Genomic DNA, 72,089 nt, shown 5'->3' on the forward strand with positions numbered 1-72,089 from the left:
GTGGATGCTCCTATCCTCCTCCCGTTGAGGGCTCCGCGGGCGCCAACTCAGGCGTTTCTTCAGAGGAGCATTGCTAAACTCCGGGAGGCCGATCCGAACTGGATCCGGCAGCGGGGCGTCTTCCATATAGAACCACTCCGAAGGCCAGTCTTCAGAGGCCTTCTTCGGAGTTCCGGATAGATATCCGGTCCGGCGATGCGCCATATTTCGGCTCCGCCCACTTGATATATCGACCCCTTGTGAGAACAGTGTATGAGGCAAAACAGCCTCTTCCACAGTGCAAAATGGGGCTCGATGCCCAAGAACAGCTCGCAAAGAGCTACAAAGCCCGCGATGTGCAAAATAGAGGCAGGCGTGAGGTGGTGAAGTTGGAGTCCATAGAACTCCAGGAGCCCCCGGAGAAATGGATGTATAGGAAATCCGAGTCCCCTTATCAAGTAGGGGACGAAGCATACCCGCTCTCCTTTGGAGGGATTGGGGACGCTCTCCGCCTGCTTCCCGCCCTTGTAGGTGGCCAGTCCGGCTCGAACCGGAACCATAAAGACCGGGGGAAGATATCCCTCTGTTTGGAGTGCCACTAACTCGCTATGCGGGACTGAGCATCTCCTCCAATCTCCTGGCTTAGGACTGGGAGCGCGAGAAGAGGAGCCGCGTCGACTGTCCATGTTGGAATTGATTTTTTGTCACTTGCGCCTCGATGAGTACTTGCGAAAGGAGGGTGGTGTGATTTGGATCTGGATCCACGCCTCTCTTATAGGCAGCTTATCTGCGCAGCTCAGGGGAAAAACGTAAGAATACCCTGGCTTTTCGTATTCGTACGACACGTGGAAGAAGGCCATTACTGAACATAGAAGCCAAGGAGCGCAGCATTTATGAAGCAACCGGACACTGTCCGGCAAACACATGGAGCACGAAGGAGAACCCGCCTTGCAAACACCGAAGACAACATATGCGCCGGACTCGTCGTCGTTGAAGCCTGGTTCGGGGGCTACTGAGGGAGTCCCGGACTAGGGGGTGTCCGGATAGCCGGACTATCATCATCGGCCGGACTCCAAGACTATGAAGATACAAGATTGAAGACTTCGTCCCGTGTCCGGATGGGACGTTCCTTGGCATGGAAGACAAGCTTGGCGATACGGATATGTAGATCTCCTACCATTGTAACCGACTCTGTGTAACCCTAGCCCTCTCCGGTGTCTATATAAACCGGATGGCCTTAGTCCGTAGGACGAACAACAATCATACCATAGGCTAGCTTCTAGGGTTTAGCCTCCTTGATCTCGTGGTAGATCTACTCTTGTAACACACATCATCAATATTAATCAAGCAGGACGTAGGGTTTTACCTCCATCAAGAGGGCCCGAACCTGGGTAAAACATCGTGTCCCTCGTCTCATGTTACCATCCGCCTAGACGCACAGTTCGGGACCCCCTACCCGAGATCCATCGGTTTTGACACTGACATTGGTGCTTTCATTGAGAGTTCCTCTGTGCCATCGCGATCAGGTACTAAGCTAATGGAATGGGTCAAGTCAATCGCATCATTCTCCTAATGATGTGATCCCGTTAATCAAATGACAACTCATGTCTATGATTAGGAAAATTAACCATCTTTGATTAACGAGCTAGTCAAGTAGAGGCATACTAGTGACACTATGTTTGTCTATGTATTCACACATGTATTATGTTTCCGGTTAATACAATTCTAGGATGAATAATAAACATTTATCATGAAACAAGGAAATAAATAATAACTTTATTATTGCCTCTAGGGCATATTTCCTTCAATAAAACCATATGCTTTGATCACACTATCAAAGCGTTTATTCCAACTCCGAGAGGCTTGCACCAGTCCATAAATGGATCGCTGGAGCTTGCACACTTTGTTAGCACCTTTTGAATCGACAAAACCTTCTGGTTGCATCATATACAACTCTTGTAGTTTTGACATCCATTTGCCAAATTTCATAATCATAAAATGTGGCAATTGCTAACATGATTCGGACAGACTTAAGCATCGCTATGGGTGAGAAAGTCTCATCATAGTCAACCCCTTGAACTTGTCGAAAACCTTTCGCAACAAGTCGAGCTTTGTAGACAGTAACATTACCATCAGTGTCAGTCTTCTTCTTGAAGATCCATTTATTCTCGATGGCTTGCCGATCATCGGACAAGTCAACCAAAGTTCATACTTTGTTCTCATACATGGATCCCATCTCAGATTTCATGTCCTCAAGCCATTTTGCGAAATCTGGGCTCATCATCGCTTCCTCATAGTTCGTAGGTTCGCCATGGTCTAGTAACATGACCTCCAGAATAGGATTACCGTACCACTCTGGTGCGGATCTTACTGTTGACCTATGAAGTTGCCAAGTTTATCTACGTTCCTAAGAATAAGGGTGAATCTTCTAGTAAGGAAAATGAAGTTCTCAAATCAATAAGTGTTCACCCCAACCTTTTTGATATTATTAATGAACATTTTGCCACGAATGAATTTCTCGACTTCTTGCCTAGGAGTTTGATCATTGATAAAAACAAAGAGTCTCCTAAGGATTATACGTGTTCAATTAAAGAATTGCATACCAAAGATGGCAATAGCTAGATCTATTCGTGTTTTTATGTCTAGCTAAGGGCGTTAAATGATAGCGTTTGTCGGGAGGCAACCCAATTTTATTTTTGTTCTTTGCTTTTTGTTCCAGTTTAGTAATAAATAATTCATCTAGCCTATGGTTAGATGTGGTTTTATGTTTTAATTAGTGTTTGTGCCAAGTTAGACCTTTAGGATAGCTTACGGTGATAGTTGTGCTGATCTTGCCGAAAATCAAAAACTTTTTCTCTTAGTAAATTAGTTTTGAAAATTCACATAAATGTGATTTTCATCTGATTCCTTTTGCTATGGATTGGTACATCAATTTCCAAGACTTTCCTATTTTGATGTATTTTTGGAGTTACATAAGTATTCGAGAGTTACAGATTACTACAGACTATTCTGTTTTTGACAGATTCTATTTTTCGCGTGTTGTTTGCTTATTTTAATGAATCTATGGGTAGTATCGGGGGGTATGAACCATGGAAAAGTTGGAATATAGTAGATATTACACCAATATAAACAAATAATGAGTTTGCAACAGTACCTTAAAGTGGTGATTTATTTTCTTATACTAACGGAGCTCATGAGATTTTCTATTGAGTTTTGTGTTGTGAAGTTTTCAAGTTTTTGGGTAAGGATTTGATGGACTATGGAATAAGGAGTGGCAAGAGCCTAAACTTGGGGATGCCCAAGGAACCCCAAGGTAATATTCAAGAACAACCAAAAGCCTAAGTTTGGGGATGCCCCGGAAGGCATCCCCTCTTTCATCTTCGTCTATCGGTAACTTTACTTGAGGCTATATTTTTATTCACCACATGATATGTGTTTTGCTTGGAGCGTCTTGTATGATTTGTGTCTTTGCTTTTTAGTTTACCACAATCATCCTTGTTGTACACACCTTTTGGGAGAGACACGCATGAATCGTGATTTATTAAAATACTCTATGTGCTTCACTTACATCTTTTGAGCTAGACAATATTGCTCTAGTATTTCACTTGTATCTTTTTAGAGCACGGCGGTGGCTTTATTTTATAGAAATTGTTCAACTCTCATGCTTCACTTATATTATTTTGAGAATCTTTTAGAATAGCATGGTAATTTTCTTTGGTTATAAAACTAGTCCTAATATGATAGGCATCCAAGATGGATATAATAAAAACTTTCATATAAAGTGCATTGAATACTATGAGAAGTTTGATTCTTTATGATTGTTTTGAGATATGAATATGGTGATATTAGAGTCATGCTAGTGGAGTAGTTGTGAATTTGAGAGATACTTGTGTTAAAGTTTGTGATTCCCGTAGCATGCACGTATGGTGAATCGTTATGTGATGAAGTTGGAGCATGATTTATTTATTGATTGTCTTCCTTATGAGTGGCGGTCGGGGACGAGCGATGGTCTTTTCCTACCAATCTATCTCCCTAGGAGCATGCGCGTAGTACTTTGTTTCGATAACTAATAGATTTTTGCAATAAGTATGTGAGTTCTTTATGACTAATGTTGAGTCCATGGATTATACACACTCTCACCCTTCCACCATTGCTAGCCTCTCTAGTGTCGCACAACTTTTCGCCAGTACCATACACCCACCATATACCTTCCTCAAAACAGCCACCATACCTACCTATTGTGGCATTTCCATAGCCATTCCGAGATATATTGCCATGCAACTTTCCACCGTTTCGTTTATTACGACACGCTCCATCATATTCATATTGCTTTGCATGATCATGTAGTTGACATCATATTTGTGGCAAAGCCACCGTTCATAATTCTTTCATACATGTCACTCTTGAATCATTGCACATCCCGGTACACCGCCGGAGGCATTCACATAGAGTCATATTTTGTTCTAAGTATTGAGTTGTGATTCTTGAGTTGTAAGTAAATAAAAGTGTGATGATCTTCATTATTAGAGCATTGTCCCATGTGAGGAAAGGATGATGGAGACTATGATTCCCCCGCAAGTCGGGATGAGACTCCGGACGAAAAAAAGGCCATAAAAAAGAGAAGGCCCAAATAAAAAAATGAGAGAAAAAGAGAGAAGGGGCAATGTTACTATCCTTTTTCCATACTCGTGTTTCAAAGTAGCACCATGATCTTCATGATAGAGAGTCTCTTATTTTGTCACTTTCATATACTAGTGGGAATTTTCAATATAGAACTTGGCTTGTATATTCCAATGATGGGCTTCCTCGAAATGCCCTAGGTCTTCGTGAGAAAGCGAGTTGGATGCACACCCACTTAGTTTCTTGTTGAGCTTTCATACACTTATAGATGTAGTGCATCTGTTGCATGGAAATCCCTACTCACTCACATAGATATCTATTGATGGGCATCTCCATAGCCCGTTGATACGCCTAGTTGATGTGAGACTATCTTCTCCTTGTTTGTCTTCTCCACAACCACCATATTCTATTCCACCTTAGTGCTATATCCATGGCTCACGCTCACGTATTGCGTGAAGATTGAAAAAGTTTGAGAACATCAAAAGTATGAAACAATTGATTGGCTTGTCATCGGGGTTGTGCATGATTTAAATATTTTGTGTGATGAAGATAGAGCATAGCCAGATGATAACCCACAAGTATAGGGGATCGCAACAGTTTTCGAGGGTATAGTATTCAACCCAAATTTATTGATTCGACACAAGGGGAGCCAAAGAATATTCTCAAGTATTAGCAGCTGAGTTGTCAATTCAACCACACCTGAAACTTAGTATCTACAGCAAAGTGTTTAGTAGCAAAGTAATATGATAGTGGTGGTAACGTTACAAAAGTAAAGACAGTAAAAGTAATGTTTTTGGTATTTTGTAGAGATTGTAACAGTAGCAACGGAAAAGTAAATAAGTGTAAACCAGTATATGGAAAACTCGTAGGCACCGGATTAGCGATGGATAATTATGCCGGATGTGGTTCATCATGTAGCAGTCATAACATAGTGTGACACAGAACTAGCTCCAGTTCATCAATGTAATGTAGGAATGTATTCCGTATATAGTCATACGTGCTTATGGAAAAGAACTTGCATGCCATCTTTTGTCCTACCCTCCCGTGGCAGCGGGGTCCTATTGGAAACTAAGGGATATTAAGGCCTCCTTTAGAGAACCGGAACAAAGCATTAGCACATAGTGAATACATGAACTCCTCAAACTATGGTCATCATCGGGAGTGGTCCCGATTATTGTCACTTTGGGGTTACCGGATCATAACACATAGTAGGTGACTATGGACTTGCAAGATAGGATCTAGAACACACATATATTCATGAAAACATAATAGGTTCAGATTTGAAATCATGGCACTCGGACCCTAGTGACAAGCATTAAGCATAGCAAAGTCATAGCAACATCAATCTCAGAACATAATGGATACTAGGGATCAAACCCTAACAAAACTAACTCGATTACATGATAAATCTCATCCAACCCATCACCGTCCAGCAAGCCTACGATGCAATTACTCACGCACGGCGGTGAGCATCATGAAATTGGTGATGGAGGATGGTTGATGATGGCGACGATGACGAATCCCCCTCTCCGGAGCCCCGGACGGACTCCAGATCAGCCCTCCCGAGAGAGATTAGGGCTTGGCGGCGGCTTCGTATCGTAAAATGCGATTATTTCTTCTCTCCAATTTTTTCTCTCCGAAAGCCAATATATGGAGTTGGAGTTGGCGTCGGAGGGCCACCAGGGGGCCCACGAGGTAGGGGGCGCGCCCAGGGGGGCGCCCCCCACCCTCGTGAGCAGGGTGTGGGCCCCCTGGTCTTCATCTTTTGCGAGGATTTTTCTTTATTTTTTCTAAGGTGTTCCATGGAGTTTCAGGACATTCCGAGAATTTTTATTTTCTGCACAAGAAACAACACCATGGTAGTTCTGCTGAAAATAGCGTCAGTCCGGGTTAGTTCCATTCAAATCATACAAGTTAGAGTCCAAAACAAGGGCAAAAATGTTTGGAAAAGTAGATACGACAGAGACGTATCAACTCCCCCAAGCTTAAACCCTTGCTTGTCCTCAAGCAATTCAGTTGACAAACTGAAAGAGAAAAAGAAAAACTTTTACAAACTCTGTTTGCTCTTGTTATTGTAAACATGAAAAGCCAGCATTCAAGTTTCAGCAATTATTATGAACTAACTACACTCACAATAACACGTAGGTCTCATAATTACTCATATCAATAGCATAATCAGCTAGCGAGCTATAATAATAAAACTCGGGTGACAACACTTTCTCAAAATAATCATAACATGATATAACAAAATGGTATCTCACTAGCCCTTTCTGAGACCGCAAAACATAAATGCAGAGCACCTTTAAAGATCAAGGACTGACTAAACATTGTAATTCATGGTAAAAGAGATCCAGTCAATTCATACCCAATATAAACCAATAATAATGAATGCAAACGACAGTGTGCTCTCCAGTGGGTGCTTTTAATAAGAAGGGTGATGACTCAACATAAAAGTAAATAGATAGGCCCTTCACAGAGGGAAGCAGGGATTTGTAGAGGTGCCAGAGCTCGATTTTGAAATAGAGATAAATTATATTTTGAGCGGCATACTTTCATTGTCAACATAACAACTAAAAGACGACGAAATTTTCCATGCTAAACAGATTATAGGCAGTTCCCAAACAGAATGGTAAAGTTTATACTCCCCTTCCTCCACGGGCATCAATCCATGGCTTGCTCGAAACAACGAGTGCCTCCAACATTCAACGGGTCCCAAGGGGAGTTTTTTTGCAGTTATTTTGATTTAGTTTGCACAAAGCATGGGACTGGGCATCCCGGATACCAGCCATTTTCTCGTGAATGAGGAGCGGAGTCCACTCCTCTTGAGAATAACCCGCCTAACACGGAAGATAAGGGCAGCTCTAGTTGAAATATGAGCTATTCGAGCATGCAAAATATAATGTTTATTTGAAGGTTTAGAGTTTGGCACATACAAATTTACTTGGAACGGCAGATAAATACCGCATATAGGTAGGTATAGTGGACTCATATGGAATAACTTTGGGGTTTAAGGAGTTTGGATGCATAAGCAGTATTCCCGCTTAGTACAGGTGAAGGCTAGCAAAAGACTGGGAAGCGACCAACTGAGAGAGCGACAACAGTCGTAAACATGCATTAAAATTAATTCACACCGAGTACAAGCATGAGTAGGATATAATCCACCATGAACATAAATATCATGAAGGCTATGTTGATTGGATTCAACTACATGCGTGAATATGTGCCAAGTCGAGTCACTCAATTCATTTAAAGGAGGATACCATCCCATCATACCACATCATAATCATTATAATAGCATGTTGGCATGCAAGGTAAACCATTATAACTCATAGCTAATCAAGCATGGCACAAGCAACTATAATCTCTAAATGTCATTGCAAATATGTTTACTTCATAATAGCTGAATCAAGAATGATGAATCATCATATTTACAAAAACAAAAGAGGTCGAGTTCATACCAGCTTTTCTCTTCCCAATAACTCCATCATGTATCATCATCATTGCCTTTCACTTGCATGACCGAACGGTGTGTATAATAATAAGAGTGCACGTGCATTGGACTAAGCTGGGATCTGCAAGCATTCAACTCAAGAGAGAAGACAAGTAATATGGGCTCTAGGTTTAAATAATCAATCATGCATATAAGAGCCACTAAGCATTTTCAATATAGTCTTCTCGACCCCCAAAGAAAGGAAAAGAAATAAAAACTATTTACACGGGAAAGCTCCCAACAAGTAAAAAGAAGAACGGGAAGTATTTTTGGGTTTTCTTTTTAATTCTTCTACAAGCATGGAAAGTAAATTTTCTTTTTAATTCTTCTACAAGCATGGAAAGTAAACTAACTAATTTTTTTGGTTTTTCTTAAGGTTTATCAAACACAAGAAGAAAGCAGGAAAAAGAAATTTAAACTAGCATGGATAATACAGTGAAAGAGTATGAGCACCGGCATCTAGCAATGAGTGTGTGTGAACATGAATGTAATGTCGGTGGGAAATACGTACTCCCCCAAGCTTAGGCTTTTGTCCTAAGTTGGTCTATTGCCAGGGATGGCCTGGCGGATATCCGTAGGTGAAGCTGAGGTTGTACCGTGACGCAGCAGCTATCGCCGCCTGAGTTGTAGCGTGGAGTCGAGCAGCCTCCACTCTCCTTTCGTACTCATCTGCCTCCTCTCTGGTAATAATATATCTTCTTTTTGCCTGTGAATCAAAGAAAGCAGGAGCAGGAAGAGCAATATGGACTACACGACGTCTGTTAAAGATTAGTCAATACTGGAGAGGTGGTTCAGTCCTCTCAACAAACTGGTGGAAAACCATAGAATCAAAATCTAAATAAGAAGGGGGTAACTCCATGTCACCCTCACGAATGTCTACCTCAAGAAAATTAGCTAAGCGGGTTGCATAAATTCCTCCAGAGAAATCTCTGCTATGTCTATTCTGATGCAACCTGCGAGCTACAATGGCTCCCAAATGATAAGATTGGTCTCCTAACACAGCACTCCTGAGAATACTGAGATCAGGGACACACATGTGACATGCTTCATCCTTAGCATTTATACATCTTCCTATGAAGAGAGCAAAATAATGTATAACAAGAAAGTGAATGCTCCCAATAGTGGCTTGTGTTATATCTCTAGATTCCCCCACGATTATTCTAGCAAGAAAGTCTCTATATTCGGATTTAGGGGGATCCCTGACATTACCCCAAGATGGAAGTTTGCAAGCAAAAGTAAAATCCTCTAAGTCCATGGTATAAGATTTGTCATAAAGGTCAAACATGACTGAAGGAGAATTTCACAAAGTTGAAAACTCAAACCTCCTCACAAATGAACTTATGAGATCATGATACTGGGGGCATTTGTCAGCTTCAAAGTCCTCAAGACCGGCGTTACTCAAATATGCGCTAAATTCTTCTTTGATTCCCACTTGATTCATAAAATTTTCCGACGGCCATTCACAAGGCCTCACAGGAGCGTCTCTTGGTGGTTCCTCGTCAGCATCATGTATTGCAAGCCTAGGACCTTGCTTCCTTGAAGGACCACCTTGGAACATCCTCCTAAGCATATTGTTTCCTCTGAAAAAATTCTGAAATTTTTAGTAACTTCAAATAAAGGTGAACCAACTTCAATAAAATTGATAGTAACAACTCCCACAAGTGCCTAGAGACTATATAAAGCATTGGAACTACTTGGAACCATATAAATCTCACATGCAAGCTCAAGAACATGGTCACCTATGCAGCACAAATTTGCAACGAATAAAGCACTAGAACAAAAACTAATTGGACCAATGGAGGAGTCACATACCAAGGAACAATCTCCCCAAGCAGTTTTGCAAGAGGTGCTTTGAGCAAGGAGATCGAAAATCACAGCAACGGGGGCTGGAACTCGTGCTTGAGTTGGTTTTTCGTGTTTGTGTGAGGCAGAGGAAGAAGATGGGTGCAGGAATAAGTGGAGGATGGCCACCGTGGGCCCACGAGGCAGGGGGCGCGCCCAGGGGGTAGGCCGCGCCCTCCACCCTCGTGACCAGGTGGCAGCTCCCCCCGTGGTAATTTTTGCACAGTAAATTCTTAAATATTCCCGAAAAAATCATATTAAATTGGCATGGCATTCTGAGGACTTTTATTTTCGGGATATTTTTATATTGCAAGGATAAGTTAGGAAACAGGTAGAAAAATATTATTTTACTTTATTTCTACTAAATAACAGAAAATATAAAGAGGGTACGGAAAGTTGTGCTTCTAGTTTCATCCATCTCATGATCATCAAAATGAACCCACTAACAAGGTTGATCAAGTCTTGTTAACAAACTCATTCCGAATAATCCCGGAACCGGAGAAATTTCGAATGACACTAAGTTACCTCAATGGGGATATGAAAATCCCCAACAATAAGAATATCATACTTTTTCTTGACAGTAGGGAGAGGAAATTCGAAACCTCCAAATATAATCGATGGAACTTTTCCAAAAGAGTTGATACTATAAACTTGAGGTTGTTTCCTCGGAAAATGCACCATGTGCTCATTGCCATTAACATGAAAAGTGACATTGCCTTTGGTGCAATCAATAATAGCCCCTGCAGTATTAAGGAAAGGTCTTCCAAGAATAATAGACATACTATCATCCTCGGGAATATCAAGAATAACAAAGTCCGTTAAAATAGTAACGTTCGCAACTACAATAGGCACATCCTCACAAATACCGACAAGTATAGCAGTTGATTTATCAGCCATTTGCAAAGATATTTCAGTAGGTGTCAACTTATTCAAGTCAAGTCTACGATATAAAGAGAGAGGCATAACACTAACACTGGCTCCAAGATCACATAAAGCAGTTTTAACATAATTTCTTTTAATGGAGCATGGTATAGTAGGCACTCCGGGATCTCCTAGTTTCTTTAGTATTCCACCCTTAAAAGTATAATTAGCAAGCATGGTGGAAATTTCAGCTTCAGGTATCTTTCTTTTATTAGTAATAATATCCTTCATATACTTAGCATAAGGATTTGTTTTGAGCACATCAGTTAATCGCATACGCAAAAAGATGGGTCGAATCATTTCAGCAAAGCGCTCAAAATCCTCATCATCCTTTTTCTTGGATGGTTTCGGAGGAAAAGGCATGGGTTTCTGAACCCATGGTTCCCTTTCTTTACCATGTTTCCTAGCAACAAAATCTCTTTTATCATAACGTTGATTCTTTGATTGTGGGTTATCAAGATCAACAACAGGTTCAACTTCTAAATCATTATCATTACTAGGTTGAGCATCAACATGAACATTATCATTAACATTATCACTAGGTTCATGTTCATCACCTGATTGTGTTTCAGCATCAGAATCAGAGATATCATTTGGATTCTCAGGTGGTTCAACAATAGGTTCACTAGAAGTTTGCAAAGTCCTATCATTTTTCTTTTTCTTCCTCTTAGAAGAACTAGGTATATCAATATTGTTTCTCTGAGAATCTTGCTCGATTCTCTTAGGGTGGCCTTCAGGATGCAAAGGTTCCTGAGTCATTCTACCAGTTCTAGTAGCCACTCTAACAGCATAATCATTTTTCTTACTATTCATTTCATCAAGCGCTTCTTTCTGAGCTTTAAGTACTTGTTCTACTTGAGTAGTAACCATAGAAGCATGTTTGCTAACAAGTTTAAGTTCACCTCTAATATCAGCCATATAGTCACCCAAGCGTTTAATCATAAAGGTATTTTGTTTTAATTGTCTACCAAAATAAGCATAAAAGTCATCTTGCTTAAACATAAAGTCATCAAACTCATCCAAGCACTGACTAGCAATTTTAGTAGGAGGGACTTCAGCTTTATCATATCTATAGAGAGAATTTACCTTTACTACCTGTGTCGGGATATCAGGAGGTTCTTCATTAAATAAGTAATTGAGATCATATACTTCTTCAGCAGGCGATAAATTAAGACCATGTATTTCTTCAATAGGAGGTAAATTCTTAACATCTTCAGCTTTAATACCTTTTTCTTTCATAGATTTCTTTGCCTCTTGCATATCTTCGGGGCTGAGAAATAGAACACCTCTCTTCTTAGGAGTTGGTTTAGGAATAGGCTCAGTAATTGGCTCAGGAACTGGCTCAGGAGGTAGCTCGGGAGGCGCCCAATTATTTTCATTAGCCAACATATTATTCAATAGAATTTCAGCGTCATCCGATGTTCTTTCCCTGAAAAGAGAACCAGTACAACTATCCAGGTAATCTCTGGAAGCATCAGTTAGTCCATTATAAAAGATATCAAATATTTCAGGTTTCTTAAGAGGATGATCAGGCAAAGCATTAAGTAACTTGAGAAGCCTCCCCCAAGCTTGTGGGAGACTCTCTTCTTCAATTTGCACAAAATTGTATATTTCCCTCAAAGCAGCTTGTTTCTTATGAGTAGGGAAATATTTAGCACAGAAGTAATAAATCATATCCCGGGGACTTTGCACACAACCAGGATCAAGAGAATTATACCAAATCTTAGCATCACCCTTTAATGAGAACGGAAATATCTTAAGTAAATAAAGGTAGCGTGATCTCTCATTGTTAGTAAACAGGGCAGCTATATCATTTAACTTAGTAAGATGTGCCACAACAGTTTCAGATTCATAGCCATAAAAAGGATCAGATTCAACCAAAGTAATTATATCTAGATCGACAGAAAAATCATAATAATCCTGATCAGGAACACAGATAGGTGAAGTAGCAAAAGGAGGATCGGGTCTCATCCTATCTCTAAAAGATTCTTTACTCCATTTAGTTAGCAACCTCTTAAGTTCATATCTATCCTGGCAAGCAAAAATAGCTGCAGAAGATTCAACATAAAAAAACTAACCCTCAGGAATAGCGGGCATAGGTTCATCATCACTAACATCATCGTGTTCAGGTTCAATAATTTCTCTTTCTCTAGACCTAGCAATTTGCTCATCAAGATATTCACCAAGTGGCACAGTAGTATCAAGCATAGAAGTAGTTTCATCATAAGTATCATGCATAGCAGAAGTGGCATCATCAATAACATGCAACATATCAGAATCAATAGCAGTAGTAGCTTTAGGTGTTGCAAACTTACTCATAACAGAAGGAGAATCTAGTGCAAGGCTAGATGGCAATCCCTTACCTCCCCTCGTAGTTGAGGGAAAAATAGTAGTTCGATCATCTTTCAAGTTCTTCATAGTGTCCAGCAGATATAAATCCCAAGTGACTCAAAGAATAGAGCTATGCCCCCCGGCAACGAAGCCAGAAAATAGTCTTGATAACCCACAACTATAGGGGATCGCAACAGTTTCGAGGGTATAGTATTCAACCCAAATTTATTGATTCGACACAAGGGGAGCCAAAGAATATTCTCAAGTATTAGCAGCTGAGTTGTCAATTCAACCACACCTGAAACTTAGTATCTGCAGCAAAGTGTTCAGTAGCAAAGTAATATGATAGTGGTGGTAACGGTAACAAAGGTAAAGACAGTAAAACTAATGTTTTTGGTATTTTGTAGAGATTGTAACAGTAGCAACGGAAAAGTAAATAAGTGTAAACCAGTATATGGAAAACTCGTAGGCACCAGATTAGCGATGGATAATTATGCCGGATGTGGTTCATCATGTAGCAGTCATAACATAGGGTGACACAGAACTAGCTCCAGTTCATCAATGTAATGTAGGCATGTATTCCGTATATAGTCATACGTGCTTATGGAAAAGAACTTGCATGACATCTTTTGTCCTACCCTCCCATGGCAGCGGGGTCCTATTGGAAACTAAGGGATATTAAGGCCTCCTTTTATTAGAGAACCGGAACAAAGCATTAGCACATAGTGAATACATGAACTCCTCAAACTATGGTCATCACCGGGAGTGGTCCCGATTATTGTCACTTCGGGGTTGCCGGATCATAACACATAGTAGGTGACTATAGACTTGCAAGATAGGATCTAGAACACACATATATTCATGAAAACATAATAGGTTCAGATCTGAAATCATGGCACTCGAGCCCTAGTGACAAGCATTAAGCATAGCAAAGTCATAGCAACATCAATCTCAAAACATAATGGATACTAGGGATCAAACCCTAACAAAACTAACTCGATTACATGATAAATCTCATCCAACCCATCACCGTCCAGCAAGCCTACGATGCAATTACTCACGCACGACGGTGAGCATCATGAAATTGGTGATGGAGGATGGTTGACGATGACGATGGCGACGAATCCCCCTCTCCGGAGCCCCGAACGGACTCCAGATCAGCCCTCCCGAGAGAGATTAGGGCTTGGCGGTGGCTCCGTATCGTAAAACGTGATTATTTCTTCTCTCTGATTTTTTTCTGCCCGAAAGCCAATATATGGAGTTGGAGTTGGCGTCGGAGGGCCACCAGGGGGCCCACGAGGTAGGGGGGCGCGCCCAGGGGGGCGCCCCCCACCCTCGTGAGCAAGGTGTGGGGCCCCTAGTCTTCATCTTTTGCGAGGATTTTTCTTTATTTTTTCTAAGGTGTTCCATGGAGTTTCAGGACATTCCGAGAATTTTTATTTTCTGAACAAAAAACAACACCATGGCAGTTCTGCTGAAAACAGCGTCAGTCCGGGTTAGTTCCATTCAAATCATACAAGTTAGAGTCCAAAATAAGGGCAAAAGTGTTTGGAAAAGTAGATACGACGGAGACGTATCACCAAACTATATGATTTTGTAGGGATAACTTTCTTTGGCCATATTATTCTGAGAAGACATGATTGCTTTGTTAGTATGCTTGAAGTATTATTGTTTTTATGTCAATATTAAACTTTTGTTTTGAATCTTTCGGATCTGAACATTCATGCCACAATAAAGATAATTACATGGATAAATATGTTAGCATTCCACATCAAAAATTCTATTTTTATCATTTACATACTTGAGGACGAGGAGGAATTAAGCTTGGGGATGCTTGATATGTCTCCGACTTAACTATAATTTTTGATTGTTCCATGCTATTATATTATCTGTTTTGGATGTTTTATATGCATTAATATGCTATTTTATTTTATTTTTTGGGACTAACCTATTAACCGAGAGCCCAGTGCCAGTTTCTGTTTTTTTTTGCCTATTTTAAAGTTTCACAGAAAAGGAATACCAAACGGAGTCCAAACGGAATGAAACTTTCGTGATGATCTTTCTTGGACCAGAAGGAAACCATAAGACTTGTATATGAAGTTGGACACACAATAAGGTAGCCACGAGGCAGGAGGGCGCGGCCCCTACCTCGTGGGCCCCTCGTGGGCCCCTCGTGGGTCTCTTGACCTAGCTCATTCGCCTATATATACTCTTACCCTGAAAACATCCAGGGGAGCCACGAAACCACTTTTCCACCGCCGCAACCTTCTGTACCCGTGAGATCCCATCTAGGGACCTTTTTCGGCGTCCTGCCGGAGGGGGATTCGATCACGGAGGGCTTCTACATCAACACAATTACCCTTCCGATGAAGCATGGGTAGTTTACCACAGACATATGAGTCCATAGCTAGTAGCTAGATGGCTTCTTCTCTCTCTTTGATTCTCAATACCATGTTCTCCTCGATGTTCTTGGAGATCTATTTGATGTAATATTCTTTTGTGGTGTGTTTGCCGAGATCCAATGAATTGTGGATTTATGATCAGATTATCTATGAATATTATTTGGTTCTTCTCTTAATTATTATATGCGTGATTTGATATCTTTGCAAGTCTCTTTAAATTATCGGTTTAGTTTGGCCTACTAGATTGATCTTTCTTGCAATGGGAGAAGTGCTTAGCTTTAGGTTCAGTCTTGTAGTGTCCTTTCCCAGTGATAGTAGGGGCAGCAAGGCACGTATTGTATTGTTGTCATCGAGGATAAAAAGATGGGTTTTTAATCATATTGATTGAGTTAATTCCTCTACATCATGTCATCTTATTTAATGCGTTACCCTATTCTTTATGAACTTAATACTCTAGATGCAGGCAGGAATCGGTTGTGGAGTAATTAGTAGATGCAGAATCATTTTGGTCTACTTGACACGGACGTGATGCCTATGTTCATGATCATTGCCTTAGATATCGTCATAACTTTGCGCTTTTCTATCAATTGCTCGGCGGTAATTTGTTCACCCACCATAATATTTGCTATCTTGAGAGAAGCCACTAGTGAAACCTATGGCCCCCGGGTCTCTTTTCCATTATATTGAGTCTCTTTTACATCATACTAGTTTCCAATCTACTACTTTACAATCTTTTACTTTCCGATCTATAAACCAAAAATACCAAAAATATTTACTTTACCGTTTATCTATGTCTATCAGATCTCACTTTTGCAAGTAACTGTGAAGGGATTGACAACTCGTTTTATCGCGTTGGGTGCAAGTTGTTGATTGTTTGTGCAGGTATTCGGTGACTTTTGTGTTGTCTCCTACTGGATTGATACCTTGGTTCTCAAACTGAGGGAAATACTTACGCTACTTTGCTGCATCACCCTTTCCTCTTTAAGGGAAAAACTAACGTAAGCTCAAGAGGTGGCACTCATCTGGCTCATCCACACTTTCTGATAATGCATCTTCAACTTGAACTTGCTCTTGCTCTTGATCTTCATCAAAACTGCTCCACTTGCTCCTCTTGCTCTTGCTTTGCCTTCTCCACTTGCACTTGCTCAGCCTGCTCCTCTTTCACTTGCTCAACCTACTCCTCTTGCTCTTACTCCTGCTTGGGCCAAGTGCCACTGAATGCGGGGGCCATAGGTTTCACTAGAATGAACAAGAACAGGAGAAACAAATGATCTTATGCTCTCATCATGATCAAGAAATAGCTGCTGGAACTGATTCCCATAAAGAACACAGTCCTTCATGTTCTTTGTCATAGTATTGTCCTGCTCATCATGATCAGAATGAACAAGAACATGAGAAACAAATGATCTTATGCTCTCATCATGATCAAGAAATAGCTGCTGGAACTGATTCCCATAAAGAACACAATCCTTCATGTTCTTTGTCATAGTATTGTCCCATATCTTAATCTCTCTTAATCCATTCTTATATAATGTCAATCCAGGAACACACCAGTACATCCTAATCCCGCCCCAAACTCATACCCTATTTCCTCCACTAAACTATCAACAATAGTAGGTGTCCAATTATCTATGTCACAGTAGTCAAAACCAAATGGAATAACCTTTGTGGTAACCCTGATGCTTGCCCGCACAAAAGAAATAGCCACCATGTATGACCTCAACAGAGAAGTGACTGCTTAGGGGTCCTGCAAAACAAGCAAATTGATAATGTTCAAACAAGCAAAATTCAGACAGTACTAAATTCAGAGAATTTCAGACATGCCGGCAAGTTATTGGACCAAAAACATTGTTTTTTACGACATCATGTGACAAAGAAAATAGCCACAATGTAATTGGACAAAAAAGCAAAGTGACAATGTTCAGACAAGCAAAATTCAGATAGGTTCATACAGTACTACATCCAGACAAATTCGGACAACCGCACACAAGCTATTGGACCAAAAGCATGGATTTATGGACCTCCACTAAGCAAATACTCCCTCAGTTCCTAAATATTTGTATTTTTAGAGATCTCAAATGGACTACCACATACGGATGTATATAAACATATTTTAGAGTGTAGATTCACTCATTTTGCTCCATATGTAGTCACTTGTTGAAATCTCTAGAAAGACAAATATTTAGGAACGAAGGGAGTATATGATCATTCACGTTCAAAAAGCATGGATTTTTTAGGGCATCTGACAAACGCATGGGCATCTGATCAACAAAAGGCCATATGATCAACACAAGGGCACCAAACACATAGTAAAGCAAGCATTTTTGGCCTATTTAATAAGACATGACCTTACCCTCGGATATCACCACAACATCCCTCTTAACCCCCCCCATCCAAGTCCTCCTAAAACCCTAGCTCTACCACTAATTCGACCATGTATGCTAAAACCCTACCATGTAGACCCCTCGATCCCATGCCAAAAAGGGGAGAAATAGCCCAAACCCTAGCACGCCTGCGCAATTGAATCCTACAAGTAGTCATTTCCAGAGAAAAAAAATAGACGGATCAAGCAGAGAAGGTGGCGATGACGGTGACATACCGTACATGGACGACGATGCATTAGACAGACACCGCGTGGGAGCGAGAGGGATGTCACGAAGGCCCCTCCCAAACGGCGCAGATGGCGGCGGCTCGGCATCAGACGAAGTCACACTCACCCCCGCCGACGAGCTCAAGGTGTCCAGCTTGGCAGTGACGAAGAGTGTAGCAGTGGCAGAGGAGAGTGAGGGGATGCGGTTCGACCATGTGCAGGTATGTTCCGACCAGGTGAGGGGTTGTGGTTTTATTTTGGGCGATTTTGCAAAAAAAAACCCTCGACTATCTGCGTATTCCAGCGATTGCGATGACGTGGCCCGTCAACGCCCAAGCCAATATGTAGGACAAAACCATTTTTTTGCGAAATAGGACAAAATCGTATTTTTTTAACACCAACACAAATACAAGCGCTCATATACACGTGCATACACTCACCCCTATGAACGCACACACGCACATCCTACCCCTATGAGCACACGTCTCCTTCCACTGAATGCGCATCGCCGAAATTTTTGAAATAAATCCAGAAATAAATGTGAGCACCAGGATTTGAACCATGGTGGGCTAAGGATACCAAAGTCCCTCTAACCATCCAACCACAGGTTGGTTCGCACAAAATCGTACTCCCTCCGTTTCAAGTTGGGTCATCTATTTTTGAATGGAGGGAGTATATTTGAGACCATATGTGAACCCTTTGGAGGTATTTTAGAGCAACTCCAATGGGGCGACCCATTTCGTCCGCCGCCGTCCGTTTGGGTCGGTGGACAGAAAAGGCAGCCCAACGCGCCGACCCAAACGGACGCCCGTCCGCTTTTCATCCGCGGGCGACCCATTCCCGGACAATTTTTGAGCCGGATTTGCGTCGGCGCGGACACGCGACGCACGCGCGCACGCTCGCCTTCTCCTCCCCCGGGCCCGTTGGTCTGTGTCACATTGCTCTCCCCCATCCAACAGCAACTCTCGCCCTCCTCCTCCTCCTCCTCCGCCGCCGCCCATTTTGCTGGCGACTCTGCCAGCTGCCGGGGCCTCCACATCCGCCGAGCTACGCCGCCCACTCCCACGTCGCCCGCCACCGCCATCTTGCCACCGGGAGCCGACTGCTTCCTAGCTCCCGCGCCCCCACCACACAGCCACCCCCGACCAAGAAGCCGCTTCGCCGCCCGGCCAGATCCTCACTAGCACACTCGTCGGAAGCCGACACACTCGTCGGACGCCGGCAGGACAACAGCTGGTCCGTGCGCGCCGTGACTCCCTTCGCCAGCCGTCTCCTTCGCCGACGCCCGCAAGCTGTTCGACAGTTTGCCAAGGTACAAAATGGACTCCGCCGTCGAGTTCTTTTTTCACAACTTCCTTTGCGACTCCGACGATTCGTCCTCCGATGACGAGCAGGAGATATTGGCTGCCGTGTTGGTCCATCACCACCTCAACAGCCAGCGGCCATTGTTCCGTGGGTCCATTCCGGGCCACCTTCCGGCGTTGAATCGCAACCAAGAGAGCGGGCATTTCCTTCTTGGAAGGACTACTTTAATACAACAAACCCGTTGTTCAAACATCAGAAATTCCGCCATCGTTTCCGTATGAGTAGGCATGTTTTCAACCATATTAGAGAGGGGGTGGTCGGCTATGATGACTATTTCGAGTGCAAAGAGGATGCCGTTGGCAAGATTGGTTTTTCCTCTTATCAGAAATGCACTGCCGCCAACCGAATGCTTGCATACGGAGTGCCCGATAATCTCATTGACGAGTACATCCGTATGAGCGAGTCTACTTGCCTAGACTGCCTGTATAAGTTCTGCAAGGTTGTTATTGCTGTGTTTGGCCCTGAGTACTTGAGAGAGTCGACTGCTGAAGATACAACCCGTTTGTTGCGATGAATGCCAGCAGGGGCTTCATAGGGATGCTTGGTAGTATAGACTGCATGCATTGGGAGTGGAAGAACCGCCCTTCTGCCTGGCAAGGGCAGTATAAGGGCCATGTAGGGCTTGCATTGTCATACTTGAGGCCGTGGCGTCTCAAGATCTCTGGATCTGACACTCTTTCTTTGGCTTGGCCGGATCACACAATGATATCAACGTGCTTCAGCGCTCGCCGGTGTTTGCTAGGCTTGCCGAAGGCAACAACCCACCGGTGAACATTACTGTCAACGGCCACACCTACGACAAATGATACTATCTGGGTGACGGTATCTATCCTCAGTGGACCACTATTGTCAAGACAATACCCAACCCTGTCGGAGAGAAGAGGAAAAGATTTGCCCAAGAGCAAGAGAGTGCTAGGAAGGATGTCGAGCGTGCCTTTGGTGTTTTGCAATCTCGATGGGGCATCGTTCGGTATCCTGCTAATACCTGGAGCACGCATAAACTATGGTGGTGATAACTGCTTGTGTGATCATGCATAATATGATCGTAGAAGACGATCGCCCAGAACGTCTATATGATCAAGGGTTTCAGTTTCAGGGTGAGAATGTTGTGCCTGAGCATGGAGTAGCGGCAACGTTTGAACAGTTCACCCAATTTTATGAAGACATGCGTGATTGGGAAACTCACGTGCAACTGCAAAATGATTTGGTTGAGCATACGTGGGCTAATGTTGGCAACCAATAGATGTATCTTCTTTTATTCGTTTGCAAAACTGTGTGAGATCTTTTTATTTTCATTTGGCTTGTAATAAACTATGCAATTTTATTCGGTCCAAAACGATTTTATTTTGATTCAAACTATGCAATCATGCAAAAAATAGGAAGGCCAGGTAGCCACACCGGCATATATGGATCGGTACATTGGGCGCCCTTTGACCCATATCTAAACCAAGGCAAACGCCGGACGGGCGACCGACCCAAACGGACAAAAAACGGACGAAATCGCCGTCCGTTTGGGTCACCCCTTTGGAGTTGCTCTTAGAGTACGGGTACCAAACTGAGCTCCGATTCAAATTCAGATGAGTACATATCTGGTGGAAACCGTATATTCAATGGAAATAATATGGAAACTTGATCATGTGCCCTTGGATTAGAAATGTGTGCTGCGAGATGGGAGTATGTACAAATTGCAAATTGAACCCCACAATAATTATGTACCTTGGTACAGAAACATGCCGAGGCTGAGCCGTCCCGTACCTTTCCCCATGGCGGCATGCCAATCCCGATTAGGAGATGATGCTTCCCTCCAGCAGGACCCCCTCGTTCAGCGTCGGGCCAGCAAGCGGCGAGCGGCGCGGCTGAATCCTCTCCGGTGATTGTCCCGCCAGCAGTGACAATCCTCCTACGGGCGTTCCGTGATGGGCCTGCAGTCAGCGAGCGGCGCGGCTGATTCCTCTCCGGCGATTGTCCGGCCAACCGTGCCAGTACTCGTCTGAGCGTTCCCCAGCGACGTCGTGCTGGATCTAGGTCCCCAGGTATGAGGATTCCAGTGTCCATATTTTCTTCTTTGCCCTGTTCTCCTTTGTCCCATGGCTAATCTAGTGGTTCCTCTTCTCTAGATTGAGCTAGATTTGCAAAGCAAATAAAGGAGGGGACAAGGTCGTGGCTAATTGGGTTGTCTCCTCTAAGATCAGCACATCCTTTGAAGGAAGTAGGAGAGGGAACGAACTAGTGGCATCTTGTCAGCAGATGCAGATTTTGGCCTTGAAGAAATTGGGGAGGTATAAATTATTTTCTCCTAATTAAATGTTATATACGTCTATGACTATATGTTCCTGGAGTGTGTGTGCTCTGTGCGACCGTGGTCTAACGAAAATTGATCTATGTCTATGAACTGCTACTGCTACTGTCTAGATGGAATTTAGATGATGATAAGTATGTGAATTTAGAAAGCTCGAGCGGTGTCTAGGGCTTGTACGTGCTTCTGCAAATTTGCTAGGTTAATTTATGTGTGTGTGCTACTGCTAGTTAGTGTGATTGAGAGTGAGAAAAAAAATCCTAGACTTTTTGTATGTGTGTGCCATTGCTGCTAGTCCTGTTGACAGTGAACTGGTACTGCTACTGCCATCTTTACATCATTTTTTTGGCTGGAAACATTCATGTGTATTCATGGATGATTAACTTACAACTCAGTCGTTTCATTTAAGCAACGTGTTGAATAGATGATTTAACTTATAATCGGCAAATTATATGTGAAAATCGTTTAAATACATTGTCTAAACTATCAAAAAACTGTAATTTCAGTTAAAATCATGTCAAAAGTAGCCATCTGCAGAAAGAACAGGTCTTAATCGAGTCATTGAAAGTTACAGCACCTCCACCCGTGAAATTTGCAGTCCAAACAAACACACCCTTAATGCAGCGACAAGGAACTCTTACGGCGATAGAATTGTGTGCAGTATGATGGGAAATAAGAAAGATGTTGGAACTGGTTGAGCATAGAAAATTATAGAAATGATGTTTGCCATCAGATTTAATTTCTATTGCAATTGATTGGTGAAGTGATCTGAGATTAGGTATTGCAATTAATTTCTATTGCCTGACCAATTCAACTCTTCTGTTTCAGGTTGCTTGGTGGCAAGATTTCTGCAAGTTATTAGGACTAACAGTAGTGCATTGTTTGGAACTGGGCAGAGTTTTCTTTTTTAGGGGCAGAGTTCTGTTGAGCAGGGTTCTAATTCTATTACTTGTTTGCTTTACTTGCCTTTTGGCAGAATTGCGTTGAGCAGAGTGTGATGTTGTTTTGTTTACCCAAATAGGGCGTTTGCTGCTACAATATCAAACAGGGCGTTTATACTTGCTTATCCGTGTTTCACTTCTGGTATAAAACGTCTACGTGGAGACATGGGGTGACGATGCTGACTTTGATGACTTGTAAACACTGAGGGGCTATGTGCAAAATATCATTGCAACCCAGCGGGCGTTTATTTGCAAACAGCACGTAGCAGTGATGGATGGATCTAGTCCGTACACATGGGATCCAACAGCCTGCGCTCAGGTTTTCAAGCTTACACTGAAAATGTGGTTTCCACCTGATATTGTCTCAATTCAGATAGCGTGAGTGAATTTTTCTGTTCGAGAAGCCCCACATTTGAAGAACATGGCCGGACCCCACCAACCATCGTCCTTTGTACCGACACTATGAGCGGCACAGCATATTTTCCGAGGACACAAGCGAGGTATATACATCTAGCCGCAAAAACTCGGAGGCCGGGCCCGCAAACAAGTTTCGCTCGCCGGGCGCTAGGGGTGGGCACTTTTAAACCGAAAACCGAAAAACCAAACCGAACCGAACCATATTAACCGATTTATCTATTAGTTCGGTGATTTGGTTTTTTGTTCGGTGGGAAATTTTAAGGTTGTTCGGTGTTTGGTTTTTGTTCGGTTTCCAGTGCCCAAAAACCGAATACACCGAAAAAACCGATATGTACGATACCCCATGCAATACCTTGTTTTCGAAAGTTCAGCGGGGGCGCGTCCTCTGACAAATACTTGTTGGTTGTGGCAGACGTCAGGCCAGCCCCTAGATGAGTTTCTAATCTCACAATCTAATTAGTACTCCTATGTAACGCCATACTAGCATGGCTAACTAAATTTGTTTAGATTATTTTACTATTGTTTGCATGCAACATAGTCAATGGCCGTATCCTTCTAGCAAGTACTTATTAAGATTTCTTTTTTTTTTGAAAACTTATTAAGATTTCTATCCATGCAATATCGCGTAGGAGTATGTATGCATGCCCGACGCTTGCTTATGGAATACTAGCAATTAGTGTATCAATTAATGCATGAGTTGCTTAGTTTACACGCATCACACATATTCTTCCGTACATAATACATGTAACGCCCCATGTGATTTTACACTTAGTTATGTTCACTAGTTTGCTTGACCGAATAAAGCACTGACTGATGTTAAGGTTGCTAGCTCTTGTGATATATACTGATGAGTGCATGTATTTTGGTTTTTCGGTTAACCGAATAAACCGAACCGATATATTATGGTTAGTATGGTTCGGTTTCTAAATATTGTGTGATTAATTCGGTTTCCATTTCTTCAAAACCGAAATTATAAAACACCGAATAAACCGAACCGTATTAACCATATAAACCGAATGCCCAGCCCTACCGGGCGCCCCCCACCCGTCATGTTCGGCCCCCACGAGGTTCGTCTGCTCCCCGCGAAAGTCTTATCAGTTACGCCCGCCCTCGACCCAATCCACAGGAAAGGAGACAACACAAAGCCGACCACGCGCCACGAGCGCACGAGCACGATTCGTCCGGTGCGTCGCGCGGCGGCTTCCATCTCCGCGGCCGTGCTGACTCCGCCTCCATGGCGTCCGTCTACACCGCGCCCCGCGCGCCGCTGGCCGCTACGGCCGCCTCCTTCCCCTCCTCGTACTCGTCCTCGCGGCAGCTGGACCCCAACCCTAGCCGATTCCTCGCTGCGCACCGCGGCCAGCGGCTCCTCCGCGTCCGCCGCCTGGCGGGCGCCGCGCCAACTCGCCGCGCCTCCGACGCCGCCTCGGTGTTCCGGTGCAGCGCGCGCAGCCCCGGCGCGGACCCCGGCGGCGACCGACGCCGAGGCTGGGATGCTCTCTTCCACGACGCCTTCCAGGGCGCCGTGCGGCGGTGGAGCGAGTACGTCGGGAATTACTGGCCCTCGGCACACCCCTCGAAGGAGGCGGGTCTCGCGACGGGAGCGGAGAGTTCTCACGAACTGGAGGAGCGAGGGCAAGGAGTGGAGGAAGACGGTGAGGAGGTGGACGTGGTGCAGGAAGAAGGGAAGTGGAGCTGGGAGAGGTGGAAGCAGCACTTCGCCCTCATCCAGGAGAGCGAGCGCCTTGTTGATGAACTGCAGGTTGATTTTTCTCACTGATCAGTGACTACTTGTGAATATGGATGAGGCTTGCACAAAACGCACCGTTATTGATTTTTCTCACTGATCAGTGACTACTTGTGAATATGGATGAGGCTTGCACAAAACGCACCGTTATTGATTTTTCATTAACATGTGGTTACGAACATGGAGCGTTTACAAATGTCTCCATGGACCGTGCCCAAATTCCACATTTCCCCTTTCTTCTGCCAGACCATCTATACTTGCCTTATCGTAGGAACTAGTAGCATGAAGGAGTTAGGTTCTGAAGAAATTTACGTAATGCGGATACTCGATAAGCTTAATTGATGGCGATTAACTGTTCCGAGGAAAGTTACTCCTTAGGGAGCTGAAGCACTACTGAAGCCAGGCTGAAACTTAAACTGGCTTCTTTGGAGCGACGCATTTTTTTCTCTCTAGTATCAATGTGAATTACTCCCTCCGTCCCATAATATAAGACGTTTTTTGACACTACACTAGTGTCAAAAAACGTCTTACATTATGGGACGGAGGGAGTAGTTGCCAAAATTCTTTCGTGTGTTGAAATTACTAATGTTGTGTTAGATCAATCCATTGATGGTAGGCTATATCTTGGGCTTAGCACCATAACATGTTCCATTTATGGCCTATGCCATCTGTTACCAACTTACCATGCCAACAACATGTGGGAGATACCGTGTCAACATTTGTATTGAAGGTTTGCAATGCGTATACGATTTTGTTAATAGGCTCAGTGGTCTAATAGATTCACAAAGCATGCATCATACCGTTGCCTAATGGTCTAATTGATTCACAAAGCATGCATCATACCGTTGATAGGCCTAATGGTCTAATAGATTCACAAAGCATGCATCATACCGTTGATAAGCTCAGTGATCTAATAGATTTACAAAACATGCATCATACCGTGGTTTAGACTGATAGAACACCTATGCTCTTATTGTAGAGCTGGGACTACAAGTTACGGTAGAAGCAATGATCATATATGAGTTACAGTTTGGACTACCTTTCTGAAATCACACTACTAAGCTTCATGGCAACATAAAGAAGAGCCAGGAGCTTATTTGCAATTTTATATGATGTTCGATGTTTTTAAAATTGTTTTTCATTAGGTGTGCCAGTTTTTTTGTATCTGGAGTTGTTTGGAACCATTGAGTGCTGGTTGTGTCATATCTGTATATGACTAATTAAAAAATGTATGGGCAATATTGGGCGTAACTTAATTCTTTGCGCATTGCTGATATACCATGTGCATATTGTGTTTTTTGTCAAGATATTTTTCCTCTTAATCGTTTACTTCTACCAAATTGCAAATTTCCTGATGGCAGTGTATTGTGTTTCAGCTACAACTCCGCACTGCTGTGTGTAGAGAAGACTATAGGAGTGCCCACAAACTGAAGTTAGCTATTGCTGCTACATCAAGAAATGATACTGTCGGCAGAGCAATATCTGAGTTACATGTAAGAAATCAGAAATATCTGCTCTTTTGTCTGTGTATAGTTAATGATAAATGGCACCTTTGATCATTTTAGTTCGCTTGCGATGTCTGTTTCCTTTATTATTACTTTAAAATATCCTAGTTAGATGCCTGTCAATAGCTAGTGAAATAGTCCTATGCTACATGAGGATGAATGTCTGGCATGTTTACTGCTTTGGATGGAAACAGTAGCTAATAACTTATCTAATAACTGAGATAACCCAATTTATGGGGGCCATCAAGGCATACTCTCACCGAAAATTTCTCTCACCTATTGTATTTACATTCCCCATCTTAATCAGCAATATCAGACCATGTCAGGTGTTGAAATGCCACTGGTAACAGTGACTAACTTTCACCAGTCACTGTTTCATATCAGTTTTGTTACAACTGGATGTGACAGGCTGTTCAATTTTGTAACTTGTGCTATTGGGCCGTTATGAACCAGCGGCAACAAGGCTGAGCAGGAATTCTTTCACTCAGCTGTCTAGAAATTGGCAACTGTTGCATCTGCTTGGAGGAATAAATTGTTTGATAATGAAACGAAAGATGAAGTGATGGTGGTTTGAGCCCATGTCCTGAACAATGGAGCAATTGCAAACTTGCCTTCTGGGTTTTGTGCATAACTTCAATTCATCATGTACTAGTTCTGCTCCGGTGATCCAACCAGGGACCATGAACTGGGAGCCTGACCGAGCCATCTATATGTCCAGTTTCCATAACTATGCTGTAGATAAGAGGAACCAATCTGAATGCTTTCAAGTAGAGTAACTGATTTGATTCATGATACCAGGAGCAGATTGATAGTATGATATTAATTTGATAATTGAGCACCGTTTATCTAATGTTTTAACTCTTACAGAGGGCCATAGAAGAGGAGCGCTATGTGGATGCAGCTTATATTAGAGACCACGCTGGTGCAGGACTGGTTAGTAACACAAAGGCTCAACAGTCTGTTAATTTTTGTGTTGTTAGACTATGGCTACAAATTAGCAGCTATGAAATATGTAACATGCAGTATCACATGCGGAGTACCATTTTAGTTAAGTCTGGATTAAGCCCAAGTTAAGCTGAAGAGGTATGGTATAGTATGACATCACATGCCCACTAGCTATAAACACATGCCACATATCAGACAGTTGCCTAGACCATGAGCAAAACACCATGCATTCTTGAACAAAGGGATTAAAAGAGGGTAATCATGTTATCCATCTTAGTTAGTACCCCCATTGTGGCGTACCCCCATTGTGGCTTTTCTAGTAGATTCTACTGTTAGCACTGTGCTTTATGCATGGCGATTATGTCCCACAAGGCCATAACTGTAGCCTAGCAGCTTAAAGTTCAGGCAGGATAAAGTCATGTGGCAGGCTACCAACTAATAAGCCCGAATCTCTTGTTTTGGAAACTGGAATGCACATGAGAAGAGAAGAAGAGTATTTGCACGTGTTATAAAAATATAGCCTTGTAAAATGGCCCAACTTTCTGTTAGCCCTTGTACTCTAGTTTATGGATATCCTTTCTACTTTTTGTATCTTTTTCACATGCGCAAAAGAATGCCATTACCTGATCCTTTAGAGCATATGCAGTTGGGATGGTGGTCTGGGATTTCTGGAAGTTTGTCTGATCCATATGGTCTTATAATCCGTATAAGCGCTGAACATGGTCGATACGTGGCAAAAAGTTATGATATCAGGTATTGCCTTTTCTGGTTATGTATTATTGTCACTCAAAAGTTCATGTTTGGTATGTCGAAACTACAAAGTTTGCTTGTCCTATATTGCAAGTTGTGTATATTTTCTTTGATCAATCATTTTCTAGGTGCACTTTCGATACATGCGTCATGTTTATGGATGACTTGAGTTCTTAGTTTTGTTATTACTATTAATGTTGTTTTGAGAAAGAGATGGAAAAGAAAATCCCAGTGATAGGGTGGGTTAGCTACTCCAGGGTGTTCACTCTGAAGGCGCCTATGCCATTACAGAATGACTGCATGTTAGTGGGAATTTTTGGTCGTGAGTGTTACTACTAGAGAAATGAGACCAAATTAGGAGTGGAGTATGCTTGTTTCTGATTGAATTAATGTGTTAAGATGTTGAGGTGATAGAAAACATGGTAGTGAAATCACTCAAATCAGTAAGCTTATGGTGAAGAAACTGGGTTAAATCGTGATTTTCCATTGATGAAACAGAACTTGGATTCTTAAGAATGACATTGTTATTTTACCACATGAAAGAAACAGCAATATCCATTAGTTCTCTGGGTCCCACCAGGGTGGGACCCTCTGGGGCAATAAAGAAATGAATAAATATTCATCATATTATTATGGAATGGGCTTTCCATGAAATGAATCAGTATCACATGTGTTTTATTTGCTAAAATAGTCTTAGGTTTTAACTCTCTCCCGCACATGTTCAGGCAGCTGGCTTCAGATGGCCATGGTTACCCTATATTCGAAATTTATTTTGCAGAGGCAAATGGAGGATACAACCTGCAGGTATGCTGACTGACACTTCAAAGCGAGTAAAATTAATAATCAACAGGAATTTTTTTTCTCATTCCCACTCATCACAAATTGCATAAGTAGAATGCCAAGTTACCGTGTTTGCTCATGCTCATGTAAACTCACCATTGCATCCTTTGTCTTTTGATATGACAATATCATTATAGAGTATCATGATGCCAGTACTGATAGACATTATAATTTTTTATATGCATCTTCGAGTTATGTAGTTGTAGTCCATCCAAGCACTGGTATTTTTCTGATGCACATGAAATACCATTTTTCGACTTCCATAGATATTGTTATATGGTTGCAAGGCTTTTTATATGCATCCTTTATAAGTTTGAGTTAATGGCCTTTTCAGCGTAGCTGCTTATTAATTTTCTTATGGCCACTAGTCCATACATGTTGATATTGAACTTTGGTATTTATATGGTATCTGGCAAGTGTAGCTGTCCTGTGCTATGACAATATTCCTAGACCTGATCTGACCTAGTTTTGGTATAAAACTGTAAGCTTACAACAATTGCTATCTAACAATTTGCGAGCCTTAGTTTTTGTAGTCATGCTCATTTTCTAACAAAATAAAGCTTTTATTCCAGGCAGTGCATCTGAAACCAGATGTCAGTGATTCAGACCAGTTGCGAAATATGTTGAGTGGAAAACTAGATTTTAACAATATAAACATATCTAGCAGTTCCTTAGGCGCTAAACACGAGGAACACGATGAAGGCATAAACATGGACGATCAAAATAGCGATGATAGTGATGTTGCTGCTGGTCCAGCTGGTTTGAAAAACTTGTCAAATGATTCAACTCCAATTCCCAGGATCAAAATTTTGAAGGTAGCGCCTATGGAAAACATCAACCAGGACTATATAATTAAAATATTTGACCAGATTTCAGAGGAAGATGATGACAATGATGAAGCTGATATCGGAAATGAATCTTCACAAGATATTGGTGATGAAGATAACAATGAAGAAGCAGGAACAATTTCTGCAGAAGAGAATAATGACGAGTCTGGTGAGGAAAGTGATATTGAAGCATTGTTATCGATTGGAATTGAAGTTGACAATGATAAGGATTTTGCTTCGCAGTCCTCACCTAAAACTTTTGAACGCATGCCAGCTAAATTAGACAAGAGAGACCGCTTTTCATTTACCTTCTATACTGAACAATCCAGTAACAAGCCAGCTGCAGAAAAGGCTCAACACATTCCAAGGAAACGAGTTGGCTTCCGTACCACTGAGCAGGATGGTGATCTCAAGTTTGATCGTGTAAAGTTGTCTGGGGGCAATAGGAAACTACCGGTAAATATTGCAACGCTGAGCTGTTTTGCAATAGCTTTGGAACAAATAATCTACTATTTACCATGGACTTTCTATGCTATTTAAGTTTTTCTTTAAATGTTGCTAATCTGCACAAACTGGTAAAACATCAAACTGTGCTTTTTATAAATTTCTAGCAAATTGGTGAACTACATTTTGTAAAATGCACCACCTTTTGTCTTGATGATAAAGTGCATCGATTCAAAAAATAAATAAATCTGCACAATACATATAACATCTGCCTTTTGAAGTCAGCTATTGGTTGTTAAGTAAAGTAGTTATCTCTGTCGAGCACCTTTTGACATGAACACACTATGAATTGTTTTTGTACGGCTTTTGTTTTTTTTCCTCAAAGTATTTGAAGACAAACATATCAACTAATTCATTAAGCCCTAAAATATATATTTATACTGGGCATGTATTTTCTAATAGCGTTCCCAAGTCACATTAAGAAAGATTTTTTTTTTCACCTCAGCTTATCTGCTGCAGATACTACAACTTGGTATTAAGCAACTTAATAATAAGGTTCAACCAAAACTATATGGAGTTACCCACTTCAGCCGTATTCAGATGCCCATCTCTTCAGATCCTCTTAGTGGTACGTTCCTAATCATTTCTTCAACTTAGCTTTTCATGATATCATTATCTGCCGTTTCTCTTTTACTGGTATTGGCTGAAAAGGTACTTCTTGGCAGGTCTATATGAGACTGCATCTGGGTTTGACTCAGAAGTTCTTAGTTTACAACGGAAATTCGGTCAATGGCAGGAGGATGATTCATCTGAGGAGCACTCGGATCTTAAGTTTTATGAGTATGTCGAAGCTGCAAAATTGACTGGGGACAATCTTGTGCCAGCGGGTCAGGTATTATGCTTTGATTTATGTCCTTCCCATTTGCAATGGAAATGCATTATTTTTTGGGTACATTGATGTTTAATTTTCGCATTTACTAGTTCTCTCTGGTAAGAAGTGTGGGTTTTCATGCATTGCACATTCTTGGATAATTGTGGAATACCTTTTGTTTTACAGAACATTCTTAGGGGTACCATACTCAATATTTGGAGTTGCACACCCATACTCTGAATTTTTCATGTCGAATCCCCTTGCTATGTTTCTTAGTTGCATTGTGGGACCTCTCATATTTATGTGGTCATGTAGAGTAATTGAGAGTTTGATTACTAGAGCTGATTAAGACACCTTAATTCCTGCTGATGTCATCCTTGCTCAAATTATTCTGATCTTGGAGATGGTTATTTCAGTTTTACGATGATGCATATTTGATGATGTTGAAATAGTTATGCAATATTTGACTGATAAGCACTGATAATAATTGAGTATTGCCCAAAGTTCAAAAAAGCGCTAGGCGCTAATTATGCGTTTGGGCACCTACTTGCGCTTTTCTAGCTTAGGCGTGATTAGGCAAAATTAGGCGCAATTAGGCGTTAGTACTGTAACGTGAAGAAATAAGCTAGATGGGCTGGGCTAGCCCACTAAACCATAGGCCCATCTTCATATCCTCCTATTAAAAGCTCTCGTCTGCTGCAGTCGATAGGAAATTTAGGTTTCCTCCTCACGCCGCCTCCCCCCCTCGTCCTTTCTGTCTCGTTGCACGAGGCTGCCTCCCTCCCTCTTCCTCTGTCCCTTGTCGGAGAAGCTCGATCCCTCGCCGGAGAAGCTCAATCCCTCGCCGGAGAAGCTCGATTTGTCGTCGGGGCAGTTGAATCCCTCGTCGGCGAGGATGAATCCTCGCAGGGGAGGTCGAATCCTCGCCGGGGAGACTGATTTCTCACCTCAGAAAGCTGATTCCTCGCCGGAGAGGCTGATTTCTCGCCGGAGGACCTCGCCGGCCGCTTTTTTTAGCGCCTAGGGCCAAAGCGAGGCGCTATGCCAACGCCCAGCGCTTAAGCGCGCCTAGGCGAGCGCCTAATAGCGCCTTCTTGAACAGTGGTATTGCCACACATAATAAAATGATCTACACAAATTCAAATTAAGTGCTGGCGTGGATATTAACAGCATGGAGGTTGTAGAAGTCGACATATGGTAGTTAATTTTCTTAGCAATCAATATATGTCCACTCGTAAGTAGATATTCTATTTTCTTCTGTAATGATACCATTACTAACTCAATCCTATTTGATCTTATTTGCATCCCAGGTTGTCTTCCGTGCGAAAGTTGGCAAACACTATCAGCTTCCTCATAAGGGGGTCATCCCTAGAGAACTTGGAGTGGTATTTTCTGTGAGAGGATAATGCTTTTACCTTTTCATCATCAAACTGCTCATCTTATGTTACGCTATGACACAGGTTGCTAGGTATAAGGGGCAAAGGAGAATTGCAGATGCTGGTTTCAAAAATCCTCGATGGGTTGACGGCGAGCTTTTGATACTAGATGGAAAGGTGAAATCATTCATACAAAGTACATATTTGTTTGCATATTATTATCCATTACTTGTTTTGAACAGATTTCCTTTCTGCGATTTGTAGTTCATCAGAGATGGTCCCGTGATAGCTTTCTTCTACTGGACATCAAATCTCCATCTTTTTGAATTCTTTAGGCGGTTGAGTCTTCCTGACTAGTTTCATTTGAAGAGTCGCACTTCAAGGTGAAGTGAATTTCATCTCATCTTGGTTTACTATACAATTACCATTGTAAATTAATGATAACGATCATGTCCTTTACTGTTGCGTCTTGTTGCACTTGCTCAATATTGTTAATTGTTCATTCAAAAGTGGTTTGTGTTGGCTTTGACGATCTTATGCGTGTAAATTACTTTTCATTCTAAATGTGGCGTAATCTTTGTGTGAGTCAATTAGTATTAAATTGGACAAAATCTTATCAGCTGAATGTCTTTGTGAAGGCAAATTGTGCTGAGTCATAGGGTAAAACACAGAGCCAAAGCCAAAACAAGTGCATAAATTTTTTATGCCTATTTGGCTAAGATAAATATAACTGCTTTTTGAGTGAGTTGCTATTGAAGCTTACTTCTTTATAGGCAGCCACCATGATTTTACTATGGCCTCCTTGCTTTTAGTCAAGGCTGTGTTTGGTTGTTTTCGCTTGTTTTGAGAAAAAGGGTATTTGGTCTATTCTGGTTGGTCTGAGCATTGAAGATTGATAGATAGCTCAGCGAAAACATGATTATTGTATGGTGTTGCGCTTGTCTTTTTTGCTTTGTGAAGAATAAATTACTTTAGCTGTTACCTGAGAATCCGATCATGTTTGATCCTTATTTTAGCACAAGTACAGGTTCTTAAATAGAGAGATGTGCTGGCAGACTGATGTTGCTGATAGTTGAATGCACTCCACGTAACGTTGTCAGCAGAGTCAGCCCTTTAGGTGCTTGCCTGGTGATGGAATGGGGCCTTGCTAGCCCATTATGCTTATATAAGTAGCTGCTGTGGCATTGATTACACAGTGTTCGACTAGCTCTTCTTGACTGGTTGGTGCTTGTTGGAGGAACTGTCTAGCTGTGCCCTCAGTCCAAGAATCGTTGTGTTCCCAGAGACCACATGATCACAAGCTTTCAGTCAGTTGCCATCTGACGGGAAGGACACTCCGAAAAGACTACCTGGGAGGTCCTTTGTACAGAATCAATTGTCCGGTTGATCTGTGGGAACCCAGGACAGGGACTCACCCCTGGCAGATGCCTGGGACCCTTTTCCATCCCCAGGTGGACTTTTTTGCTCTACATTAGTCACCCCAACATGCAGTATCCTCGTAATTTGTACAAGGCCATGTTCCTATAATTGATGTTCTGTCAGTGGATTTGTCGATTGTCATGAGCCTATAGATGTCCGCTGCAGACCTGTAACTCGAACTCAATCAATACTAGACTATAGATCCTGATCCCCAAGGTTTGTGATCCTTACAAGGGGTGGAACCTGAGCCAGGGGCACGCTGACAGGTGTAGGGTGTGTTTATTTGCACTTGAATCTGTAGAAATGGCCCACTCACTTGCACCACTGCCCTATCCAGTGAAGGAATCAGTCGCTGCTCATGTCGGTGTCTACCTGACGCAGGTATCATGATTCGTGGTGTTCTTTGTTATTCAAATCACTGAATACAAGAAAGTACCCAGCAGTGAAGGGTGATCATGGTTTCTTGTAACTTCTTGGGAGCCTTGAGAGTTGAGACTTGATTAGTTGTTTCTGTTTTCACCAGCAACTTGGGTGACTAATGAGCCTTCAGAGCCCATTAGTTGACATCATTAAGCACCTGCTTTGCCATATATCTGTGTGATATCTGCAATTTGGATTCGCCACAACTAGAAATACTTGGTGATATTGGATTGCGTATGTTCTGTTTTTGTCCTTGTCTGCCCCAAGAGGCCATTTCTGCTTAATTTTACGTTTATTTGACGTCTTCATACAGCAGAAGACTGAATATTGTATTTGTTATCAGGACATTCTGCAATCACACATGCTGATGTACAGTTTATGGAGGTAATGTACATAGTTTGCCTTTGGAGCAAATTGGGCTTTCGCAGAGCATCACATTTTCCATATACGGAGATCGTGGCGGAGATGGATGGCCCCACATTATGATGGATGAGAGGTTGAAGAAATTTATGACCAGAGAAATAGCTCAAATAGCCCACTGCCAACTTGAATGGTGAGCATTTCTCATTCCACTTCTCTCCGCTGACCCACCCAATTTAGGACTTGAGGCCAAAGACTTGCTGCATTAGAAAGAGCCAACTTATTTTGACCAGTCGAATTGAAACACTTTTAAGAAGGAAGTGATGAGTGGGTTTTCAGTGTTTTCTTCCTCTTGACATTCTTCATACAGGACCCTTTTTGTGAAATATAAGCAACAATTGTATGCAGCGTGATGAAATAATTTTGTCATGGTGTAACTAAGGTCACTATTGGTTCCAGAAAAGTGGAGCGGAGCACTAAACTGGTGTATATGTATAAAGCTGAGTGCCCACGTATTCAATTATTTTACCTACGTGCATATCGCAAGCTAGCATATCCCACATTACTCTTCTCCAGCATGCTGTTGATGATACTTTTGACTCGTTTGGTTGCTCGCAACGATTTTGCCTGTATTGTATGTGTATATCTTAGTTGGGTCTGGTTGAGAAAAAAACAGGAAAAAGAAAACATCATCTACACTTTGTCTGGTTGCCCGCATCTAGGCGAGCAGTTTTGACATGGCGTTTGGTGTCCACCGGGTTGATGCAACTACACGGTGTTTGGATGCATACATGCAATGATGAGGTGTGGTTCCATTGTACTCTATATGATGAGCTTACCAGCTATACCTTGTACACGATCACACCGATCACATCAATGAAACAACACTGCAATCGCGATGAATTGGATGAGTTCTTCAACCCAAGTTGTCAATCCGACTTGGCAACTTCACCACTGGGATGTCTTCTTGACCATGACCTTGGAGGAAGCATCCTTTGCTGCCCGCCTTCTCTTAAACACTCAAGCAACATGCAATGGAGCATGCAACATAAGAAAGCATGCGTGATCTGTTTAACAAGTTCATCTTATCACTACTATGGTGTTATCCTACCATCACATCCACAAGAGGATGTAATCCTACCACCGCAAGCTCGTCATCAACCTGAGGGGTCAGTATATACTACCTCCTTAAAATACATAGACCATCAATGATTTTCAAGCCCTATCTATCACAAAATATTCGTCGTCATTGTTGTCACCGTAGAGGATCATGCATGCACTCACCACCATCAGAAACAACACTACTAGTAGTGCTTACCCAGTCATGTCCTGAGCAAGAGCACCCTATGGGCGTCTGCAATGGCAACAAACCCAACACCATGGGCCCTGTTGTCCAGCAGGTGGCTCAAAGCAGCCATCGCCTCTGGGCTGAAGCCACCTTGGTCCATGACGACGGTGTAGAGGTCAGAGTTTTCAAGCCCTATCTATCACAAAATATTCGTCGTCATTGTCGTCGCCTTAGAGGATCATGCATGCACTCACCACCATCAGAAACAACACTAGTAGTAGTAAGCAACCCAGTCATGTCCTAAGCAAGAGTACCCTATGGGCGTCTGCAATGGCAACAAACCCAACACCATGAGCCCTGTTGTCCAGCAGGTGGCTCAAAGCAACCATCGCCTCTGGGCTGAAGCCACCTTGGTCCATGACGACGGTGTAGAGGTCAGGATGGACGTCGATTGACTTTCTCTCCCTTCTGGCGGTTGCCACCTCCTTGACGGACTCAGTCATGCTGCTGAAGACGCTCAACTCGTCTTCCATCAAGCTGCCCCTCTTCCTCTTCCTATCAAGCATATGAACGTGCTCAAAACCCTCATCAGGACGATGGTCTCTGACTCCTGGGTGTCTGGATAGTCAGGCATGGGCGAACCGAGCAGCTCACCGAAACCCATGGCATGCTTGTCGGTTGCCAACCCAAAGGAGAAAATGTGTTGCATCTGAGTGTAGTTTTGGATGAGTGTTTTGAGGAACTCTACGTCCTTGGGGTGGTCCTAAGAAAGAAACACGTCGTGGTTAGTTGTGACATCACAATGGTTGACATGTTTAAACAAGGGGTATGTGAAACGATCGAGCAGGTGGTCTGCTCCCATGAGGCGCCGCTAAGGTCTCTGAGTTTGGATACTTGGATTCCTCTAGCTCTCCAATTCGTGGGGTGGTTGTAGACCTGGGTGATGGTTACCTCCTGGCCATAGAACTCGAACACTTCCTTGGCAACCGTGTTCAAGTGCACCTTCTTGAAGCCCTTGTCGGTCCTAACCCCGCTGGCTATGATCTCACACATCTAGTTAAGCATGAACGTGGACAAGAATGGCTACCATTTCATGGAGTTTCCCCTACCATCCTTATTTGCCTTCACGTCTGCCTTTTGTGCAATAGCAACGACAACATTTGGCACAGCCAGTGTGCCGCTGTAGGCACAAACGGCGGACCCATAGGAGAACCCTCGAACACATCAGAATCAAGAGGCATTTGGTCCTCGATGGGAGGCTGGGAGTCCTGGACATATGATGGCGGGAACGGGCTCTCAGAGAGGACAATGACTTGAGTAAATTCTTGCGTGTTCATGTCCTACAATCGTAGCACACACTAGACAGTAAGCATAACAAACACTACCAAACCATCTAGTCAACACAACACGATATGAGCACCACACATGAACACGTAGCATGTTGTCAATCCATGGAGTTCAACACATTACCTCACAACAGCATGCATGCTACAAAACCATTCAGTTCAAAACACGGACACACACCAACAAGCATGCTATCGATCCATCACAACTAGCTACCGATCCTAGCCGGCAGGGATAGAACCCTAGCATGCTACAAATCCATCACCACTAGCTACTAGAACATCACATTCTCATAGACCGACAATGTACAATGCTAGAAAATGGTCATAGATCTAAACCTACCACATGCTCACAGATCTAGCTAGAATAAGTACACAAAAGGGGGTGATTGAACTCACAGACGCCATCGGTGCAGCTCAAATGAGGTGTGGAATAGGCCGGAGAAGAGAACACGAGTCGGCGCCGCCTTGTACCGCCGACCGGAGAAGAAGCGCCGCTTACCTGCTCATCGATACCAATCCGCGTCGGGAGCAAAGCTCGAAGGGGGGGGGGATGGTGGCGGGAGTTGGGCGGTGGGGTGAAGCTAGCTATACAGGGCGACCGAATCGGCGGACGATAACCCCAATTCTTCCCACCGATTTTTTGGAGACGCGCGTGAGCTCGCACCACCTCCGTGGTCGCATGATCTCGGCGCTGCATGCCCCTCCCTTGCATCGGCCGAGCCTGGCTCGCTAGAAAACTGTGGATTTAGCCGTTCCTAGCAGGCCTGGCTGGAAGGTGCTTTAAAGTCCGCGCGATGCAGGCCAAACAGTGAATGTGAGCAACCAAACAACCCAATTTCTTTCCGCATTGGTCTGGTTGGGCTCAATGCGGTCAACCAAACATGTCATTTGTGATGTTGCTTCATCTGGCTCGGCCCCCGTTCCTAGCTAAACGATAGCGCAATGGAGGACAACACACGTTCTAAAATAACCGAGGATAACAGACTAATACTGCAATATTCGAACGAAAAAAAAGAAAAAAACGCTTAGATAACACTGCATCCTTTTCATTTTGGGTATGAATGCAGGAGCGTTTAAACATATGTAACGTTCTTTGTTTTGTGTATATAATTGCTTCGCTCGGGCCACTATAAAGAAAGGAGTTAACGCATCTTCAACCCGGACCCTCAAAACGCCCGCAAACGATTTAACGATTGGATCGCACTACCGCTTCGTATTGGTTGTACGATGTAAAATGTTTTTCAAAGGTTAGCGTTCCCCCTCCTCCTTTTTGGCACACATGTCCTTGCTTGGTATTAACTTGGGAAGAGGACTAAAAGTCTCAAAATTACATCAATAATAAACCGAGAGGTAGGGCTCATGGAAACACATAACAATCTCAGGGCAGACCATCTGTACTTTGTAGTCCAACCCAAAGCAATAAACACAAGCAAGACATAGGGTGCTATCTCTTCAGAGAGCCCGAACCTAGGTATAACGTCATGTCCTTGCTACCCTCGCATCTAGATGTTTAGTTCGGGCCCCCTACGTGAGATCTGCCAGATTTAGCTCCGTCCCTGGGGTTGCATAAAAAATATTGAACTTATTGGGGTAGAATTAGAGGCTGCATCCAAAATAACCTCTCTGACGCTATACTTGGGGGCCGCATCACAAAAGTGGACCTTCCTGTAGTCAGCTCAGAGGTTGCATCAAGGAGACCTCTCTAAATATTGGACCCGGGGGCTGCATCAAAACCGACCTCTTTGAGGCAACGCCTAGGGTGTACATAAAAAAATCTAACCGGCATCCCCAGTTTTCCTTTATTGCTTATAATTTTCATTGGCGCAAAATAACTTCATAATTTATACCTGACAAAAGTATTACATTAACTATGCATGTAAATGTCCACTTGCTGTCCCAATGTTTTGACCAAATACAGTCACATGTTCGCCTTGTTCTCTTGACCTTTCAGGTACTACGACCAAGCCTCATCCAACTCAAAGGCTCCGGACTCGCCGCATCTAGACTTGGGGGCTTCAATTCACCCCATAAGGCTCTTCACCGCATCCAGGCTCTGGGGCTTCACTTTGCCTTAGCGACTCGAAGGCTCCGTCCATGCCGCATCTTTGCTCGAGGGCTTCACTTCTCCCCACCAGGATCCTCACCGTATCTAGCCCCAGGGCTTCACTTTCCATCAGCGTCTTGAAGGCTCTGGCCTCGTCACATCCAGGATCGGGGGCTTCACTTTCATAAACCATAAGTATAGGGGATCGCGACAGTCTTTGAGGGTAGTATTTCACTCAAATTTGTTGATTCGACACAAGGGGAGCCAAAGAATATTTGCAAGTATCAGCAGTTGAGTTGTCAATTCAACCACACCTGGAGAACTAAATATCTACAGCGAAGCGTTTAGTAGCACAGTAATATGATAATTCGATAGCAGCGATAACATTAGCAGTAGTAATGGTAACAGTAGCAGTTCTGTAGTGATTGTAACAATAGGAACAACGAAAGTAACTTATCAGAGATCAATAAGTCAGTAATGGATATTTGTGTTGGATGACATTAATCATATAACAGTCACAACCTAGAGCAACACACAATAGCTCCAATTCACCAATGCAATGTAGGCATGTATTGCGTATATAGTCATACATGCTTATAATAAGAACTTGCATGACATCTATTGTCCTACCCTTCTATGTCAACAGGGTCCATAAGGAAATCTAAGGGATATTCAGGCCTCCTTTCAATAAAGAACCAGAACAAAGCATTAACACATAGTGAATACATGAACTCCTCATACTACGGTAATCACCGAAAAGAATCCCAATTATTGTCACCTCAGGGTATGCAGATCATAACATGTAATAGGTGCATACAACTTGCAAGGTAGGATCAAGAACTCAAATATATTCATGAAAACATGAAGGGTTCAGATATGAAATCATGGCACTCGGGTCCTAGTGACAAGCATTAAGCAGAGCAAAGTCATAGCAACATCAATCTCAGAATATAGTGGATACTAGGTATCAAGCCTAACAAATTGACTCGATTACATGACAAATCTCATCCAACCCATCACCGTCCAGCAAGCCTATGAAGAAATTACTCACTCCCAATGGTGAGCATCATGGAATTATTGATGGAGGATGGTTGAGATGATGACGGTGTCAAATCCCCCTCTCCGGAGCCCCAAGCAGACTCCAGACCAGCCCTCCCGATTGAAGGAAATATGGCCCTAGAGGCAATGATAAAGTTGTTATTTTATATTTCCTTATTCATGATAAAGCTTTATTATTCATGCTAGAATTTTATTGATCGGAAACTTAAATACATGTGTGAATACATAAACAAATACCATGTCCCTAGTAAGCCTCTACTAGACTAGCTCGTTGATCAAAGATAGTTAAGGTTTCCTAACCATAGACATGTGTTGTCATTTGATAATGATATCACATCATTAGGAGAATGATGTGATGGACAAGACTCATCCATTAGCTTAGCATATGATCGTTCAGTTTATTGCTACTGCTTTCTTGAATGTCGAATACATGTTCCTTCGACTATGAGATTATGAAACTCCCGGATACCGGAGGAATACCTTGTGTGCTATCAAATGTCACAACGTAACCGGGTGATTATAAAGATGCTCTACATGTATCTCCGAAAGTGTTTGTTGAGTTGGCATAGATCGAGATTATGATTTGTCACTCCGAGTATCCGAGAGGTATCTCTAGGCCCTCTCGGTAATACACATCATAAGAAGCCTTGCAAGCAAAGTGACTAAGGAGTTAGTTGCAAGATGATGTATTATGGAATGAGTAAAGAGACTTTTTGGTAACGAGATTGAACTATGCATGAAGATACCGACGATCGAATCTCGGGCAAGTAACATACCGACAGACAAAGGGAATTACGTATGTTGCCATAATGGTTTAACCGATAAAGATCTTCATAGAATATGTAGGAACCAATATGGGCATCCAGGTTTTGCTATTGTTTATTGACCGGAGAGGTGTCTCGGTCATGTCTACATAGTTATCGAACCTGTAGGGTCCGCACGCTTAATGTTCGTTGACGATATAGTGTTATATGAGTTATATGTTTTGGTGACCGAATGTTGTTAGGAGTTCCGGATGAGATCACGAACATAACGAGGAGATCCGGAATGGTCTAGAGGTAAACATTGATATATAGGACAATGATATTCAGACACCAGAAGAGTTTCAGAGTGCACCGAGTAGTCATCGGGTCACTGGAAGTGGTTCCGGACACCCCCGGGAGGTCTATGAGCCTAATGGGCCAAGGGGAGAGACACACCAGCCCACAAGGGGGCTGGCGCGCCCCTCTCCCTGGCCTCCGGCCCTAGGGAAGGAAAGAGGGGAGGGATAGCCCCTCCTGCCGTGTGCCACACATAACCACGACAATCTCTTAGCCGTGTGCAGTGGCCCCCTCCACAGTTTTGTCATTCGGTCATATTTTCGTAGTGCTTAGGCGAAGCCCTGACGGAGATAGCATCACCACTACCGTCACCACACTGTTGTGCTACCGGAACTCATCCACTACTTCATCATCTTGCTGGATCAAGAAGGCGAGGACGTCACCAAGCTGAACATGTGCTTAACACGAAGGTACCGTACATTCGGTACTTGATCAGTTGGATCGCAAAGAAGTTCGACTACATCAACCACGTTACTAAATGCTTCCGCTTACGATCTACGAGGGTACGCAGACACACTCTCCCCTCTCGTTGCTATGCATCTCCATGGATAGATCTTGCATGTGCGTAAAATTCTTTTTGTTTACCATGCTATGTTCCCCAACAGTGGCATCCGAGACAGGTCTATGCGTAGATGATAAGCATGAGTAGAACACAAAGAGTTGTGGGCATTGATAGTCATACTGCTGACCACCAACTTCTTATTTTGATTCGGCGGTATCGTGGGATGAAGCGGCCCAGGCCAACCTTACATGTCCACGTACATGAGGTCGGTTCCACCGACAGACATGCAACTTGTTTTGCATAAAGGTGGCTGGCGGGTGTCTGTTTCTCCTACTTTAGTTGAATCGAATTTGACTACGGTCGGTCCTTGAAGAAGGTTAAAACAACAAACTTGATAAATCACCGTTGTGGTTTTTGCCGTAGGTAAGAACGGTTCTTGCTAGAAGCCTGTAGCAGCCACATAAAACTTGCAACAACAAAGTAGAGGACGTCTAACTTGTTTTTGCAGGGCATGTTGTGATGTGATATGGTCAAGACGTGATGTGATATACGTTGTTGTATGAGATGATCATGTTTTGTAATATCGACAACCGGCTGGAGCCTTTGGGTCGTCCCTTGATTATTGTATGAAATGCAATCACCATGTAATTGCTTTACTTTATCGCTATGCGTTAGCAATAGTTATAGAAGCAATAGTTGGCGAGATGACCCTGACGCAACTATGGAGATAGATCAAGGTGTCGAGCCGATGACGATGGAGATCATGACGATGCTTTGGAGATGGATGCTACCTCTTGAGCATGCGTTGGTTTTCCCTTGAAGAGGAAAGGGCGATGCCGCAAAGTAGCGTAAGTATTTCCCTCAGTTTTTGAGAACCAAGGTATCAATCCAGTAGGAGGTTACACGCAAGTCTGCACAAACAAATAAGAACCTTGCAACCAACGCGATAAAGGGGTTGTCAATCCCTTCACGACCACTTGCAAAAGTGAGATCTGATAGAGATAATAAGATAAATATTTTTGGTATTTTTGTTGTATAGATTGAAAAGTGAAGATTGCAAAATAGTAAATGAGATGCAATGTAAATAAAAGAGATATAATACGATGGAAAAGAGACCCGGGAGCCATAGGTTTCACTAGTGGCTTCTCTCAAGATAGCATATCTTACGTTGGGTGAAAAAATTACTGTCGAACAATTGATAGAAAAGTGCATAGTTATGAGAATATCTAGGCATGATCATGCATATAGGCATCACGTCCGTGACAAGTAGATCAAAACGATTCTGCGTCTACTATTATTATTCCACACATCGACCGCTATCCAGCATGCATCTAGAGTATTAAGTTCATAAGAACAGAGTACACATTAAGCAAGATGACATGATGTAGAGGGATAAACTCAAGCAATATGATATAAACCCCATCTTTTTATCCTCGATGGCAACAATACAATACGTGCCTTGCTGCCCCTGTCGTCACCTGGAAAGGACACCGCAAGATTGAACCCAAAGCTAGGGCATCTTATTAAAATTTCCATAAGAGTTGTTGTAGGAATTACCATAATTATTAGAGGAATTACTAGGGAACGGCCTAGAATTAAAGTTTCCTCTATACACGTTATTACCAAAATTGTTCCTACCAACAAAATTCACATCCATAGATTCATTATTATTCTCAATCAAAGTGGATAAGGGCATATCATTAGGATCAGAAGAAACACTCTTATTAGCAAACAATTTCATAAGTTCATCCACCTTTCCATTCAAAATATTAATCTCTTCAATTGCATGAACCTTTTTACTAGTAGATCTTTCGGTATGCCATTGATAATAATTAACCATAATATTATCTAGGAGTTTAGTAGCTTATCCTAAAGTGATTTCCATAAAAGTGCCTCCCGCGGCCGAATCTGAAAGATTTCTAGAAGCAAAATTCAATCCGGCATAATTTTTTTGTATAATCATCCATAAATTCAAACCATGTGTAGGGCACTTACGTATCATTAGTTTCATCCTCTCCCAAGCTTGTGCAACATGCTCATGATCAAGTTGCTTAAAATTCATAATATTGTTTCTAAGAGAGATGATCTTAGCAGGAGGAAAATACTTAGAGATAAAAGCATCTTTGCACTTATTCCATGAATCAATACTATTTTTAGGCAAAGAAGAGAACCAAGTTTTAGCATGATCTCGAAGCGAAAACGGAAATAACTTCAATTTAACAATATCATTATCCACATCTCTCTTCCTTTGCATATCGCACAAATCAACAAAGTTGTTTAGATGTGTAGCGGCATCTTCACTAAGAAGGCTAGAGAATTGATCTTTCATGACAAGATTCAATAAAGCAACATTAATTTTGCAAGATTCAGCATCGGTAATAGGAGCAATCGGAGTGCTAAGAAAATCATTGCTGTTGGTATTGGAAAAATCACACAATTTAGTATTGTCTTGAGCCATAGCGACAAATAATCCAACACACAAGCACACAAGACGCAAGCAAAAAGAGACGAACAGAAAAAGGGAGAATAAAACGACAAGGATGAAGTGGGGGAGAGGAAAACGAGAGGCAAATGGCAAATAATGTAATGCGAGGGATAAGAGTTTGTGATGGGTACTTGGTATGTCTCGACTTGTGCATAGATCTTTCCGGCAATAATGCCAGAAATCGGCGAGTTGTCGAGAGATCAAATCTTGACTTGACTTGGGGTAAGCCTCCCTGGCAACTGCGCCAGAAATCCTTCTTGCTAACTCTTGAGCATGCGTTGGTTTTCCCTTGAAGAGGAAAGGGTGATGCAGCAAAGTAGCGTAAGTATTTCGCTCAGTTTTTGAGAACCAAGGTATCAATCCAGTAGGAGGTTACACACAAGTCACCTTGTACCTGCACAAACAAATAAGAACCTTGCAACCAACGTGATAAAGGGGTTGTCAATCCCTTCACGGCCACTTGCAAAAGTGAGATCTGATAGAGATAATAAGATAAACATTTTTGGTATTTTTGTTGTATAGATTGAAAAGTAAAGAGTGCAAAATAGTAAATGAGATGCAATGTAAATAAAAGAGATATAATACGATGGAAAAGAGACCCGGGGGCCATAGGTTTCACTAGTGGCTTCTCTCAAGATAGCATATCTTACGGTGGGTGAACAAATTACTGCCGATCAATTGATAGAAAAGCGCATAGTTATGAGAATATCTAGGCATGATCATGTATATAGGCATCACGTCCGTGAAAGTAGATCGAAACGATTCTGCATCTACTACTATTACTCCACACATCGACTGCTATCCAACATGCATCTAGAGTACTAAGTTCATAAGAACAGAGTAACGCATTAAGCAAGATGACATGATGTAGATGGATAAACTCAAGCAATTTGATATAAACCCCATCTTTTTATCCTCGATGGCAACAATACAATACGTGCCTTGCTGCCCCTGCTATCATTGGGAAAGGACACCACAAGATTAAACCCAAAGCTAAGCATTTCTCCTATTGCAAGAAAGATCAATCTAGTAGGCCAAACCAAACTGATAATTCGAAAAGACTTGCAAAGATGTCAAATCATACATATAAGAATTCAGAGAAGAATCAAATATTGTTCATAGATAATCTTGATCATAAACCCACAATTCATCGGATCTCGACAAACACACCACAAAATGTATTACATCGAATAGACCTCCAAAAAGATCAAGGAGAACTTTGTATTGAGAATCAAAGAGAGAGAAGAAGCCATCTAGCTAATAACTATGGACCCGAAGGTCTGTGGTAAACTACTCACACATCATCGGAGAGGCTATGGTGTTGATGTAGAAGCCCTCCGTGATCGATTCCCCCTCCGGCGGAGCGCCGGAAAAGGCCCCAAGATGGGATCTCACGGGTACAGAAGGTTGCAGCGGTGGAAATAGGGTTTCGTGGTGCTCCTAGATGTTTTCGGGGTATATAAGTATATATAGGCGAAAGAAGTAGGTCGGTGGAGCCACGAGGGGCCCACGAGGGTGGGGGGCGCGCCCTCCTACCTCGTGGCCTCCTCGTTGCTTCCTTGACGTCCACTGCAAGTCTCCTGGATTGTGTTTGTTCCAAAAACGATTCTCCCGAAGGTTTCATTCCGTTTGGACTCCGTTTGATATTCCTTTTCTACGAAACACTGAAATAGGCAAAAAACAACAATTTGCACTGGGCCTCCAGTTAATAGGTTAGTCCCAAAAATAATATAAAAGTGCATAGTAAAGCCCATTAAACATCCAAAACAGATAATATAATAGCATGGAACAATCAAAAATTATAGATACATTGGAGACGTATCAAGCATCCCCAAGCTTAATTCCTGCTCGTCCTCGAGTAGGTAAATGATAAAAACAGAATTTTTGATGTAGAATGCTACCTAACATAATTTTCAATGTAATTCTCTTTATTGTGGCATGAATGTTCAGATCCAAAAGATTCAAGATAAAAGTTTAATATTGACATAAAAATAGTAATACTTCAAGCATGCTAACCAAACAGTTTATGTCTTATCAAAATGACATAGCAAAAGAAAGCTTATCCCTACAAAATCATATAGTTTGGCCATGCTTCATTTTCGTCACACAAAATTCTCCCATCATGCACAACCCCAGCTTCAGCCAAGCAATTGGTTCATACTTTTTAACGCGCTTTAGCCTTTTCAACCCTCACGCAATACATGAGCGTAAGCCATGGACATATCTGTCAGGACCCCGACTCAATGCCACATCGATCTAGCATGTAACACCTCATATCACTTTGCGGCCTCACGCACGGTATTCCCCACGGGTGTCGCCTTACCTTTACCCGGGACCGTTTACGCCTTTTGGCACACGTATATGACAGTGTCGCTAGCATCTATATGATAAGGAGCCCGGGCTGACATGGCTAGTCGTAAACCCAAAGTGGCACAAACTTACAGGGACAGGCATCCATGACCCAGCATCGAACGTGTCGGTCATCAGCGAGTGAATCCAGGCTGTAGCACTGGGCTAGCAGGACTCCGGTGAACCGGGCTGTAGCGGGCTAACAGGACTCCGGTATTCATCGCGTGACATTTCCCCAAAGGGACAGACACAGGAACGAAGAAGGACACATGCCGGCCAGCCTAAGTGTTCCGGAGCAGTAGCAAGCTACCATGGCTCGGTGGAAACACTAGGAGACATTTCCCGGTAAGAGAGGCTACTAAAGATAAACAACTAGATTGTCAGATCCCACACATACCAAGCATTTCAATAACATACACACAATATGCTCGATATGTGCAATACAACATGGCATCACAAAATGACTCTACGACTCAGTAGTTTATTCAATAGGCTCCGAGGAGCGAGATATTACAATCATGGGTCTCATGACCCAACACCCAGAGCATACAGGTCAAAGCACAAGCGGAAGCTATCATGTCTGAGTACAGACATCTATAAATGAAAAAGGCTGAGAAGCCTGACTATCTACCAGATCCTGCCGAGGGCACAAGATCGTAGCTGAGGTAACAAGCTAAACGTCGAAGTCCATGCGGAACTACTAGCGAGACCGAAGTCTCTCTGCAAAACATAAAATAGGCAAACGTGAGTACAAATGTACCCAGCAAGACTTACATCAGAACTAACTACATATGCATCATTATCAACAAAGGGGATGGTGGAGTTTGACTGCAGCAAGCCAGCTTTGACTGCAATGTAACTCTTTTGAGGTGGCGCACACGAGTCCACATATTCACCATATCAATACACCACTATGGATCCGTTCCCGTCTCCCTACGAGAACGCCATCCATAGCACTCACGCTTATCTTGCGTATTTTAGAGTATCCACTTTCACTTGTCTATGAACTGTACAAGGGGTCCACGTTTCCATATCCGAGGAATTCGGCTATTCGAATAGATAATGATAACCCTGCAGGGGTGTACTTCTTCACACACGCTTTCGCCACTTATCGCCCTGTACACGTCATGTACCTCGGCAACCTTCAAGCGGAAGCCGGGCGAGGGAGTCGGCCACGACCTGACTAACCGAACAAGTCTCTAGTCCAGGTTTATCGCCTATTCGGGTTCCATCCGCAAGGAGATCCGGCCGGGGTGTCGCTTACGGCCCCAAACGATGTGTGCAGGGTTCCCAAGCCCACCAACCGGGTGCCACTTGGTACACCGGGCCACTGTGCCTAGTCTGTCCCAAGCCCACCTGTACCGGGTGCCACTTGGTAGACTACTAACACTACCTACAAACACCAGAAACTAGTTGCAACTCTTGGACAGAGATCATGTTGATTAATAAGTCGAGAGAGCTTGGAGCGCCCGGAGCCCAATGTGTGGTAGTAACTGATCATGGATCACAAACACAGAACTCAGTTCCTGAGGACGGCTGCAATGAGACAACCCACCATGTACTCCTACATGGCCTCTCACCGCTACCTTTACCAAATCGTGTTCACACACTTAGCTCACACACAGTAGGACATGTTCACACGCCTCTGATTCATCCCCGATGAATCAGACCTGACTCAACTCTAAGCAGTAGCAGACATGACAAACAAGCATGAATGAGTAGGCACAACAAGGCTCAAACAACTCCTACTCATGCTAGTGGGTTTCATCTATTTACTGTGGCAATGACAGGTCATGCAAAGGATAAAGGGGTTCAGCTACCGCAGCAAGTAACAGTTGAATCGTTGTTGTCCTAATGCAGTAAAAGAGAGCAGGAGCGAGAGAGTAGGATTGTATCGGAATGAACAAGGGGGTTTTGCTTGCCTGGCACTTCTGAAGATAACATTGAGTCTTCATCAGTGTCAACGATCACATCATCGGTATCACGTCTATCGAGAGGGGACAAATACCGGCAACACAGAAGGGAACACAATCAATGCAATGCACAATATGATGCATGATCATGACATGGCAAAATGAATGTGTTTTGAGCTAATGCAACTAGCAACAGATTAAATGAAGTTGGTTTGAATACAAGATTCAAATTCAAACTCCATATGTGATTATTTAAATGCCCTTTAATTGATTTGTGCTAAACAGCAGCTATAAGTTGTTCTAACATGCATGAAAATGGTACAGATGGATTCCTTGAATTTTTCTGATAATTTTTCATATATAATTTATTTAATTTGGAGTTACGGTTAATTTTCTATGATTTATTGAAGTTTATACAATTTTCTGGATTTTCTGATTAATATTAAATCCAGAAATGATTATGGCGTCAGCATTACATCACTATGACGTCAGCAGGTCAACAGACGCTGCTGCTGGTCAAACCTGACGTGTGGGGGCCACTCGTCAGTGACACAGGGTTGTTTTAACTCACTGACAGGTGGGACCGGTCAACGGCCACGTCAGCTAGGTCAATTCCGACGCGTGGGGCCACTGTGGTTAACTTAAACTAAACAGGGGGTTAACCGTGGTTAGTTAAGGGCGTGGGGCCCACAGTCAGTGGCCAAGGCTTGGGTTAGCGGGGGTGGTTAGGCCCTAATGACCGGCCACATCAGCTCTCGCCGGAGTGTAGCCGGCGACGACCACAGAGCACGGCGGGGGACGCCGGACTTGCGCTAGGGGCATCAGATCGACGCGCCAAGGGCACCAGGAGGTAGCCCGCGCCCGTGCGCATCTAGGGGGACCAACGGGAGGTGCGGGGGTGGCCGGGGTTCGCCGGAGTGGAGCCCGAGGCGGCGGCCGGGGTTCAGCCATGTGCGGGGTTGGGCTGCGGCGCGCTAGGAGAGAAACTGATGGTCCAGACGGCATCCGCGGGCCACCAGAAGCGCGCTGGTGCCACGGGTTCGAGCAGAGGGGCTCGGGTCAGGAGAGCTACGCGGCCATGGCGGACGGCGGTGCTCGGGAATGTGGCCGGGGGTGCTACGGCACGGGAACGAGCAAAATGAAGGAGGGGAAACGGAGTGGAGCTCACAGGGGTTGCGACGGTGGCCTCGGGGAGCTCGGGGAGGCACCGGAGCCGACGAATTTGACGAAGATGGCCGGCGGTCCCGAGGTTGAAGAAGACATCGAGGGCGGTGTTGCGGCACGTCCGGGGCCTCGTGGCTCGTTGAGGAGGTAGAGGGAGGACCGGCGGAGCTTCCTGGGGCGTCGGTGAGCCGTGGGGTGGCCGGTAGCCACGGTGGCTCTCGTCGGTGGCGGCGGCTTCGTTCGGGGAGGGGAGCAGAGGAGGGGGAGAGTGTTCAGGGAAGAGAGATGGAGCAGCGAGGGAGGAAGAGGGGCGAGGGGACACGAGGCGTCCTCGTGGCGTCGCTAGGGAGGCCGGGGGAAGCAGGAGGTGGCCGGGGCAGGGAGGAGGTGGCCGGGGCGCGTGGCCGCGCGCGCCGGGCGCGTGCCCGTCCTCCTGGCAGAGGAGGAAGGCGACAGAGGGGGTAGCGGTGGCGGGCTGGGCCGCTGGGGGAGCTGGGCCGGCTGGCTGGACAGGTAAGCGCCAGGTAACTTCCTTCTGCTCTGTTTTATTTTTTTCTTCTGTTTTGTTTTATTTTAATATCTTTTGCCATTGTTTGAATTTAAAAATAATTCAAACAATGCCAAAACTCCTCTGAATATTTTTATTTTGCTAGATGGACTTTTCCAAAAGCTCATAAAATAATTCAGGGATATTTGAATTATATTCTAATTATATGAATATAATTCAAATTCAAATAGCTAATGAATTAAATCCAAAGTCCCAAAAATAAATCCTTAAAAATGTTCAATATTTTGGTTGGGACCAGAACCCTTACCAAAAATTATCAAACATTTAAGAAGAGCATTTTGGAGCAATGAATAAGATTTCTAGGGTTTTTGCCCCTCTTTTATTTAAGTTTTTGAGGCTTCCAAAATTCCTCAGTTCAAATTTCAGAATTTAAACATGATGCACACATGAAGCTAGCCTAGAGCATTACCATAAGCTAGGGATGTGACAATATCACTATGGGTGGAGTAGAGTATGATGATAGGGATTATGTGAGAAAGCAAAAAATGAGAAAGTCTCACATTGACGCGCCTAATCAACGGGCTATGGAGATGCCCATCAATTGATGTCAATACGAGGAGTAGGGATTGCCATGCAACGGATGCACTAGAGCTATAAATGTATGAAAACTCATCAAAAAGAAACTAAGTGGGTGTGCATCCAACTTGCCTGCTCACGAAGACCTAGGGCATTTTGGGGAAGCCCATCATTGGAATATACAAGCCAAGTTCTATAATGAAAAATTCCCACTAGTATATGAAAGTGACAAAATAAGAAACTCTCTATCACGAAGATCATGGTGCTATTTTGAAGCACAAGTGTGGAAAAAGGATAGTGACGTTGTCCCTTCTCTCTTTTTCTCTCATTTTTTTATTTGGGCTTCTTTGGCCTCTTTTTTTCTTTTTTTTTATTTCGTCCGGAGTCTTATCCCGACTTGTGGGGGAATCATAGTCTCCATCATCCTTTCCTCACATGGGACAATGCTCTAATAATGGAAATCATCACACTTCTATTTATTTACAACTCAAGAATTACAACTCAATACTTAGGACAACATATGACTCTATGTGAATGCCTCCGGCGGTGTACCTAGATATGCAATGAATCAAGGGCGACATGTATGAAAGAAATATAAAGGTGGCTTTGCCACAAATTCGATGTCAACTACATGATCATGCAAAGCAGATGGAGCATGTGATAATAAACAGAACGGTGGAAAGTTGCATGGCAATATATCTCGGAATGGCTATGGAAATGCCATAATAGGTAGGTATGGTGGCTGTTTTGAGGAAGATATAAGGAGGTTTATGTGTGATGAGCGTATCGTATCATGGGATTTGGATGCACCGACGAAGTTTGCGCCAACTCTCAAGGTGAGAAAGGGCAATGCACGGTACCGTAGAGGCTAGCAAATTGCGGAAGGGTAAGAGTGCGTATAATCCATGGACTCACATTAGTCATAAAGAACTCATATACTTATTGCAAAAGTTTATTAGCCCTCGAAGCAAAGTATTACTATGCATGCTCCTAGGGGAAGGGTTGGTAGGACTTAACCATCGCGCGATCCCGACCTCCACTCATAAGGAAGGCAATCAAAGAACACCCCATGCTTCAAATTTGTCACACAATGTTCACCATACGTGCATGCTACGGGACTTGCCAACTTTAACACAAGTATTTCTAAATTTCATAATTACCCAACTAGCATGACTCTAACATTACCACCTTTATATCTCAAAATAATATCAAGTATCAAATTTATCATAGTGTTTAATGCACTCCATATGAAAGTTCTTATTTTACCCAACTTGGATGCCCATCATATTAGGACTAATTTTATAACCAAAGCAAATTACCATGCTATTCTAAAAGACTATCAAAATAATATAAGTGAAGCATGAGAGATCAATAATTTCTAAATAAAACCACCACCGTGCTCTAAAAAGGTATAAGTGAAGCACTAGAACAAAATTATCTAGCTCAAAAGATATAAGTGAAGCACATAGAGTATTCTAATAAATTCCGATTCATGTGTGTCTCTCCAAAAGGTGCGTACAGCAAGGATGATTGTGATAAACTAAAAAGCAAAGAATCAAGTCATACAAGACGCTCCAAGCAAAACACATATCATGTGGTGAATAAAAATATAGCCTCAAGTAAAGTTACCGATAGACGAAGACGAAAGAGGGGATGCCTTCCAGGGCATCCCCAAGCTTAGGCTTTTAGTTGTCCTTGAATTTTACTTTGGGGTGCCTTGGGCATCCCCAAGCTTAGACTCTTACCACTCCTTATTCCAAAATCCATCAAATCTTTACCCAAAACTTGAAAACTTCACAACACAAAACTCAACAGAAAATCTCATGAGTTCCGTTAGTGCAAGAAAACGAACCACCACTTTAAGGTACTGTAATGAACTCATTATTTATTTATATTGGTGTTAAACCTAATGCATTACAACTTCTCTATGGTTCATACCCCCCGATACTAGCCATAGATTCATCAAAATAAGCAAACAACACACGAAAAACAGAATCTGTCAAAAACAGAACAATCTGTAGAAATCTGTAACTCGCGAATACTTCTGGAACACCAAAAATTCTACCAAATGAGGAAGTCCTAGGTACTTTGTTTATTAATCTTCCACAGAAATAATCAAACGAAAATCACGTTTCTGTGATTTATGAAAACTTATCTCGTGCGTGCAAAAGTTTCTGTTTTTTAGCAAGATCAAATTAACTATCACTGTAGGTTATCCTAAAGGTTTTACTTGGCACAAGAACTAATTAAAACACAAAACCACATCTAACCAGAGGCTATATGAATTATTTATTACTAAACATGAACAAAAAGTAAAGAACAAAAATAAAATTGGGTTGCCTCCCAACAAGCGCTATCGTTTAACGCTCCTAGCTAGGCATAAAAACAAGAATAAATCTAGGTATTACCATCTTTGGTATTCAATTCATAAGTGGCTCTCATAATAGATTCATAAGGTAATTTAATTTTCTTCTTAGGAAAGTGCTCCATGCCTTTCGTTAATGGAAATTGGAATCTTATATTTCCTTCTTTCATATCAATAATTGCACCAATCGTTCTAAGGAAAGGTATACCAAGAATAATAGGACATGAAGGATTACAATCTATATCAAGGACAATGAAATCTACGGGCACATAATTCCTATTTGCAACAATAAGAACATCATTAATCCTTCCCATAGGTTTCTTAATGGTGGAATCCGCAAGATGCAAATTTAAAGAACAATCACCAAATTCATGAAAACCTAGCATATCACACAAAGTTTTAGGAATCGTGAAAACACTAGCACCCAAATCACACAAAGCATAAAATTCATCATTTTTAATCTTAATTTTAATAGTAGGTTTCCACTCGTCATAAAGTTTTCTAGGGATAGAAACTTCTAATTCAAGTTTTTCTTCATAAGATTGCATTAAAGCATCAACGATATGTTTGGTAAAAGATTTATTTTGACTATAAGCATGAGGAGAATTTAGCATGGATTGCAACAAGGAAATACAATCTATCAAAGAGCAATTATCATAATTAAATTCCTTGAAATCCAAAATAATGGGTTCATTGCTATGCAAAGTTTTGACCTCTTCAATCCCACTTTTACCAATTTTTGCATCAAGATCTAAAAACTCTGAATCATTGGGATGCCTTTTAGATAAAGTTGACTCATCTCCAGTCCCATCTTTATCAAGATTCATATTGGAAAACAAAGATTTAATAGGAGACACATCAATCACTTTCAGATCTTCATCATTATTACCATGAAAACTAGAAGAACACGCTTTCACAAAGCAATCCTTTTTAGCACACATCCTAGTGGTTCTTTCTTTGCACTCATCAATGGAAATTCTCATGGCTTTGAGAGACTCATTGATATCATGCTTAGGTGGAAAAGATCTAAGTTTCAAAGAATCAACTTCAAGAGAAATTCTATCCACGTTCCTAGCCAACTCATCAATCTTAAGCAATTTTTCTTCAAGCAAAGCATTGAAATTCTTTTGCGAAATCATAAATTCTTTAGCACTAGTCTCAAAATCAGAGGGAATCTTATTAAAATTTCCATAAGAGTTGTTGTAGGAATTACCATAATTATTAGAAGAATTACTAGGGAACGACCTAGAATTAAAGTTTCCTCTATACGCGTTGTTACCAAAATTGTTCATACCAACAAAATTCACATCCATAGATTCATTATTATTCTCAATCAAAGTGGATAAGGGCATATCATTAGGATCCGAAGCAACACTCTTATTAGCAAACAATTTCATAAGTTCATCCATCTTTCCACTCAAAACATTAATCTCTTTAATTGCATGAACCTTTTTACTAGTAGATCTTTTGGTGTGCCATTGAGAATAATTAACCATAATATTATCTAGGAGTTCAGTAGATTATCCTAAAGTGATTTCCATAAAAGTGCCTCCCGCGGCCGAATCTAAAAGATTTCTAGAAGCAAAATTCAATCCGGCATAAATTTTTTGTATAATCATCCATAAATTCAAACCATGTGTAGGGCACTTACGTATCATTAGTTTCATCCTCTCCCTAGCTTGTGCAACATGCTCATGATCAAGTTGCTTAAAATTCATAATATCGTTTCTAAGAGAGATGATCTTAGCGAGAGGAAAATACTTAGAGATAAGAGCATCTTTGCACTTATTACATGAATCAATACTATTTTTGGGCAAAGAAGAGAACCAAGTTTTAGCACGATCTCTAAGAAAAAATGGAAATAACTTCAATTTAACAATATCATTATCCACATCTCTCTTCTTTTGCATATCGCACAAATCAACAAAGTTGTTTAGATGTGTAGCGGCATCTTCACTAAGAAGGCTAGAGAATTGATCTTTCATGACAAGATTCAATAAAGCAGCATTAATTTCGCAAGATTCAGCATCGGTAATAGGATAAATTGGAGTGCTAAGAAAATCATTGTTGTTGGTATTGGAAAAATCACACAATTTAGTATTGTGTTGAGCCATAGCGACAAACAATCAAACACACAAGCACACAAGAAGCAAGCAGAAAGAGACGAATGGAAAAAGGGCGAATAAAACGGCAAGGATAAAGTGAGGGACAGGAAAACGAGAGGCAAATGGCAAATAATGTAATGCGAGGGTTAAGAGTTTGTGATGGGTACTTGGTATGTCTTCACTTGTGCGTAGATCTTTTCGGCAACGATGCTAGAGATCGGCGAGTTGTCGAGAGATCAAATCTTGACTTGACTCGGCGTAAGCCTCCCCGGCAACAGCGCTAGAAATCCTTCTTGGTACCTCTTAAGCATGCGTTGGTTTTCCCTTGAAGAGAAAAGGGTGATGCAGCAAAGTAGCGTAAGTATTTCCCTCAGTTTTTGAGAACCAAGGTATCAGTCCAGTAGGAGGTTACATGCAAGTCGCCTTGTACCTGCACAAACAAATAAGAACCTTGCAACCAACGCGATAAAGGGCTTGTCAATCTCTTAGTGGCCACTTGCAAAAGTGAGATCTGATAGAGATAATAAGATAAATATTTTTTGTATTTTTGTTGTATAGATTGAAAAGTAAAGATTGCAAAATACTAAACGAGATGCAATGTAAATAAAAGAGATATAATACGATGGAAAAGAGACCTGGGGCCATAGGTTTAACTAGTGGCTTCTCTCAAGATAGCATATCTTACGGTGGGTGAACAAATTACTGTGGAGCAATTGATAGAAAAGCGCATAGTTATGAGAATATCTAGGCATGATCATGTATATAGGCATCACGTCCGTGACAAGTAGATCGAAACGATTCTGCATCTACTACTACTACTCCACACATCGACCACTATCCAGCATGCATCTAGAGTATTAAGTTCATAAGAACAAAGTAACACATTAAGCAAGATGACATGAGGTAGAGGGATAAACTCAAGCAATATGATATAAACCCCATCTTTTTATCCTCGATGGCAACAATACAATGCGTGCCTTGCTGCCCCTGCTGTCACTGGGAAAGGACACCGCAAGATTGAACCCAAAGCTAAGCACTTCTCCTATTGCAAGAAAGATCAATCTAGTAGGCCAAACCAAACTGATAATTCGAAGAGACTTGCAAAGATATCAAATCATACATATAAGAATTCAGAGAAGAATCAAATATTGTTCATAGATAATCTTGATCATAAACCCACAATTCATCTGATCTCGACAAACACACCACAAAAAGTATTACATCGAATAGATCTCCAAAAAGATCAAGGAGAACTTTGTATTGAGAATCAAAGAGAGAGAAGAAGCCATCTAGCTAATAACTATGGACCCGAAGGTCTGTGGTAAACTACTCACACGTCATCGGAGAGGCTATGGTGTTGATGTAGAAGCCCTCCATGATCGATTCCCCCTCCGGTGGAGCGCCGGAAAAGGCCCCAAGATGGGATCTCACTGGTACAGAAGGTTGCGGCGGTGGAAATAGGGTTTCGTGGTGCTCCTGGATGTTTTCGGGGTAAATGCATATATATAGGCGAAAGAAGTAGGTCGGTGGAGCCACGAGGGGCCCACGAGGGTGGGGGGCGCACCTACCCCCTGGGCGCGCCCTCCTACCTCTGGCCGCCTTGTTGCTTCCTTGACGTCCACTCCAAGTCTCCTGGATTGCGTTTGTTCCAAAAACGATTCTCCCGAAGTTTTCATTCCGTTTGTACTTCGTTTGATATTCCTTTTCTGCGAAACACTGAAATAGGCAAAAACATCAATTTGCACTGGGCCTCCGGTTAATAGGTTAGTCCCAAAAATAATATAAAAGTGCATAGTAAAGCCCATTAAACATCCAAAACAGATAATATAATAGCATGGAACAATAAAAAATTATAGATACGTTGGAGAGGCATCAATGGAGATCAAAAGCACAAGATGATGATGGCCATATCATGTCTCATATTTTGATTGCATGTGATGTTTATCCTTTATGCATCTTATTTTGCTTAGAACGTCGGTAGTATTACAAGATGATCCCTCCACTAAATTTCAAGATAAAAGTGTTCTCCTTGAGTATGCACCGTTGTGAAAGTTTGTCGTTTCGAAGCACCTCGTGTTGATCGGGTGTGATAGACTCTATGTTCACATACAACGGGTGTAAGACAGTTTTGCACATGCAGAATACTTGGGTTAAACTTGACGAGCCTAGCATGTACAGACATGGTCTCGGAACACTGTACACCGAAAGGTCGAACGTGAGTCATATAGTAGATATGATCAACATAGAGATATTCACCATTGATGACTACCCCATCTCACGTGATGATTGGACATGGGTTAGTTGATTTGGATCATGTAACACTTAGATAACTTGAGGGATGTTTATTTAAGTGGGAGTTCATTAGTAATTTGATTGATTGAACTTAATTTATCATGAATTTAGTCTTAATAGTTTTGCATATCTATGTTGTAGATCAATGGCCCGAGCTATCGTTCCCCTGAATTTTAATGCGTTCCTAGAGAAAGCTAAGTTGAAAGATGATGGTAGCAACTACACGGACTGGGTCCTTAACTTGAGGATTATCCTCATTGCTGCTCATAAGAATTATGTCCTTGATGCACCGCTAGGTGATAGACCTACTGCAGGAGCTACCGCAGATGTTATGAACGCCTGCCAGGCTCAATTTGATGACTACTCTATAGTTCAGCGTGCCATGCTTTACGGCTTGGAACCGGGGCTTCAAAGACGTTTTGAATGTCATGGAGCATATGAGATGTTCCAAGAGTTGAAGTTTTTCAAGCAAACTCCCGGGTTGAGAGATATGAAGTCTCCAACAAGTTCTATAGCTGCAAGATGGAGGAGAACAGTTCTGTCAGTGAACACATACTCAAAATATCTGGGTATCATAACCACTTGACGCACTTGGGAGTTGATCTTCTAGTTGATAGTGTTATTGACAGAGTTCTTCAATCACTGCCACCAAGCTATAAAGGCTTCATGATGAACTATAATATGCAAGGGATGAATAAAACGATTCCCGAGCTCTTCGCAGTGCTTAAGGCCGCGGGGTAGGAATCAAGAAGGAGCATCAAGTGTTGATGGTTAACAAGACCACTAGTTTCAAGAAAAAAAGGCAAGGGAAAGAAAGGGAACTTCAAGAAGAATGGCAAGCAAGCCACTCCCGGGAAGAAGCCCAAAGCTGGACCCAAGCCTGAAACTGAGTGCTTCTACTGCAAAGGGAATGGACAATGGAAGCAGAACCGCCCCAAATATTTGGTGGATAAGAAGGATGGCAAATTAAACAAAGGTATATTTGATATACATGTTATTGATGTGTTCCTTACTAATGCCCGTAGTAGCGCCTGGGTATTTGATAGTGGTTCAGTTGCTCATATTTGTAACTCGAAACATGAGCTGCAGAATAAATGAAGATTGGCTAAGGACGAGGCGACGATGCGCGTCGGGAATGGTTCCAAGGTCGATGTGATCGCCGTTGGCACGCTACCTCTACATTCACCTTCGGGATTAGTTTTATACCACAATAATTTTTATTTGGTGCCAGCGTTGAGCATGAACATTGTATCTGGATCTTGTTTATTGCAAGACGATTATTCATTTAAGCCATAGAATAATGGTTGTTCTATTTATATGAATAATATCTTTTGTGGTCATGCACCCTTGATGAATGGTCTATTCTGGTTAAATCTCGATTGTAGTGATGTGGCTTAAATGCTTATGACACTTCTATGACGATAATTGTGACAAAACCCGGTATCATCATAGATGTGGTGGGATCCTACTTCTAGGACAAAAAATCATGATAGAAAATGGGCTTTTCATCCTGGGCGTGCCGGAGACGCAGCTGCATGACATTCTTTGGGCCGTCCATGACAGAAAAAAACCGTGGTAGAAGCGAGGGCGAGGAAAATATCAAGGAGTTCCGGTTACGGTGGGTGGTCGGGGATCGAGCGATGCGCGTTTCTCTCATACATGTACGCGTGTGGGTGCGAGGCGTTGGGCTCTAACTGAACCCGAGTGAGGCGTTCGCCTACTGAACCCGAGTGATTGCACTGCAGGCTATGCGTTACCGAACCCATGAAATCGATCGATCCCTGGCTGTTAACTGAACCCCATCGAGCGATTCCTTCGCTACTTCTGCTAACTGAAGTTAATCGAACATGTTGCCTCCTTCCCTTGATGAACAATGAGTGTTGTTGGGCGGCGGGGGGGGGGGGTGGTGGTTGGATGAACAGTTCCCGGTCGAAGGTTGGATGAATAGGACCCCGTGGTAGTAGAGGCCGTTGCCGTTGGATGATCAGGAACCCGATCGATCGAGCCGGTTGGGGGTGGATGAAAAGGACCACATGGAGGGCTGGATGAAAAGGACGACCCTGTGGAGGGCTGGTTGAACAGTAGCCGGTGGAGGGGTGGTTGAACAGGACCCCATGGAGAGGGCTGGTTGAACAGTAGCCGGTTGAGGAGCGGTGGAGGCTGGATGAACATGAGCCCATGGATGAACAGTCGCAGGTGGAGGCTGGAGGAGGTCGACGGTGGATGAACAGTAACCCGTGGAGGCTGGAGGAGGTCGACGGTGGAGATGAACAGTAGTCCGTAGAGTCCTGTTTTGCGGTACGCCACACCCCTCCCGATGAACAGTAGCCCGTTTCGACCGTAGGCGCTCCAACACAAGTTTGTTTCCTCTATTTTGCGGTACACCACACCCCTTCCGATCAACAGGACCCCGTTTTGACCATACGCGGTGGAAGACAAGTCCGTTTCCTCTGTTTTCGGTATGCCAGACCCTTCCCGATGAACATGACCCCGTTTCGACTGTACGCGGTCCTAGAAGGCCCGTTTCCTCCGTTCTGCGGCACACCAGACCTTGTTTCGGCTGTTCCGTCCAAGCCGGTTGGCTCCCGATGAACACGAGATGAGTTTCTTCATTCCGACCCAACTGGTTGGCTACCGATGAACAGGACGCTATCGCTGCCTCTCCATGTACATGAGCCCTGGCCATACATATGCGCGAGTAGGCATTCGAGACCCCACCCGTATGTACGTACGAGGCTGTATTTACTTTCTTGCACCCTGGCTGTACATACGTGTACATGCTACGTGCGTGCCTCTACTACGACACATGCCCTTCCTTACTCGGTCACGGTTCATCGCTGCAGCCTACAGACAGACCGATCGACCAGTATGTACGTACACGTCCGTGACCAGAATGACAACGCTACGTACGCTTCAACCAGGTGGGTCCCAACTGTCAGGCACTTCCTTGTGTGCGAATATGTAGCATGTGGGTCCCAACAGTCAGGGGGAAATGCTTTTTTCGCAAACTACGGTGGCCCGTCCGGTGGGTCCCTGCTGTCAGGTGGAGGAATCATTATTTTGCGCGTAATAAGGAGGCACTTACTTGCTGCGGTCGTGGACCTAGCTATCAGCCTCTCCACGTACAGTACTCTTCCGATGGAAGTCGTTCCTTGACCACATTGACCATGCCGCGCCGAGAGCACCAAGGCGATGGACAATGGCGAGGCCTAGGAAGGTGACGACACAGAGCCGGGGAAGACGCGACAATGGATGCCCATGCAGAGAGGAGTACGAGGGTTCACTGGTTAGGCTGTGGTGTGAGGCTGCCGTCGCCGCAGAATAACAGGGGGTGTGGGTGAGTAGAGGGATGGTCTGGCCAGCGGTGGGAGTAGTAGGGGGCGATGAGGCCTCCGCGGCAGCACAGCCGACCACGGGAGGCAGGAGCACGCGGCACAACTGGCGTGGGCGGCTGGAGCAAGAAGACCAGAGGTTGAAGAAGCACTACAGTTGTTGGATGGACATCGTACGGTCACTGGAGCTAGAATCGTTCATATTGACTAAGTTGACAAAGCCCTCCATCCGCGTCAACTTAGTAGGCCCACAAGTTAGCCTCCCACTATGGTGGGTCCCAGCTAGCAGGGGAAGTATTCTTTTTTTTGTGCGTAATAAGGAGGCACTTTCTTGGGTGCAAAGATATAGCCGATGGGTCCAATCTGTCAGCGGGAGGAACATTTTTTCGCGAAATTGAGAGGCCCTTACCGTGGGTCCCAGCTGTCAGGTGGAGGAATCATTAATTTGCGCTTAATAAGGAGGCACTTCCTTGCGTGTGGCCGTGGACCCAGCTGCCAGCCTCTCCACATACAATCGTCTTCCGAGAGAACGCCGCCGAGAGAACCAGGGCAGTGGACGACGACGAGGCCCCAAACTGGAATGACCAGGAGAAGCCCCACTGTTTTCACATAATAAGGAGGCACTTGCTTATGTGGGTCCCTACTGTCAGCCTCTCCACTTACATCCCTCTTCCAATGGCTATTGTTTGTTGACCATGTTGACCACGCCACGCCGAGAGCACAAACGCGATGGACGAGGGCGAGGCCCAGGAAGGGAATGACCCGGAGCTGGCGAAGCCACAACAGCGGATGCCCACGCTGAGGGGAGTACGAGGGCTGACTGGTCGGCTGCGGAGTGAGGCTGATGTCGCCAGAAAATAACAGGATGTGCGGGTGGGTAGAGGGATGGCCTGGCGACAGCACAACCGGCCATGGGAGGAGGGAGCAGGCAGTCCCGCCGGTGCTGGTTTGGGTGGCTGGAGTAGGAAGATCAGATATTAAAGAAGCACGACGGCCGTTGGATGGACATCCAACAGTCACTATTCTGTCTTGACTAAGTTAACAAAGCCTTGCGTACGCGTCAAAATTTTCTTTAGGACAACATCATCGTCAACCAAGTAGGCCCAGAAATCAGCCTCCAAATCTGTGGAAAATAGCATACAACCCATTAGCCATTATTTCAATAATTTACAGCCCATTTGCTAATTCTTAAGGATATTTTGAAGCCCATATTCTTTTTATTAGCATTACAGACCATATTTTGGGCACTGCTAAAAAATCAACGAAATTTTGCATATTTCAATGGGGTCCGAACTCTTTTAATCATGATATTTCGAGTCACGTTAAAAATAATTTTTAAAACTTATATCAAAATAAAATTCAAAAAAAATCTCCACAAAAAAATGAATGAAATTTAAAATCTTGAAAATCTATAGAAAACAGCATACAACCCATCCAGGAGTAGGACGCCGGCCAAGCTCCTCCTCCCACCATTTTCTGCTTTTTATAAGAGTAGGGAAATCCAAAAAACAATATTTGAAAGTAATTGCCGGTTGGCTTAGGTTTGAAAATTTACAACCCATTTCTTACTAACTTATAGCCCATTTTCTACAGAAGCCCATTTCTTACTACTTACATCCCTCCTCGTCTTGAAAGATTTGCAGCCCAGCAGGGCTGAGAAAAGCAAGTAGGCCTCGGTTGGGTATTCTCCAACAAAAATCTGAGCTAGCCATTTTCAAAAAGAAAAAAGATAACAACTGGGCTCATCATGTTTTTTTTTGAGCAAAGGAACTGGGCTCGTCATGTGCATAAATAAAAGCGTAAGTGTGGGCTAGACGGGCCACGGCCCCCGCACAGCCCGCAGTTGATTGAGCTCTATCTCTAAAACTAAAAAACAATTAGGCGAGCTACTGGGTCCCTGGTGTTATCTGCTCGTTGTGTAGTTTTCTTGTTTATTGACTACATTGACAATGGCATGGGACCTAGTTGTCAAACAATTAGGAGGAAGTTTTTTGGCTTGTAACAACGGGGCACCTGCTTGCGTAATGCAATGACCCTGGTGGGTCCCTACTGTCAGCCTCTCCATGTACAGTCATCTCCTGATTCCTCTCGGTTGTTGACCATGCTGACAATGCCAGATGGCGGCAGGCACCTCGAGCGAACCAAGGCAGAGAACAACGGCAAGGCCTCAGACGGGAACGAACAGGAGCCGTGGAAGATGCGGCAGTGTAGTGGCAGGCTAAGGGGAGTACGAGCAGTAGCGGAGCTAGGTACAGCCTATGTCCTAGGTAAGAAATGCAACTACAGTGAGCTACAGTGCCATTTCTGCTACAATACGCTACAGTTAAGAAAGAACAAATCCACCATGCCAGTGTCAAGATCATCAAGATATGACACGCCATGTTTGTGCTATGCAGCTAGAAAAGAAGCTGCGCGTTGCTATGCTCCTTTGGGACTGGTGGACATCTAGGAACAAAGCCAATGCAGGTGAAGTACAGAAGACGGTAGTAGAAATCAGTTCTTTCATCACAACACACTTGACTGATTTCACTTTGGTGAACATTCAGAAAATGCACCAGCCACAACAACCCAGGTTTGGATCCCTCCAGCTACAAACTTGATCAAGATCAATATGGATGTTGCTTCTCATGTGGAGTCTGAGACTGGTGCGTGAGGTTTCATTGCAAGAGACGAAACTGGCTATTTCCTAGCGGCGGCTGCTGGCAAGATGAACCATGTAAGATCTGCACTACACGCGGAAGTGATCACATGTATGCGAGCTATTGAAGGGGCAGCTGATCCTGGGTGCAGAACATATCAGTTTTGAATCAGACTGTTTGACAATAATTTCTGCACTTAAAGGGCGGGGCTATGATGCTGCGGAGCTGGGAGTTCTCTTCAGAGAAGCAAGAAGCCTGTGCCATGCCTCTTTTGTTTTCTCTGAATTCATGTTTTGTCCCCGTAACTTTAACCATCTGGCGCATGCTTTGGCCCAGTTTGCTATGGGAGTTGCTAAACCCCTCCATGTCTGGGCGAATGTTGTCCCAGATTTTGTTTCTGTCTTGGTGAATGCTGATATGGCTTCCCAAGTTTAAGTGGAATATAATTTGTTCCCTCTCAAAAAAAAAATCCACCACACCCCAGGCCAAGGCCATGGCTGCCTAGGGCCTAGAACCGCCTTTGAGTATGAGGGCAACAACATGTAACTCAAGCTTACAAACGGTACAAAAAAACCAAGGATTAATTGTTCATCAAATTTAGACAAAACCCAGATTGAACATTGCAATAACATCTAACCCAACCACTCTTTTTCGCAGCCACAAACAAATGGATCGGTCTGATCCATAAAATCAACATCCCGTGCAAAAGAATCTATTGGAGAATGACTACAATTTGTTGTAAATAGAAGCCGAGCACGTTCAGAAGCCCATTTGTCCACCTAAAACTTCTTTTTTTTGCTGTTCAACATGCCCGTCCGTGAGAAATCTCTTGTTGAAGAACTTGAGCCTCATCGACAATAGTAACCTCGCATTCAACATGAAGAATGTGACAAAGCTTCTGTTTGCCTCGTTGGATGCATATCTTTCCATTGTTATTGTCCCCAAATGAATGTCATGAGAACTGAGAAAATCCTGGTGCTTATTACACTGCCGATTGGTTATATGTTTTTCTCCATGTGTTAGTGTGATACGTCCATTTTGCATCATGCTTTTATATCAATATTTAGTGCATTATGGGCTGTTATTACACATTATATCTCAACACTTATGGCTATTCTCTCTTATTTTACAAGGTTTACCATGAAGAGGGGGAATGCCGACAGTTGGAATTCTGGCTGGAAAAGGAGCAAACATTGGAAACCTATTCTGCACTGCTCCAAAAATCCTGAAATCCATGAAACATGTTTTTGGAATTAATAAGAATTATTGAGTGAAAGAAATACATCAGGGAGCCCACACCCTGGCCAGGAGGGTGGGGGGCGCGCCCACCCCTACTGGGTGCGCCCCCTATCTCCTGGGCCCTCTTGTGGTCCCCCGGTGTCCATCTTCTGCTATATGAGGGCTTTTACCCTGGAAAAAATCGTGGGCAAGCTTACGGGACGAAACTCTGTTGCCACGAGGAGGAACCTTGGCGGGAACCAATCTAGGGCTCCGGCGGAGCTGTTCTGCCGGGGACACTTCCCTCCGGGAGGGGGAAATCATCACCTACGTCATCAACGATCCTCTCATCGGGAGGGGGTCAATCTCCATCAACATCTTCACCAGCACCATCTCCTCTCAAAACCCTAGTTCATCTCTTGTATCCAATCTTGTATCAAAACCACAAATTGGTACCTATGGGTTGCTAGTAGTGTTGATTACTCCTTGTAGTTGATGCTAATTGGTTTACTTGGTGGAAGATCATATGCTCAGATCCTTAATGCATATTATTACTCCTCTGATTATGAACATGAATATGCTTTGTGAGTATTTACGTTTGTTCCCGAGGACATGGGTGAAGTCTTGCTATTAGTAGTCATGTGAATTTGGTATTCGTTCGATATTTTGATGAGATGTATGTTGTCTTTTCCTCTAGTGGTGTTATGTGAACGTCGACTACATGACACTTCACCATTATTTGGGCCTAGAGGAAGGCATTGGGAAGTAATAAGTAAATGATGGGTTGCTAGAGTGACAGAAGCTTAAACCCTAGTTTATGTGTTGCTTCGTTAGTGGCTGATTTGGATCCATATGTTTAATGTTGTGGTTAGGTTTACCTTAATACTTCTTTTGTAGTTGCGGACGCTTGCAATAGGGGTTAATCATAAGTGGGATGCTTGTCCAAGTAAGGGCAGTACCCAAGCACCGGTCCACCCACATATCAAATTATCAAAGTACCGAACGCGAATCATATGAGCGTGATGAAAACTAGCTTGACGATAATTCCCATGTGTCCTCGGTAGCTCCTTTCTCATTATAGGAAATTGTCCAGGCTTATCCTTTGCTACATAAAGGATTGGGACACCTTGCTGCACTTTATTTATTTTATTTACTTGTTACTCGTTACAATTTATCTTATCACAAAACTATCTATCACCTACAATTTCAGTGCTTGCAGAGAAAACCTTACTGAAAACCGCTTATCATTACCTTCTGCTCCTCGTTGGGTTCGACACTCTTATCGAAAGGAATACGATAGATCCCCTACACTTGTGGGTCATCAAGACTCTTTTCTGGCGCCGTTGCCGGGGAGTGTAGCGCTTTTGGTGAGTGGAACTTGGTAAGGAAACATTTATATAGTGTGCTGAAATTTTCTGTTACTTGTCACTATGTAAACTAATCCTTTGAGGGGCTTGTTCGGGGTATCTTAACCCCGACCAGAAGAGCAAAGAGTTGATCCTCAACCTACTGAACTTTTTGAAAATATTTACTTTGAGATTCCTTCGGGTATGATAGAGAAACTGCTAGCTAATCCATTTGCAGGAGATGGAACACTGCATCCAGATTTACACCTTGTCTTTGTGGATGAAGTTTGTGGATTATTTAAGCTTGCAGGTATTCCCGATGATGCTGTCAAAAGGAAGGTCTTCCCTCTATCTTTGTAGGGAGATGCATTGACATGGTATAGGCTATGCGATGATACGAGATCTTGGAATTATAAGTGATTGAAGTTGGAATTTCACCAGAAGTTCTATCCTATGCATCTTGTTCATCGTGATCATAATTACATATATAATTTATGGCCTCGTGAAGGAGAAAACATCGCTCAAGCTTGGGGGAGGCTTAAATCAATGTTATATTCATGCCCCAATCATGAGCTCTCCTGGGAAATGATTATTCAAAATTTTTATGCTCGACTTTCTCTCAATGATCGCAACCTACTCGACACTTCCTGTGTTGGTTCTTATATGCTGAAGACTATTGATTTCAAATGGGACTTATTGGAAAGAATTAAATGCAACTCTGAAGATTGGGGTTCCGACGATGGTAAGGAGTCAGGTATGACACCTAAATTTGATTGTGTTAAATCTTTTATGGATACCGATGCCTTTCATGGATTTAGGGCTAAGTATGGACTTGACTCTGAGATAGTAGCTTCTTTCTGTGAATCTTTTGCTACTCACGTTGATCTCCCTAAAGAGAAGTGGTTTAAATATAATCCTTGCGTTGAAGTAAAGGTAGTTGCACCTATTACAGTTGAAGAAAAGACTATCACCTATAGTGATCCTATTGTTCCTACTACTTATGTTGAGAAACCTCCTTTTCCTGTTAGGATAAAGGATCATGCTAAAACTTCGACTGTTGTTCGTAAGAGTAATACTAGGACTTATACTCCTCCTGAGCAAATCAAAGTTGAACCTAGTATTGCTATGGTTAAATATCTCTTGGATGATGATTTAGATGGGCATGTTATTTATTTCTGTGATGAGACTGCTAATATTGCTAGACCAGATACTAAGATACATAGACCTGTCGTAGGCATGCCTGTTATTTCTGTTAAAATAGGAGATCATTGTTATCATGGCTTATGTGATATGGGTGCTAGTGCTAGTGCAATACCATATGACTTATATAAAGAGATTATGCACGACATTGCACCCATTGAATTGGAAGACATTGATGTTACCATTAAGCTTGCTAATAGGGATACCATTAAACCAGTTGGAATAGTTAGAGATGTTGAAGTCTTGTGTGGGAAGGTTAAATATCCTGCTGATTTTCTTATTCTTGGTTCCCCACAAGATGACTTTTGTCCCATTATTTTTGGTAGACCCTTTTTAGATACAGCCAGTGCTAGGATTGATTGTGAAAAAGATACTGTCACCATTGGCTTAGATGGTATGTCTCATGAGTTTAATTTTGCTAAGTTTTGTAGACAACCTCGTGATAGGGAACCACCTAGTAAGGATGAGATTATTGGTCTTGCTTCCATTGCTGTGCCTCCTACTGATCCATTAGAACAATATTTGCTAGACCATGAAAATGATATGTTTATGAAGGAAGGAAGGGAAATAGATGAAGTGTTCCTTAAACAGGAACCTGTGCTGAAACATAATCTTCTCGCTGAAATTCTTGGGGATCCCCTTGCAACCAAGGGTGATCCCGTGTTTGAACTCAAACCATTACCTGATAATCTTAAGTATGCTTATCTTGATGAAAAGAAAATATATCCTATTATTATTAGTGCTAACCTTTCAGAGCAAGAAGAAGAAAGATTATTGAAAACTCTGAAGAAGCACCGAGCAACTATTGGATATACTCTGGATGACCTTAAGGGCATTAGTCCCACATTATGCCAACACAAAATTACAATGGAGAAAGATGCCAAACCAGTTAGAGATCCTCAACGACGACTAAATCCCAAGATGAAAGAAGTGGTAAGAAAGGAGATACTAAAGCTCCTTGAGGCAGGTATAATTTATCCCGTTGCTGATAGTGATTGGGTAAGCCCTGTCCATTGTGTTCCTAAAAAGGGAGGTATTACCGTTGTTCCTAATGATAAAGATGAATTGATCTCGCAAAGAATTATTACAGGTTATAGGATGGTAATTGATTTCCGTAAATTAAATAAGGCTACTAAGAAAGATCATTACCCTTTGCATTTTATTGATCAAATGCTAGAAAGACTATCCAAACACACACATTTCTGCTTTCTAGATGGTTATGCTGGTTTCTCTCAAATACCTGTGTCAGCGGGGGATCAATCAAAAACTACTTTTACTTTCCCTTTCAGTACTTTTGCTTATAGATGTATGCCTTTTGGTTTATGTAATGCACCTGCTACCTTTCAAAGATGCATGATGGCTATACTCTCTGATTTTTGTGAAAAGATTTGTGAGGTATTCATGGATGACTTCTCCGTTTATGGATCCTCTTTTGATGATTGTTTGATCAACCTTGATCGAGTTTTGCAGAGATGCGAAGACACTAGTCTCGTCCTGAATTGGGAAAAGTGTCACTTTATGGTTAATGAAGGCATTGTCTTGGGGCATAAGATTTCCGAAAAAGGTATTGAAGTTGACAAAGCCAAAGTTGATGCTATTGAAAAGATGCCATGTCCCAGGGACATAAAGGGTATAAGAAGTTTCCTTGGTCATGCCGGTTTTTATAGGAGGTTTATTAAGGACTTTTATAAAATCTCTAGGCCTCTAACTAATTTATTGCAAAAAGATATTCCTTTTGTCTTTGATGATGATTGTGTAGAAGCATTTGAAATACTTAAGAAAGCTTTGATCACTGCACCTATTGTTCAGCCACCTGATTGGAATTTACCTTTTGAAATTATGTGTAATGCTAGTGATTATGCTGTAGGTGCTGTTCTAAGACAAAGAGTTGATAAGAAATTGAATGTTATCCTGTATGCTAGTAAGACCCTTGATACTGCCCAGAGAAATTATGCTACTACTGAAAAAGGTTCTTAGCAGTTGTGTTTGCACGTGATTAGTTTAGACCTTATATTGTTGATTCCAAAGTTACTATTCACACTGATCATGCTGCTATTAAATATCTTATGGAAAAGAAAGATGCTAAGCCTAGGCTCATTAGATGGGTTCTCCTGCTCCAAGAATTTGATTTGCATATTATTGATAGAAAAGGAGCTGAGAACCCTCTTGCAGACAACTTGTCTAGGTTAGAGAATGTTCTTGATGACCCACTGCCTATTGATGATAGCTTTCCTGATGAACAATTAGCGGTTGTTAATGCCTCCTGTACTGCTCCTTGGTATGCTGATTATGCTAATTACATTGTTGCTAAATTTATACCGCCTAGTTTCACATACCAGCAAAAGAAAAAGTTCTTTTATGATTTAAGACATTACTTCTGGGATGACCCACACCTTTATAAAGAAGGATTAGATGGTGTTATTAGACTTTGTGTACCTGAGCATGAACAGGAACAGATCCTACGCAAGTGTCACTCTGAATCCTATGGAGGACACCACGCTGGAGATAGAACTGCACACAAGGTACTGCAATCTGGTTTTTATTGGCCTACTCTCTTACAAGATGCTCGTAAGTTTGTCTTATCTTGTGATGAATGTCAAAGAATATGTGACATTAGTAGACGCCAAGAAATGCCTATGAATTACTCTCTTGTTATTGAACCGTTTTATGTTTGGGGCTTTGATTATATGGGACCTTTTCCTGCCTCTAATGGTTATACACATATTTTAGTTGCTGTTGATTATGTTACTAAGTGGGTAGAAGCTATTCCAACTAGTAGTGCTGATCATAACACTTCTATTAAAATGCTTAAAGAAGTTATTTTTCCAAGGTTTGGAGTCCCTAGATATCATATGCCTGATGGTGGTTCACATTTTATTCATGGTGAAAGTGCTAGTTATCGACTAGAGGGGGGGGGGGGTGAATAGGCGATTTTTAGGAAAGTCTTCAAAACATGGAAGTTTCGAAGACAAACGATAGAAACAACCTAATTGATATGCAGCGGAAGATAAACTACAACAAGCAAGCCATAATCAAGTATGCAATAGCATTAACGTTTGAAGATTAATAGCAGCTAGGTAGTAGGATCAGGATGGAAGATAGTATGAAGCCAATCAACAATAGTAGTCAAGCAATGAAGTCAAACGAATAAGACAATAAGCACTGACTTCACGAAGATAAACTCAAAGTAAAGGAGGGAAGAGATAGAACCAGTTGCTTGTTGAGGACACAGGATTTGTTGGACCAGTTCCAGTTGCTGTGATAACTATACGTCTGGTTAGGGAGGCTGAGATTTAACTCAGAAGACCGTGTCTTCACCTTATTCCCCTTGAGCTAAGGTCACTTAGTCCTCGCCCAATCACTCTGGTAAGTCTTCAAGGGAGACTTCCAAACCTTCACAGACTTCATTCACTCGGCAATCCACAATGACTCTTGGATGCTCAGAACGCGACGCCTAACCGGCTGGAGGATACACAATCCTCAAGTGTAATAAGTCTTCAGGTCACACAGACAGAAAGACTTCAGTGATGCCTAACACTCTTTGGCTCTGGGTGTTTGGGCTTTGTCCTCGCAAGGATTTCTCTCTCTCAAAAGCTTCGAGGTGGGTTGCTCTCAAACGACAAAAGCCGTATACAAACTCTAAGCAGCCACCAATTTATGGTGTAGGGGGTGGGCTATTTATAGCCACAAGGCAACCCGACCTGATTTGTCCAAAATGACCCTGGGTCACTAAGGAACTGACACGTGTTCCAACGGTCAGATTTCAAACACACACGACAACTTTACTTGGGCTACAAGCAAAGCTGACTCATCCAACTCTGGATAAGATTTGCTCTCATTGTCTTCGCTCGAAGACATAGGATTTGGGTTGAGCATCACTTCAGTCACTCTGACTTAGTTCACTTGGACCCCACTTAACAGTACGGTGGTTCCTATGACTCAACAAAGAAGAAAGGAAACGACGAAACCACACAGTCTTCGCGCTCCATTGTCTTCACGTAATGTCTTCTCATGTCATAGTCTTCAATATGAATATCTTCTCATACCACCATTGTCTTCAATGTCTTCATACATTTTTAAGGGTCATCTCCGGTAGGTAAACCGAATCAATGAGGGACACTACCTGCGTTATCCTGCAATTCTCACAAACGCATTAGTCCCTCAACCAACTTTGTCGTCAATACTCCAAAACCAACTAGGGGTGGCACTAGATGCACTTACAATCTCCCCCTTTTTGGTGATTCATGACAAACTGGTTGAAGTTTTCAACGGGGATAAAGTATGTGAAATTGTAAGGATAGGAATTGTCTTCATAAGTAGCAAGGGCTCCCCCTGAAGATGTGCATATTAATAATTGCTTTTGGATTGCAAATGCACATGGCAGGTCGTACTTATGGAGATCCACTTCAACTTATCAAGATAATTCATCATGCATGAAATGATATAACAAGTAGAATGACATGCATAATGAAAAATGGACGTCTGCAGGATGATCTAAGTGCGGAAGTTATCATCGCACTAGAGTAAAGCAAACATGTAGCCGAAGTAGCAGACGACCAT

General features: G+C 42.8%; 1 protein-coding gene and 1 long non-coding RNA gene across 2 annotated transcripts; both read left to right on the forward strand.

The window, feature by feature from the left end:
* The first annotated feature begins 21,353 nt into the window (after positions 1-21,353).
* Positions 21,354-22,886, forward strand: LOC123090958 (uncharacterized). Its single transcript, XR_006442673.1, has 3 exons — positions 21,354-21,573; positions 21,658-21,819; positions 22,665-22,886. It is a non-coding gene; the product is annotated as an uncharacterized lncRNA (long non-coding RNA).
* A 1,363-nt stretch (positions 22,887-24,249) lies between these two features.
* On the forward strand, positions 24,250-35,236 carry LOC123121972 (protein EXECUTER 1, chloroplastic). Its single transcript, XM_044542079.1, has 12 exons — positions 24,250-24,956; positions 26,318-26,434; positions 27,314-27,379; positions 28,038-28,144; positions 28,867-28,945; positions 29,554-30,264; positions 30,772-30,880; positions 30,978-31,144; positions 32,434-32,508; positions 32,584-32,676; positions 32,764-32,882; positions 34,682-35,236. Exons 1-11 carry the CDS (start codon positions 24,429-24,431, stop codon positions 32,854-32,856), a joined length of 2,145 nt encoding a protein of 714 aa, XP_044398014.1. The 5' UTR covers positions 24,250-24,428; the 3' UTR covers positions 32,857-32,882; positions 34,682-35,236.
* Positions 35,237-72,089: the final 36,853 nt, after the last annotated feature.

The sequence above is a fragment of the Triticum aestivum genome, chromosome 1B (assembly GCF_018294505.1).
Source record: "Triticum aestivum cultivar Chinese Spring chromosome 1B, IWGSC CS RefSeq v2.1, whole genome shotgun sequence".
Taxonomy (NCBI): Eukaryota; Viridiplantae; Streptophyta; class Magnoliopsida; order Poales; family Poaceae; genus Triticum; species Triticum aestivum.

Coding starts and splice junctions, on each gene's coding strand:
- LOC123121972 (XM_044542079.1), top strand. CDS start 24,429: ATGGCGTCCGTCTACACCGCGCCCCGCGCGCCGCTGGCCGCTACGGCC. Junction 27,380..28,037: donor ACCACGCTGGTGCAGGACTG/GTTAGTAACACA, acceptor GAGCATATGCAG/TTGGGATGGTGGTCTGGGAT. Junction 30,265..30,771: donor GGGGCAATAGGAAACTACCG/GTAAATATTGCA, acceptor TATCTGCTGCAG/ATACTACAACTTGGTATTAA.